This window comes from Pipistrellus kuhlii, unplaced genomic scaffold, assembly GCF_014108245.1.
Source record: "Pipistrellus kuhlii isolate mPipKuh1 unplaced genomic scaffold, mPipKuh1.p scaffold_m20_p_10, whole genome shotgun sequence".
In the NCBI taxonomy this organism is placed as follows: Eukaryota; Metazoa; Chordata; class Mammalia; order Chiroptera; family Vespertilionidae; genus Pipistrellus; species Pipistrellus kuhlii.
Window position 1 is genome coordinate 21,646,939 of NW_023425405.1, and position 72,089 is coordinate 21,719,027.

Sequence of the window (72,089 nt, forward strand, 5' to 3'; positions counted from 1 at the left end):
TCTGATATTACATCTCTCACCTCACCTCCCTCCTCATTTCCTACTTCCCTCAGTAATTCATTTTTGGAAACAAATTATAAGCAAGTGAATTGGGCTAATAGATCTCTACACAAAAGTACACATTTGCTTTCTTTAGTTCCTCCCACACCACAAGGAGTTCATCAGTAGAAATAAAGAATATCTGAAGCTATGAGATTCTAGTGGGCAGAGCATGAGTTTCATTGTTACCTGCCTTATCTGTTTCCATGGCATGATTAGGAATGCTACACACTGATTTCTGTAATGTTGGTAATTGTGATAGAGTGGATAGGGCTTCCTAGGTTACTAAATAATCCCCAGTAGGGATCATGTCATCTAAAGCTGAGAGAAGAGTTAATCTTTGAAAAGTTGTTAGCAGTGTTTCACACTATCTCTAAGGACCTCTTTGACTTTGTCATTCCAGAGAGTGAAGATGAAAGGGTTCAGGAAAGGAGTTACCACAGAAATCAGCAGGGAAACTATCTTATTGTACTTAGCTGCCTGTGTTTGATTGGGTTTCACATAGAGGAACAGGCAGCTGCCATAACCAATCACGACAAAGGTGAACTGTGAGGCACATGTAGAAAAGGCTTTCCTCCTGCCAGAGGCAGTGGGGATCTTGAGGATGGTGGAAATGATGTAAGTGTAAGAGGCAATTGTTGGTACCAGAGAACCAATGATGATGAAAATGGCCATTAAAAAAAGAATAAACTCCGTGAAAAGGCTGTCATCACAGGAGAGTTTGAGAAGTTGCCCTCGGTCACAATAAAAATGGTCTAACACATTGATTTGCAGAAGGTCAGGTGAAACGTGGCATAGACTGGCCAGATTTCAGAAAGAAACCCAAACACCCATGACACAATTACCACCCAAATGCAGGTGTGGCTGCTCATAATGATGTTGTACCTCAAAGGTTTACAGACAGCCACATAACGGTCCACAGCCATTGTTCCCAGTAATGTAAATTCTGTGATCCCCATAGCAAGGTACAGGAAGAGCTGGGTGACACATCCAACCAGAAAAATTGTCTGCATCCTTGGGCACAGTAACCCCTGAAGCATGACAGGGATGATAATGGATATGATCAGGATCTCCGAGGCAGAGGGGTGGCAAAGGAAGAAATACATGGGGTACTGTAGATGTTTATCAACACAGACAATCACAATGATGACCATGTTTCCCATTAATGTCACTGAGTAGAAGAAGAAGGCAGCAAAGAGGATATGGTGTAGTTGCTTGGAGCCAGGGAAGCCAAGGAGAGAAAACTTAGTGGCACTTGAATGATTGCTCATCATTTAGTCCTTGTTTCTGCTCCTTGTGAAACTCAGATTTCAAAGGAGAGGTAACACTGCTCCACATGGTCCTGCTCTCAAGAGAGAAGGGAGACAAATTAGGATGATAAACTATTTTTGACTGATGATCACATGAGTTGCCTCTACTACTATGCTCTACACAAAGACAGACCTAAATATTGCCTTTTTAATGCTCCCTGTCAGGAATGAGTGAAGGCAGCTTCTTCTGTATTGGTGTGAAGAAAATCCTCCTTGTCTTTATCCCACACTGGAAGTGTCTTCTCCAGGGGGTATAAGCTATGACATTTTAAACTACTTAATTTTAAAACTGAATTAATCAGCCCCTAATAGTCCTGGGACTGTCTTATTTCCTCTTAGGGGTACTGAATCAGATGATATGATGACATTCCAAATGAAGTCTAAGGCATGGAAGTCTAAGCCCTCATCCACACTGGTACTACACAGACCCACCTTGGGACCAGCAGAAAAGAGACAGTGAGCCCAATAAAACATCTCTGTGTTTCCCCAGATTGTATAACCTCCATATTATATAGCACCAAGATCTCCAAATGGGAATTCTGGAGCTTGGGATAATTTCTCAGAGCCCATTCATTCTTTTTTTATGCCATTTTCTTTCCAAATTTTTTTGGAGAAAGGAAAGATGGCACTTGGCACTGATAATAGATTTCTACCCATTACTTCATCCATCCCATTACTCAAATGTCATCTCTTCAGACAACTCTTTTTAATTCCCCTAACCCAAAATAGGAATGACTTGATAAAACCTTGGAGTCCAGTTTCCTTCATATACTTATTCCCTGATATTATTGTGCATGTTTAATTATTTATTTCATTCCTTTAGTCATATGAAAAAAAAAATGCTTCAGCAAACAGAGCATACAAATATCCCTGCCCCGTGAAGCTTCTGTACATGTAAGGGGTAAAGGCTACATGATAAATAAAACAAGGAAGTCAAAGTTATATATAAGATGTTAGTTTATTAATTGTGCCATAGAAAAATAAAGCAAGGAAGAAAAGAGGAACAGAAGACCTATTTTTTTAATTAATTGTTCAAATATGGCATTAGAATATAACTCAATGACACAAAGACATACCATATATATTGATATATAAACTTTTAGTTATGTTCATTTTGACCAATTAAATTTCATAACTTTTAAAACGTTTTGTTTACATATATTTACATACACTGTATTCTTGAGCCAAATCAGTAATGTTAAAATTTTTTTGTAAATGATGAGTATATGGATACATAATATATTACTACCTAGGTCCTGGTCCTGGCCAGGACTAACTAGGCCATATTCCCTCTATCCCTCTCTTCTTGGTCTTCTTTTCTATCTCACATTACCATTTTCCCTTCCTTCCCTTCCTTATTCCATGATATTATGTTATATATTGTGGACACAACCTCTCCCATATCACTGTGGTTCTTTTACTGATGGGCAAACATGCCTCAAGGACAGAACTGTTGGCAGAGATCAGTGGCCCGCCTTTTTGACAATCTCTGCATAAATGATGGAAATAAAGAAAGAAGAGAAAGAAGAATCCTGAGAGATGTCAGGGAACTACATCTATCCTTAGCATAGGTCAGAAAAGAAATAAATCTGCTCTTTGTTGTGCAAAGAGACTTGGAAATGAACTTGTCTGTCCTGCTGCTCTCCTAGCCCACTCCTCAGGCTCCAGCTGACCCTGTGTTAGACAGCAACCAGAACCAGAACATCCCACCCTACTCTTTCCTCCATAGAGGAGAAACCTGATGACACACACCTCTACAGAAGGGCTTCACCACCACTGCTAATGTTTCCAGGGCTTGGCCAAGGCTAACTCCTGTCTGGCTACTGCTGAGCCATGCACAGGAGTTAGAGCAACTTGCTGCTGTTTTCACTCATGATGAAAAAGGAAACTGTCTTCAGGTAGGAGCTTAGGAAAAAGCCACAAAATAACAGCGCTATGGGAAGCGGAGGGTCTTTCTCTCCCCCTGTTTTCTCCTACTTCCCTCCTTCCCAAGGGGACTAGTCACCAAGAAACCAGTTCTTAATGAGCCCAAGTTCATAGTATCCCTAAGCAATCAGTCTAGTGGGAGCAGAACAAACTTTTAGTTATGCCATTTTGACCAATTAAGTTTCAGAACTTTTATTTTTTATTTATTTTTAAAAAAATATATTTTATTGATTTTGTACAGAGAGTAAAAGAGAGAGATAGAGAGTTAGAAACATCGATGAGAGAGAGTCATCGATCAGCTGCCTCTTGCACACCCCCTACTGGGGATATGCCCGCAACCGAGGTACATGCCCTTGACTGGAATCGTACCCGGGTCCCTTCAGTCCCCAAGCCAACGCTCTATCCATTGAGCCAAACCGGTTTCAGCAAGTTTCAGAACTTTTAAAACTTATTGTTTCATGGGAAAACATGAAATCTCACCAACCAATGGCTTGTTAATACCAAGGCTGCCTTCTCCAAGGCCCCAAAGTCTAAGTTTCAAAATGTCTCAAAAAAAAACTCTAAGCAGATCCCCCCTCTGTCCTTCATCCAGTGCTCTACTGGACACTGTTAGCTGTTCAGAGTCAAAATCAGCCCCCACCTCCCAATAGGAGACACCACAACTGACTTCTAAAATGCACACAAATATCCATAAAGGCCTGCACACTGGTCTCAGTCAAAGCCTTGACTTCATAAAACATTCCCTGCAAAGCCTGATTTCCCCCCCACTCATTTTACAGAGGCTCCTGTTCCTAACCCTGTGTATCCTCCAGAACACTATAAGTGGTGCTACCCCTAATTCTACTCCCCTCTCTGGTAACGTCTCAGGTTTTCACATATGTGCATCTGTATACACTCCAGTAAGATTCATCCAGCCATTGATTCCTATAGTGTGTCCCTGATTACCACCAGCTGGGCACTTCAAAGCAGGGAATGCATGAGGACAGCCCAATGTAGGCAGCTATATTTACAACCTGGAACAAGTAAAGAAAATGCAAATTGGAAATCTGCTTGGTTCTGGAGGGAGACAGAAAAAGCAAGAGTCATAAAACATGTATCTGGATTTTGGATTTCATTTCAAGTATACCTCTTAAATCTGAAAATTTCAATTGGTGCAAAAGGGCATAAATTACGAATAATTTTTTTTTTTTTACAATTTCTTAAATTATCCAACTCCAACATAAGCTTAGAAGAATTTCTAAGCCTTTATCTGCATTTTTTCCCCCAAGGAAATGCTGTGAAAATCAGTTTTACCCACTTTTCTCTCTCACTTAATAGTACATATTACCCCACTTCTTTTTTTGTGTGTGATATTCCATTACTACAGGCCCAGTGCACTAATTCGTGCACAGGTGGTGTCCTTCTGGCCCACCCTGATGGGGGCCCATTGGACCAGGCAGACCCAGGAAGGGGAACCCCTGGGAAGGCTGCAGGTGATTGGCCAACTGGCCCCACCCTCAATTGGTGTGTTGGGGATGAATAGGGGGTCAGACCAGCAGCAGTGGGCCAATCAGAGCCCAGATCAGGTTGGTTGGATGTCGCAGTGCATAGCCACAAATCATAGCCACCAGTCATTCTGGTCATTCTGGTTGTCCTGCTATTCCTGTTGCTGGGCTTTTATATATAGAGATATGGATCTCCTATTCTTTATTAGTTAGTCCACTGCTGCTAATTTTTTAGCAGCAGTGGACTAACTAATAGTTAGTGGACTAACTAATTTTTTATTGTTTCCATTTGGATTATGAAAAATGAGTGAGATCATGTGATATTTATCTTTCTCTGTCTGGCTTATTTCACTTAGCATAATGCTCTCCAGTTCTATTCATGCTATTGCAAATGGTAAAAGTTCCTTCTTTTTTATAGTGGCATAGTATTCCATTGTGTAAATGTGCCACGGTTTTTTAATCCACTAAAAAAATAAATAAATAAGGAAGAGAGTTATCTCCCACCAGTAGAGTTTATTAGATTGAGAGCTCAGCTATAAAGTAAACATCTTTGGTGACAGTGAAAGGATCCTAAGACAATTCAAAATCATAGATGAGCTATTGAAATTGGGACCAGGCATGCTCATTCCTTTGCTTACTTCTTAGCTATGTGGTAGCTGGAAGCAATTTCCTAACCTGATATCCTCCAAGTAAATGTTTGCTGGGCCTTATTGATGTTTACTGATCTTTACTGACTTTAGAGATGGTCTGTCTGCTACCCATTTGCCATGCTTTACTAGGGCAAGGTGTGTATCTAAAACTGAATAAAAAGCAGATAAGCCCAGGTCTCAGTCTGTCTCTTCAAGAAAGAGGCTCCACCTGGCCCCCAATACCTTCTAAATTCATGTTTCTTATATAGCATTTTCATTTGTGTGTTGGCGTCTCCTTCAGATCCTGAAACCCACTGTGTAGGTGATGGCATAATTAGGATTCTTCAGCAATGCAATGTAGGGAGAGACTCAGCAAGGTGAAAAATCATGGCATCTCTGAGAACTGACCATCCTCCTCTGCCCCTGTCCCCCATGAGATTCCTGCTTCTCTAACTGTTCTTTCATCTTTTTCTCTCTCCTGACCAATTTGCTCTGAGTCTCTCCTACCTGATAAGTCTGTAAGTTTATCTACTTACCATAGATTCATAATGACCACCATGCCCCAACTTTGAACCATTGCCTTTGTGTCTCCCTTCTAGTTCCTGAGAGAGTATATCTCATTGGCCCAACTCAGTTTTTAGACATGCCCACTGAATGTCATAAAAATGTAATATGGTGAGTGTAAATCCAGTGTCTCATATGGACAAAGAAGACATCGTCTCCTTTTCTGTTTCTCTTTTAATATCTAGGTATCCCTTGAATGTTATAGGGTTTATGTTTCTAGACTGAGGGGTTCTATGATTTAGATGCTTTGCAACCCTGGCTACATATTACAACCATTTCTAAGATGTATTTAGGCCACCCCTAAATATTCTGACATAACTAACAGGTCTGGGGCAAGGCTCCCCAGGTGATTTTACCCTGCATACACATCAAGAATATGGAGACTCACTCTTAGCAAATTGCTGTGTTGGAGGTGATTGGCTTCCAGCTAGTAACTAATGCAATCCTTACAGCTTTGGTCATCAGCATTAATCGCATACCAAGATCCCCTCTGGCAGCACTCAGAAGATCCTCCATACCTTAGGCATATATTGCAAAAAATAGACAGTATTGTCTCCAAGGAAGAAAGTAGCTTATTCCCTCATACCTACACCCCTCCCTGCAGAAACCCAGATATTCCAGATTATAGAATGAGCTCATGGAGAAAGTAGTACAGTGAATGATAAGCTAAACCCTCATGGAATTTTTGAATTGTATTAACTGGTGGTGACATTAGATGTATAGCTTATGCAGTGATCCCAGTGCAGCTGACCTTGACAGATACATCCTCATCCCTACTGCCTCACCTCCATTCACATTTATCCCCCTTTGATTCAGAGCTTTTCCCCTCAGTGCTCAGGGAGGAGCATGTTCTTACCTTACTCTGTACAATTCCCTAACATAATCATGATATTAGAGAGACAGGTAGTCATCTATCATCTGGATCATCATCCTCCGAGTGTTTTTCATGGGGTGCTCAGTCAGGAGTTTGGAGAAACCATTCCTTCTTTTTTTATAGCTATTTCGTGGTTAGCAGTCACAAGGTTAATTTTCTGTCTCAAAGATTTGTTTCAAAGATCATCCAAAAACAATATTGGGACTAGCCAAGGTCCTAAATGATCTAGCCCAAGGATTTTTTTGGCATCAGCCAGCAGCCGGATGTTTATTCTGGGCTTGGACTACAAGGGACAGCATATGGAAATGCAGCAAAGCAAAATACACACAGTTCCGGAGATGCAGATGGTCAGCACCCATGTATTGGAACCCACAGATCCATGTACAGAAAGAAACTGACTATTTTAGAAACACCAAAAACAGACACATGAGCAGGCACATCAGACTGAGGTCACAGGCACTCAGTTAACACGTGAGAACATAAGCACTTATACTTGAACATTATTCCCCACTCCCGGCCCCATGGCTCATTATCAATAGTCACACAAAATCATACCAGAGGAGAATATGGTGAGCAGCAAAAGCTATCTACTTCTCCTTTCTCTCTTCCTTAGTTTTCACCCTCTATCTCCAGGGATGCAGTGCCCTTGCCTATGGAGGAGGAAGTGTACTTCCTTTAGTAGATGAACTAGCCAGTCCCACTGCTCTTCTCTACCTAATGGAAGAGGAGAGCTCCCCTCCTGCCACAGGAGAAGCCTGAAGGTGAACCCACACAATGAAGGCCAGAAGCAGATTCAAACATTCCAATGATGAGAACTTTCTTTCTCAAATTCTCATCAGTACTACTATAGAATCATTGGCCACCTCAGGCAGCTGAAAACCTTAATTAAGTACTCCTCTCCTCTCCTTTTTCTCCTCATTTCACTCTACTTGCCAGAGGTAATCTCATTCACTCTCTGCTTCCAAGGATGGGTGGTTGCTGCAGTGATGATAGGCATGCTGTTCTATCCAGTTCTTTCACCCCTCTCCAGGGTATCTTGGAGATCAAGGAAGTTTACCTGACTGGATAACATCATATGCCTATGCCTGCAGGCTACAGCCCAGCCATGCCCAGCATTATTCTAAAATTGAACTTGAACAATATTCTTAGATAATCTTTCTTTACCCCCAGAGCCTAGATAAGTTGTGTAGTTTGGGATAGGCTGCTAGGACCCCTCACCCCCATGTCTCCGTTTTCCACCTTTTACAACTGGTTGCCTACTGTTTATTCTGAGGTCCAAGCTGGAGGGAAAGAGAATCATGGCTCAGAACTCAGCACCTTCTTTACAGGTGGTCCAACCAGTGCTGATAGTAAGGAGATGTGCCTTCCATGAGTCAAGTCCTAAGGTAAGGTTATCAAAATTAGAGTTCCTTTTGTTCTCCCAGATCTCCTGGTCATATTCATCTATTACATGATGAATCTTAAGTTCTACTCTGTGCCAGAAACTGGAAATAGAAAAAAAATGTAGCACAAACCTGGACTGTAATAAACTTAAAGTATAACACAAAACTCTGAGCTCATATTCTGATCATCATTTGAGTTATTTTTCATTATGAGTATTCATTTTCCTTTACTTAATCATATGAACCTCATCAGCTACTTTGCTTTCTATTTATCAATCCTGAAAATTGTTCTTATATTTAATTACCCCATCAACTTAACATTCACTATTGGATAGAATAGTGAATTCAGAAAGAAACAGGAAGATACAGAACTCCAGGATGAAGTACTCAAAAAAAAAAAAAAAGTTTCCATGGGTTATATGACATGCAAAGATGTAATAAGGATTAAAAATAGGTATATAGAAGTTCACACAAATGGAAAAGATATTGCCTTTATTTTGCAAAATGCAACATTTAATTTAAAAATGGAATAAAATCATACTTAACTTCACAGTGAATAAAATTTCCATAATAATAATTATATCATCACTTATCAATGATTTAATTAAAATGGTAATAATTTGGGAGAGGATGAGAGGGAGAAGTGGAGTCTAAAAGAGTTAAATCCATATCTATCATAATAGAAAATGAATAGAATATATCTAAAATTGATAAGCCAATCCACAGCAGTATAAGCTTGTCATTAAGAGGTGTTGAAATAAGTAACAGAAAAGTTGAAGGTGGCATTCTCTGTGAAAGAGAACTGGAAAAGGGTGGTGACCTATGGTTTTTCAGTACAAGTTTTTTTTAGCATTATTTGATTTTTTAAACATATGTTATGTTTCACCTTGATTTAAAAAAACACATCTTTTTAAAATTATATTACCTTTCAAAAGACTATTCTAATTGTGCTTGACTCTGACATACTGCCAAAGTATAGTTTTTTAAATTAAATTATTATCTGTGTACATATTTTAACATTGCCCTCCTCCTCCCATACATACCCTCCCTCCCCAAAGTCTTGTGCCCATTGGTTGTACTTATATGCATGTATACAAATCCTTTGGTTGATCTATTATCTAACCCAGATCTCCCTACCCTCCCCACTATAATTTGACAGTCTGCTTGTTGTTTTACTGTCTCTATATCTATCTTTTGGTTCATCAGTTTATAATGTTCTTTATTATCCATAAATGAGTGAGGTCATGTGGTGTTTCTCTTTCATTGACTGGTTTATTTCACTCACCATGATGTTCTCCAATTCCATCCAGGTTGCTGCAAATGATGAGAATTTCTTCTTTTTTATGGCAGCATAGTATTCCATTGTGTAGATGTACCATTGTTTTTTGATCCAATCATCTGCTAACAGGCACCTAGGCTGTTTCCAAATTCTAGCAATTGTAGATTTTGCTGCTATGAACATAGGGTGCATATATCCTTTCTGATTGGAGTTTCTAGTTTCTTAGGATATATTCCTAGGAGTGGGATTACTGGGTCAAATGGGAGTTCCATTTTCAGTTTTTTGAGGAAATTCCACACTGTTCTCCACAGTGGTTGCACCAGTATGCATTCTCACCAGCAGTGCACGAGGGTTCCTTTTTCTCCACAACCTCGACAACATTTGTCGTTTGTTGCTTTGTTGATGTTGGCCATTCTGACAGGTGTGAGATGGTACCGCATTGTTGTTTTGATTTGCATCTCTCGGATAATTAGTGACTTTGAGCATGTTTTCATGTGCCTTTTGACCTTCCTTCTGTCTTCTTTTGAAAATATTCTGTTTAGGTCCATTGCCCATTTTTTAATTAGATCATTCAGCTTCCTTTTATTTAATCGTATAAGCTATCTGTAGATGTTGGAGATTAAACCTTTATCAGTGGTATTATTTGCAAATATGTTCTCCCACACAGTGGGCTTTCTTGTTGTTTTGTTGATGGTTTCCTTTGCTGTAAAAAAGCTTTTTATTTTGATGTAGTCCCATTTGTTTATTTTCTCTTTAGCTTCCATTGCCCTAGGAGCAGTATCAGTGAAGAAGTTCTTTTGGCATATGTCTGAGATTTTGCTGCCTGTGGATGCTTCTAGTATTTTTATGGTTTCCCGTCTTATGTTTAAGTCATGTATCCATTTTGAGTTTATTTTTGTGTATGGTGTAAGTTGGTGATCTAGTTTCATTCTTTTGCATGTATCTGTCCAATTTTCCAAACACGATTTATTGAAGAGACTATCTTGAATCCATTTTATATTCTTGCCTCCTTTGCCAAATATTAATTGAGCATAGTGATTTGGGTTGATATCTAGGTTCTTGATTCTATTCCATTGATCTATATGTCTGTTCTTGTGCCAGTACCAGGCTGTTTTGAGAACAGTGGCTTTGTAATACAGCTTGAAGTCTGGTATTGAGATCCCTCCTACATTACTCTTCTTTCTCAGAATTGCTGTGGCTATTCGGGGTCTTTTATTGTTCCAAATAAACTTTTGGAGAGTTCTTTCTAGGTCAGTGAAATATGCTGTTGATATTTTTATGGGCAGTGCATTGAACCTATAGATTGCTTTAGGAAGTATGGACATTTTGATGATGTTGAGTCTACCAATCCATGAACATGGTACGTTCTTCCATCTCCTTACATCTTCCTCTACCTCTTTTTTCAGTGTCGTGTAGTTTTCCACATATAGGTCCTTTACTTCCTTGGTTAAATTTATTCCTAGGTATCTTAATTTTTTTGGTGCGATGGTAAATGGAATTGCTTTTTTAGTCTCTGTTTCTGTAATTTCATTGTTGGTGTACAGAAATGCCATGGATTTCTTGGTGTTAATTTTGTATCCTGATACATTGCCAAATTCATTTATTAAGTCAGTTAGTTTTTTAATGGAGTTTTTGGTTTTTTTATGTACAATATCATGTCATCTGCAAATAAGGATAACTGTACTACTTCTCTTCCAATTTGGACGCCTTTTATTTCCTCTTCTTGTCTAATTGCAATGGCTAGTACTTCCAGTACTTTGTCATTAGTACTGGAGTGGCAATAGTAGGCATCCCTGTCTTGTTCCTGTTCTTAGAGGGAATGGTTTTAGATTTTGCCCATTGAGTATGACGTTGGCTGTGGGTTTCTCATATATAGCTTTTATTATGTTGAGGTATGATCCTTGTACTCCCACCTTGTTGAGAGTTTTTATCAGGAAAGGGTGTTGGATTTTATCAAGTGCTTTTTCTGCATCAATTGATATGACTATGATTTTTATCTTCAATTTGTTTATGTGATATATCACATTTATTGATTTGTGGATATTGTACCATCCTTGCATTCCTGGAATAAATCCTACTTGGTCATGGTGTATGATCTTTGTGATGTTCTGCTGGAGCCGATTTGCTTTTACTGTGTCCCATAGATTTTTGTGTTTTTATTGTCATTTGTTTCCAGGATGTTTTTAATTTCTTCCTTGATTTCTCTAGTAACCCAGTCCTTGTTTAATAACATGCTGTTTAGTCTCCATGTGTTTGATTTCTTTGGATTGTTTTTATTGTAGTTAATTTCCAGTTTTATGCCACTATGATCTGAGAAGATGCTTGATAGGATTTCTATCTTCTTGAACTTGAAGAGACTTTGCCTATGTCCCAAAATGGGGTCTATCTTTGAGAATGTCCCATGTGCACTTGAGAAGAATGTATGTTCTGAGGCTTTGGGGTGGAATGTTCTGAAGATGTCAATTAATTCCATCTGGTCTAGTGAGTCATTTAGGATTGATATTTCTTTGCTGATTTTTTGTTTAGATGATTTGTCCAAGGGTGACAGTGGGGTATTAAAATCTCCTATTATGATTGTATTGCTATTAATCTCTCCTTTAATGTCCTCCAGAACTTTTGTTTGTTTGTTTGTTTGTTTTTATGTATTTCGGTGCTCCCATATTGGGTGCATGTATATTTACCAGGGTTATTTCTTCTTGTTGGATTGCTCCTTTTAGTATTATGAAGTGGCCTTCATTGTCTCTTGTTATGTCCTTCACTTTGAGATCTAATTTGTCAGATATAAGTATTGCTACTCCAGCTTTTTTTTCATTTCCATTCACCTGGAAAACCTTTTTCCATCCCTTCATCCTCAGTCTGTGTGCGTCTTTTTTTCTAAAGTGGGTTTCTTGTAGACAACAGATATATGGGTCTTGTTTTCTTATCCAATCTGTTACCCTATGTCTTTTGATTGAGCATTTAGTACATTTATATTTAAAGATATTATTGATAGGTACTCATTTGATGCCATTTTTATTCTATGCCCCTGTGTTCCTTCTTCACTTCCTATTTCTTTATTTTTACACTAGACCCTTTAGCATTTCTTGCATTCCTGGTTTGGTGGAGATAAATTTCTTTAGACTTTTTTTTGTCTGTGAAGCTCCTGATTACACCTTCAATTTTTTAAAAAAATATATATATTTTATTGATTTTTTTACAGAGAGGAAGGGAAAGAGAGAGCTAGAAATGTCGATGAGAGAGAAACATCGACCAGCTGCCTCTTGCACACCCCCTACCGGGGATATGCCCGCAACCAACGTACATGCCCCTGACAGGAATCAAACCTGGGACCTTTCAGTCCACAGACCGACGCTCTACCACAGAGCCAAACCGGTTTCGGCTACACCTTCAATTTTGATTGATAGCCTTGCTGGGTACCGTATTCTTGGATTCAGACCCTTCCTTTGCATGGCTTTGTATATTTAATCCCATTCCCTTCTGGCCTGATGAGTTTCTGTTGAGAAGTCAGTTGCTAGTCTGATGGGGGTTCTTTATATGTAACTTTCCGTCTCTCTCTGGCTGCTTTTAAGATTCTTACTTTGTCGTTGGTGTTTGCCAATTTAACTATAATGTGCCTTGGCATCGGTCTTCTGGGATTCATTTTGCTTGGGACTCTGCGAGCATCTTGGATTTGTGTGGGTTTTTTCTTCTCTATCTCAGGAAAGTTTTCTGTCATTTTTTCTTGAAATACATTTTCCACGTCTTCCTCAGTTTCCTTCCCTTCTGGAACCCTTACTATTCTAATATTGTTTTGTTTTGTATTGTCCCAAAGTTCCCTTAGGCTCTCCTCCTGGTTTTAATTTTTTTCCCCCCAGAAGCTTCTCTAATTGGGTATTTTTTTTCCATCTTGTCTTCTAGCTCACTGATGCTGTTCCTCTGCTTCTTCTATTCTACTCTTGATGCTTTCAATTGAGTTCTTCATAGTAGCGATATCATTTTTCATTTCCTCTTTGGTTCATCTTTATTTCCTCTTGGTTCTTCTTTAATTCCTCTTGGTTCTTCTTCATTTCCTCTTGTTTCTTATTCATATCATCAATTTTCTCTTCCATTCTTTTTAGCCATCCTATGATCATTACTCTGAATTCTTGCTCTGGTAGGTTGCTTGCCTCTAACTCGTTTACTTCCTTTTCTGGTGATGCCTGCTTTTCTTTCATATGCGGGCTATTTCTTTGTCTCCCCATGGTCTCTCTTTTCAGGATGTCTGGTTATGTGGTATTCTTTCTCCTTTCCGTGGGTGATGGAAGAACTCCCTTGAATCCATATATTTGCGCCGATTGGGGCATCACAGCTGCTCAATGGTCTCCTCTCCTCAAAGTACAGTTTGTTTAAAAGCATCAGTAACTGAGCTTAAGCATCTTAGTTAATCATTCCAGTCACAGAATCCAAGGTCAAGGAAAGGACAGATAACTACATTTTGTTCCTGTATGTGATAGAGCCTAAAATATTAGTCCACAATAGAACAACAACCAAATCCCATCTATTCCTCACTAAATATATTTGTGAGGAACCCAGTTTTGGCAAATTTCAAAAAGGAACCTGTCACAGTTTAAATGATAGATTGTTGCATTCTTAAGTTACTGGTGTGAGCCCAAATTAGCCTTTTACAATTTGACTTCAATTTATTTTTTTAACATTGATCTCCTGATATTTTATTCAGAATCATTTGCTCTAGCCACACTGGTCTTCTTACCATATTTGAAGTAAGTTATCTTTTTCTCTGTCCTGGCCACTTTTATTCATGTCTTTAAGTATATCAACACCTAGCTCCTTTCTGAATGCTACCCATCTGTCAGTATTTAAGAGATCTTACTGCATACCAGTGATATACAAAACCAGGTGTTACAAAAGTTAATACTCCATGACCTTTCTGATTCATTAGAACCTGAACATAAGTAGTCAGATAACTACAATGCCCGGTAAAGTGCAGTAGATTCTAAGAAAGGCATACTCAAAGTACCAAGCATTTAAAACGTGTATTATGACATCAATTTAGAAGGACTAGAATATATTTCATACAGAGGGAGTATGTGCACCACACCTCCACGGATTTGGGTAACATATAAATGGAAATGTGAACCTTTCAGAGGAAAAGGCATTGAGAAGGAGTGGGAGGATGCATAAAGCTCTGTTAGTGGAGCATCTTTAGGAATCAATGAAAAGCCCACTGAGGCAAAGAGTATAGGGTCTATATAGGAGCGCAGTAGGAGTGCCTGTAAATGCAAGTTAGTGACAGGGTAGAAGGCCTTAAATGACAGATTGAGAAATTTTTATACCTCGGTAGGTAAGAGAGTTGTGTAGATTTTTTAACAATAAAATGGCCCAATCAAAGTATCCCTTTGCAAAAATTAATTTAGCAGTAGTTTTTAAGATTATTTGAACTAGAAGAAATAGAATATAGAAACAGCAGTTGGAAGCTATTCTAGTTTTATCACAGGAAAAGTTCTGATGGTGTGAATAAACTTATCCAAGAAAGAAAGGAAGAAGGGTGCATGGGGATGGAGTGGAGGAAGACCTCCAAGTGACCTGATAGCTGATGGATCCACCTTCCTAACTATCTTGCTCCATACAAGGAAGAGACTCAACTTTTCACACCTGAGCCAGGTGGATAATAGTAGTAGCAATAGGAAGGAGAGATTAATTAAGTAAAATAGGTTTGGAGTACACTGCATTAAAGTGTTAATGGCACGTCCAGATGGAAGTGCATGACAGGCAATTAGAATCAGAGTCAGAAGCTCAGGAATGAAGTCAGAGCTAGACACTAAGATAGCTCAGCACCAAAGTGATATTTGAAGCATGGGGGAGCATGAATAAAGATGTCCATAAATAATAAATGTTTAAGTCTTTGTTTATGGAGCTAGAGGGGAAAAAAAAGAGGAGGGTTTTATGATAAAGTAATCCCTCTCTTTTTGCTATGTATTGTGTTGTTTGTTTCTTGTTCTATTCATTTATTTCACAGAGAAAGGGAAAGTGAAAAAGTGGATCAATCTTGCCATCTTAAGCTGAAAGTCCAAAGGAGTGGATTATTTTAGTGCTTCCCTGGCAGCATCGCATTCACAACTAACCCAGGCACATGGAAATTGTCATGAGAACTAGAAGCTGAGACAGAAGAGGAATAAGGTTTGCCCTGTTTTGCCTGGAACCAAGGTTTCCCAAGACACAAGAATTCAGTGTAAACTGAGGAAGTTCTGGGCAAACCAGGATGAGCTGGTCATCCCCAAATAGTTGGAATGAAGCACATGGGCAGAAATGCCATAACTCCCATATCAATCATTTTTTAAGCAAATTTACCCCCCCCCCAAAAAAAAATTAATTAATTTTCCCAAATGTGTCCAGGGCTCAGAGGCAGACATTTATAGATAAAGTGTGGGTAAACTCTGTGTGTAGAGCTCAGATGGACTAAGCTTCTGGTTCCAACTAGGGGTAGGGAGGTTTATGCCAGCAACCATTCACCAATAGAACTGGAGCCCCCAAAGACCTACCTAGGCAAGTGTCTGGAGTTCAATCTGCCTTGAAAATGCCACAAGGCAAAAAATAGGGTTGAAGTGAGAGGGTGAGGCTGGGGGATGGACAGTGCTTGGATCAGTGCAGTGCCAGACTAGCAAATAGAAATTCAACAACAACAATTGTTTTTGCATGATTGAGGTGGTTGAAATAGCAAGCAAGTAAAAAAAAAAAAAAAAAGATGGATTAAATGGACTCTGAAACAAAGACATGATTTAGAATATAAAACAAGAAAGAACAGCCTGTCTACTGTCCTGAGACATATTTGGGGCATATGGCATTGTACAGATCCTGTTGACTTTTCCTGTAAAAGCAGAATGTCTAAAAGGGCATCTGAACAGTTAAGATGAGTTGGGAACCCTGCCAACTGACCTGAAAGGACTCACAAATCACCCCTTCTTCCAGTCCCTTCGGAAATCCCTGAGGGCATCGCTTGCTCATCCACCTGGGCTTAGCTGAGCTGCCAGGTTAGACATTAGTCCTGAATTCTAGAAGCAGAGGTTGGCCACAAAGACCGCCCTGTAATATCGAGTTGTGAGAGGAAGCTCAAATATTTATTGATAGCCTACTACTTGGCAGTTACTGTTTTATGTTTTCTAATAGAACAGGGGATGGGAACTAGAACTTTTGTCCCCTAAGACTTACATATGGGGGCTGGGGACATCCAAATCATAAGTAAATATAAAGTAAAATGCTGAGTAATAAGTGCTAGGGAGAAAAATAAAGCAGCAAAGGAATAAAAAGAGTCTGAATGTGATCATTTAAATAAGATATGATGGAAGAGCCCCCTAAAAGGGAAACATTTGAGCAGTGAAAACTGTTATGCAGGCAGTTAAATGAACAAGTCCGGAATTCAGGGAAGGGTTAGGGCTGGAGATAAAATTTGGGAGATATTACCATATAGAGGCATTATGATGGGTAATTCTAGTGAATGAAGGTCATCCAACATTTGCAGGTGTCTTCAAACTGCGGCCCGCGGGCCACATGCGGCCCACAGAGGAGTCTGATCCGGCCTGCCAGGTTTTTTGGGCAGTGAGCACAGCCGAGGTGTTACAGTAGGAATTAGTAGTTCATATAGTCCGGCCCTCCAGCTCTCTGAGGGACCGTGATCTGGCCCCCACTTTAAAAAGTTTGAGGACAGGTTAAGGACATAATGAGGAGGATTCACAGAGTTGAATGTATTGTGTTCTGACTTTCATCCTTTGCATGATTATAATAACATTATAATCATGCAAAGGATGAAAGTCAGAACACAATACATTGCAAAAGAACAACACAATAAAATGTGATGAAAAAAATACTGTTGTTTTTAATAACTCTTAATGTTGATAAGAATGTGGAGAAACCAGCATTGCCACACACTATTAGAGGAGGTGTCATTTTTGGAACAAGTAGTTTGGAACTAAAATTATTCACTTAGTAATTTCACTTCCTTAAATAATGAGTTATTTATTCTTTTATTTACCTAACTAGAGGCCTGGTGCATGAAATTTGTGCACTGGGTTGGGGTGTGTCCCTCAGCCCAGCCTGCATCCTTTAAATCTGGGATCCGTCTCACAATACAGGACTGCTGACTCCTAAATGCTCACCTGCCTGCCTGCCTGCCCCTAACCACTTCTGCATGCCAACCTGATCACCCCCTAACCACTTCGCTGCCAGCCTGATCACCACCTAACTGTTCCCCTACCAGCCTGATTGCCCCCAACTGCCTTCCCCTGCTAACCTGGTCACCCCAACTTCCCTCCCTTGCTGTCCTGGTTGCCCCTAACGTCCTTCCCCTGCTGGCCTGATTGCTCACAACTACCCTTCCCTGCTGGCCATCTTGTTGTGGCCATCTTTGACCACATGGGAGTGGCCACCAATTGTGAGGGTGTAAGGGTCAATTTGCATATTACCTCTTTATTATATAGGATGTTTATTGAGACTTCTTCATCCCAAGCACTATCCTACATAGAATATAGCAGCTAAATATGTACATATATATGTAAATATAGAATATATATATATATATATTAGGTCTAGTAATAATTAATGTCGTTTTCTAATACTTTTTAAAATCGAATTTATTTAAATAATACAACAAAATTTAATCAACAATATAGTTGCCGTTGTTTTCTACTACTTGTGCCCAACGCTCAGGAAGCATTTTCATCCCTCTGTTGTAAAATTCTTGTGATTTTGATGCAAAAAATTCGGTCAATGCATTTTTGAGGCATTCTTCATTATTAAATTTTTTTCCAAGAAGAAAGTTTTGCAAAGAACGAAACAAATGGTAATTGGAAGGGGCAATATCAGGAGAATATGCAGGTGGAGGGAGAACTTCCCATTCCAACTGGCGCAGTTTTTCAGCAGTGATTCTTGCAGTATGCGGTCGTGCGTTATCGTGGTGAAGAATTACGCCCTTCCGATTAATCAGCGAGGGTTCTTTTTCTCTTAAAGCTTGGGCTAACCTTTCCAATTGGGCACTATACACTGCACTTGTAATGGTTTGGTTAGATGGTAAAAGTTCATAATGAAGAATTCCTTTAAAATTCCACCAAACACACAACATCACTTTTTTCGCATGCAAGTCAGGTTTTGGCGTGGGCTGCGGAGCCTCATTTTTGTCCAACCATTGAGGCCGCCTCTTCAAATTAACATACAGCACCCATTGTTCATCTCCGGTAACAATTTGCTCTAAAAACAGCAAACGGTTTTGACGAGAGAGGAGCGAACTGCAAATTGTGACTCTTTGATTACGGTTGTTGTTTTGTCGGTCAACTCATGAGGAACCCATTTTCCAAACTTTTGGACTTTGCCAAGTGCACGCAATTGATTGGAAATTGTTTTTTGTGAACAATTTAAAGCTGTCGCAGGCTCTTGTTGGGTAATTTGAGGATTTTACACCAAAAGAGCTTGAAGAGCTTCTTGATCAAAATTGGACACACGGCCTCGACCACTCTTGTCATCTAACGAAAAATTTCCCTCGCGAAATTTCTCAAACCAACACTGGCATTTTCTGGCGCTAACTGCATCTTGACCAAGAGCACTACAGATGTTTTTTGCAACCTCACTTGCTTTTCTTCCTAATTGGAACTCGTAAAGCATGCAGTGCCGAATATGCTCTTCATCCACCATCTTCTTAGCCTTAGTTTTGCAACAAAAACCAAACCAAACACAAACTTTTTCAAGCAAAACTTGTTAATTGCACTTCACATGTTCTGTAGATACCACGTGTTTGAAGCTTATGTCAATACAAGTCAACGCCAAGCAAGATTTTAAACAAATGTTTAAAAACGACATTAATTATTACTAGACCCGAGATATATATATATATATATATATATATATATATATATATATATATATATATATATATATATATATATATATATACACACACATAGTTTATCACTTACACATATACCTGCCCTCATTGTGTTCATATTTGAGTAAGGGTATTATTACAGTGTGCTTTGGAAGTATTGTAGTTTAAAACAAAATGTTTAAGTAAGAGATTGGTTAAATAAATTATGTGTTCATGTAGTGCAATATTGCATAACCTCTAAAATATGTAGAGGAAATGTAATTATAAAGGGAAATATTTATAAGATATTGTGCAGTAAATAATTATATTAAAAACAGGATATATAACATGGATGCATTTATATGTCATACAATATAAGTGTATGTGTGTATGCATGAGCACACTTGTGCCAGGACAAGTCACTGAGATACTGGCTTGTGGGGTTTTGCTGTTGCTATTGCTGCTGTAGGAATAAGTGAGAGATATGACTTCTTACCCAAAATAACATGCCTTTGTGTTCTGAGACTGAGTTTCATAATTTATCTCTCAGAAATTTGGCAGATCAGAATATAGGGTCTATAGGCCCAAAAAAGAGTTCTGTGTAAGGGTGGGGACTACATAAGAGGAATCTAAGTTCATGACTGAAATGTGGGATTTCTAAGTCTAGTAAATAGGGCTATTCCAGATGGATGTGGCTTAGAGAAATAAAAATTAATGCTTCTCACAGAAAAAAATTGTTCTCTCATACATTTATGCATGTACATTTTATATACATACCTTAGAATTATAATTTTAGAATTATACTTTCATCCATAAATAATGAGACAAAGAAATAGAAATAGTTGAAAGCTCCTCTACTAGAATGATAAGAGTGTTTAGGTTAGCATGGTGATATTATGATTTATTTTTAATTTCTCCCATTTGTTTACATTTTCTCTACAATGAACATTTGTAATTTTGTGATGGATTTCAAATGCCATGAGACACCAGGAGAAATAGGGGCTAAGATAATCAGGAAAGACTATTTGAAGGTGAGATTTAAGCAACAGAGTCCAAAGGTGGAAATGGTGATGCGGTGGATAAAGCAGGGTAGGCAAGATCTTCACAGATGCAGTGGGTCACAGGGGCATATTGAGGAAATCACAGAAGTTTGGTGTATGTGGAGCATGGATTCTGTATATGGCCCCCATGCACAGCAGGTTTCTACCATTCCAAGGAGTTGGCTGTGTGTAGAATAGTTGAGAAAATGCTTCCCTTGTTACCTAAGACTCTCTCTGAGAGTCTTGCTTCCACACAGCTTCCTCCAAGGTCATAAAAATCATGCAGTAGTCACATCAAACTATTTCCTTAACAAACACTATACTTATTTGAGACATAAGTAAAATCATCTAAATTTCTGTGTCTTGTTATCAACCCTCTGAATTCAAATCTATGGCTATGGAGTCTAGCAGTTTTTATTATTTTATTTATGTTATTTTTAGCAGTTATTTTAGTTTTAAGCCTACGTCAGAGATTTTGATACAGCCAGCCTAACACTGGCCCACTGGCCATAATATTTGTCAGTTTCTACTTGGGGCTACAAATAGAGTCTTCAAAACTTGGGTTCTCTGGATCTGAGTCATTCAGACTTATTTCTTCCTGAACCCTGAGCACTTCTAATTTGACCTCCAACTACCCCTCCATGACCTTAATCTTCTGCTCCAGGCTCACTCACCTGAGTATTCCCCAAATTCCCATCCCTGTGGATAATGTAGGCCTTAAGTTTTCATTCCTCCATAAAAACGGTATCTTTGTATAACTTGATGAGAGGAATACAGCTTTTGCAATCTCAAGCTCTAAAATCTCTGCTAATGGGTTGATGAAAAATGTGGCTAAATAAGAACATATACATAAAGTATATATCATCTAACCACTAAGCTGTACACTTGAAACCAAAACAAAATAAAATTAAAAGAAAAGAAAAAGAACATCTGTTGTAACATCAAGTTTGAAGTACTATGTCTCTGAGAGATGATGAAAAAAAATAACTTGAAAGGAATTTGAAGATTGCAAAATGACATACGTAAGCATAATGGCCTAGAGGGAAGAAAATGTCAGCCAGTCAAAAAATATGACATCTCTGGCAAAGAGTAACATCAGGGCTTATGTTAGTTCCTTCCGACTGTTGCATCACTAAATCAATGAGAATATCACCTGAATGGGATCTATTATTATTCCACTGACAGGTCAAGGAGATTTAAAATATCCTGAACCAAAATACAAGCTTTAGCAGTTTAAATTTCTCCCAAATAATTGAAGAGGGAACAGGTGACATATTCAATCACTGGGATGGAACCGTACCCTATTCTCACACTGTGCCAGACATGGAATGTCCTAAAATGTCAATGACATTCAGGAATATAGAAATCTTTGAAACAAAACTGTACTTAGTCAACAGCTATGTGGACATATTTTGTGATGAACAGGCTGAATTGAGAATGATGGTCTATTTCCTCCTAGGAAACCTATAACAACAAGAAAAAATGGAAAAGTATTCACAGAAGCACAACTTGCAACTGGCAAACAAGCAAGGACTCCAGATTGTGTTACCTAAGAACATCTCTGCATTAGTCAGGCCTGCAAACTCCTCTCCAGTTGAGATATTATAACATCAACCATTATTAACTCATTGACATGCAAACTCCATTCCAACCATTACTACGTATTTAGCCAAACACCCAAATCTGAGAAAGACTCCAAAACCTTTTGCCATAATTTGGTGATTTCTGCTTAAGGTCCTAGCATGTAATTATTCTGATTCCAACTTGTAATAAATGCCCCTGATATATTTTCTTTGTGAAAATTATGATACATCCATCTGATGAAACTACATGCTTCCATTAAAAATAGTAATAAGTACTATTTTTTGGGGTCGGCAACTACGTAATTGCGGGTTCCACACATATATGGCTTCAGTTGAATTTTTAGGTTTGCAGACGTAGTACAAATGTAAAACACATTTTGTTATTTGATAGTTGGCTATTCAGCTGTTAATCAGTAAAAAAAGTTTTTTGATCTGTTTTGTAGTTTTCGTTTGGCGTTCGTTGAAAAATGGAAAATCAAAAGGAACATTTTTGTCATATTTTGCTTTTTTATTTCCGCAAAGGGAAAAACGCATCGCAAGCTCATAAAAAGTTATGTGCTGTTTATGGTGACGAAGCCTTAAAAGAACGGCAGTGTCAAAATTGGTTTGCCAAATTTCGTTCTGGTGATTTTTCAGTCAAAGATGAAAAACGCTCTGGTCGTCCAGTTGAAGTTGATGACGCCCTAATCAAAGCAATAATCAATTCGGACTGTCACAGTACAACACGTGAGATTGCAGAGAAGCTTCATGTATCACATACATGCATTGAAAATCACTTAAAACAACTTGGCTATGTTCAAAAACTCGATACATGGGTTCCTCACGAACTGAAAGAATCACAGTTAACGCAACGCATTAGCAGCTGCGATTTGCTAAAAAACGTAATGAAAATGATCCATTTTTAAAACGACTGATAACTGCCAATGAAAAATGGGTTGTTTACAACAATATCAAGAGGAAAAGATCGTGGAGCAGGCCAGGTGAACCAACTCAAACAACATCAAAAGCTGATATTCATCAAAAGAAGGTTTTGTTATCAGTTTGGTGGGATTACAAAGGAATTGTCTACTTTGAACTCTTACCACCCAACCGAACAATCAATTCTGATGTCTACATTGAACAACTAACGAAATTAAACAATGCAGTTGAAGAAAAGCGGCCCGAATTGACAAATCGAAAAGGTGTTGTATTCCATCATGACAATGCAAGGCCACACACATCTTTGGTCACTCGGCAAAAATTAATGGAGCTTGGTTGGGATGTTTTGCCACATCCACCATATAGTCCTGACCTTGCACCATCTGATTACTTTTTGTTTCGATCTTTACAAAACTCCTTGAATGGTAAAAATTTCAATAATGATGATGATGTCAAATCGTACCTGATTCAGTTTTTTGCTAATAAAAACCAGAAGTTTTTTGAACGTGGGATTATGATGCTGCCTGAAAGATGGCAAAAGGTCATTGATCAAAATGGGCAATACATTACAGAATAAAGTTATTTAGTTCCATGAAAAAATTGTCTTTTTCTTTTAAAATCCGCAATTACTTAGTTGTCGACCCAATATTTTTGAGCACAAAATATAAAAGGCAACAAAATTAGTAGAATCACACTACCAGTTAAGAGGCAGAGGTAGGCCTTGAACTCAAGTCTATCTGATTTCAAAACTTGTTTTTTGTTTTTGTGTTTTTTTGTTTTGTTTTTGTTTTCCTTTAAATAATGATTTCAAAACTTGTGTTCTTAATTATTCTGCTACTTGGCCTACTCCCAGTGAATAAGAATATATAATAACTTAAAAAGACTTATACAGATATTTCACAATTAGGTGTACAAAATGGGTAATAGGCTTATGATAATGGCCTCATTATCATTAGTTCTTGGGTAAATACAAATTAAAAACTGTAGAGGAACTCAACTCTACACAGTCCAAAATAGCTAAGAAAAAAATCCTGACAAAATAGGGTGTTGGTAGCAACAGAGAGGAATTGACAGGACTACTCCAACGATGAAGACAGAAGAGAAGCAGGCCAGAGATGGAAGTCGCTGATGACACCTAACCATAATAGCAGTCAGCAGCTGTGTATCACTGCAGGTTGCCCAGGACCAAACCAGAAAGGGTTGGACCTACATTACCACCATTTGCCCACCATCCAGAACTGAAATATCATTGCTGACATGTACACATAAGGAACTGTTTGACATTGAAATTGGGTCTCAAAAGAACTGGTGGTCCAGAAAGAAGCTCACTGAAGACTGATTCATATGCCTTTCAGCATAACGATTATAGTTTGTCTCATTTTTTATTCTTATAAGTATATTTCCAGTAGGACATGATCTCACTCCTCTAGGGGAAATGGTGAACAACATAGACTGATGAACAAGAACAGACCCAGAGATAAGGAGCCATGGGTCAGACTGTTGGACCTCAAAGGGAGGGTGGGGATAAAAGGGAAAGATCAACCAAAGGACTTGTGTGCACATATGTGAGCCTAACCAGTGGTCAAGGACAATAGGGGAGTGGAGGCATGAGTGGGGGGTAAGGGGTTGGAATGGGGGGTTGAGGACAAACATGTGATACCTTAATCAATAAAGAAATTAATAAAATATATATATTTAAAAAATAAGGTGCTGCTGAGAGTGGAAACACATATGTTACTAATTAATTGATCTCTAATAAACTGGACTTCATACACATCACTGGTGGGATGAGTGTTGGAGAACTTTTTTAGCAATAGCTAAAGCTGAGCAACTGGTGCCCTGTGAATACCAGGTACCTCATGACCAGCCATTTCCATTCCCAGATAGTTGCTGCTGCTATAACACTTGTTTTGAAAACTCATATTTAATTCGGTTTGGTTAATTGGGAACAATTTGAGCATAATGAGCATTTCACATTTCCTGATGGACAGTTTTACCATCAAGTAATACAAGATGAAGTAGGAGCTGTACCAGCTGAATCAATCCATAGAGGAATACACAAAACACACTCACCTCAAATGTCTACCAGCTACCTTGGTTCACTGTGTGTGTTATCCTACAAGGTAGTATTTTAAATCTCGTTGTAGTTGCAAATTTTTCTATATAAATAAATACACACTTAACATCTCAAGCACATCTAAGTGTCCTGGTTCAAAGTGAAAGCAGCCCAGACAAAAGACAGTACTATTTATATGCTTGGACCTTAAGCAGAAATCACCAAATCCTGAAGAAGTGGCTCCTTCTAGTACTATTGGTGGCTGGTTTAGTGAATTCAAATATCATTATAATTTCCAAAGACTTCAGCTCTCAGAAGAAACCACAACTGACAATGAGAAAGACACAAAAGAATTTCCAGTAGTGATACTAAAGTTAATTGAAGAGAAGGCTACATATCAGATCAAAATGCTATTTTGATAAAATAGACATCCATTGTAAACCTTGAAGGACCTACAATTCAAATGCAAAAAACAACAACAAAACAACAACAACAACAACAACAAACAATTGTGCCCAGGGTTTTCAAGCTTGTGAAAGATCAGGAGTCAACACCAAAGCAAGGGGCCACACATCTGGTGAGACAACTGTCTGTCTAATTTCAGATAACACTCTCCTACCATTTCGCAATAACACATAAGCTGCCACGTCTCTGACACCCACATCCCAGGAAAGGTCATGTCTTTTTCAAGGTAAAGTGTCATGCTTACTACAGTGTTTATATATTTCTTAACCATTTGACATTTAACAATGTACTATTCTTTTAATTAAGTTCCTCTCTCTCTCTCTCTCTCTTTTTTTCTGTATCACTGGTAATATTTTTGATGTTATGCCCTCACTTCCATTTTTCTCAAAAGTCTTATGGTTTCTGTTGTAAAGGAAGAAGTAAAACTGTCATTATTTTCAGATAACATTATACTATATAGAGAAAACTAAAGATTCCACCAAAATAAACATTAGAACAAATAAATAAATTCAGTAAAGTTTCAGGATACAAAATTAATATTTGGAAATTGGTTGCAATTCATATAGTAATTATGAACTATAAGAAAAAATTTTTAAGAAAAAAATCTTACTTTCAACTATAACAAAGAACAAAGAAAGAAAAAGAAAACTGAGGGATAAATTTAACCAAAAAGGTAAAAACATCTATAGTCTAAACTATATGACTTTATTGGAAGAAATTATAGAAGACATAAACAAATGGAAGAATATACCAATCTCATGAATTAGAATAATTAATATAATTAAAATGTCCTTATTGCCAAAAGCAATATACAGATTTAATTCAATCCCTATAAAAATACTAATGGCATTTTCACAGAACCAGAACAAATTACCCTAAAATTTATACAGAACCATGAAAGACCCCAAATAGCTAACACAATATTGAGAAAGAAGAACAAAATTGAAAATATCACACCAACTGATTTCAAACTATACTATCAGAGTAAAAGGCAACTTATACAGAAATCCTATAATCTCAACAATAAAAATCCTATAATCAATATCAAAAGACAAACAACCCAATTGAAAATTGGCAAGAGCCTTGAATTGACATCTTACAAAAGGAGATGTGTGATATACACTAATCACAAAAATTCCAAGTGAAATTATGATGAGCTCTACTACACATCCATTAGCATAATCAAGATTAAAAGAACTGACAATAACAAATATTGTTAAGGTTGTAGAGAAATGCTGGTATGCATAATGATACAACTTTGGAAAACAATTGGCATTATTTACTAAAAATGATTATACACATACCATATGTATACATATGTATATGGTAACAGCAATTTCACCAAAACCATTTTCTTTTCCTCCTAGGCACAGAGTTGGTCTATATTTCCCAACTGTTCTTGAAGTTTGGTGTGGCCATATGACTAAGCAATGACCACAGAGATACAGAGCAAATTATTTAGGCCACTTCTAAATCTGACCCATAAAAAAGTCCTCTAGTAATCCTCCATTCTCTCTTTCACACACCACACACACACACACACACACACACACACACACACACACACACACACTTATGCTTATCTCAGGTTGGCTTTCATTCACATTTGTAACACATCAAAATTCAACTTGGATGCAACCTCTTTCTAATCTATTACTTCCTCAATATGAGTTAAATTCCCTTTATGCAAATCTTTATCAGTCATGCTTTTACTAATTAGGAGGTAACATAGAGTAGTCATTACAAGTACCAATTCTGGGTTCACTTCTATTTGGGTTTGAATAACACCTTTTTTATTTGTTGGCTGTATGACTTGAACAAGCTATTAAATCTCTGTTGAGTTTCCTTTTCTCAGCTGTGAAATGTTGTTAAATTAAGAGACATAAATGTGCTTCAGGACTTAGACTTTGGTATTAGACAACAGATTTTGAACCACAACTCTGAAAATTACTAACTTTGCAATCTTGAGCAAGTTACTCTATCCCTCTAGACCTCAAATTCCCTATCCATAAGATGGGAAATACTTAAGTTATATAATCATTTTAAATAGGTGAATTAATATATAAAACTTCTCTATCTTCCCTATAAGAATAACTACAATAAACTTCTATGAAATTATTCAAAACTTTTGAATATATTTTATTGATTTTTCACAGAGAGGAAGAGAGAGGGATAGAGTTAGAAACATCGATGAGAGAGAATCATCGATCAGCTGCCTCTTGCACACTCCCTACTGGGGATGTGCCCGCAACCAAGGTACATGCCCTTGACCGGAATTGAACCTGGGACCTTTCAGTCCTCAGGCCGATGCTCTATCCACTGAGCCAAACCGGGCCTGGCGAAATTATTCAAAACTTTTGAATCAAATTTTACTTTATTCTTTTTAGGTATATTATTTGGTTGCTTTTTAAAATAAATGGATGGATTTTAAAGTTTGCAACTCCATTTAGGTTTACCTAAAAAATATTTAATAGTCCTCAGTAAATAGAAACTATTATTACAATGCTGACCATGGACTATTAAATTTGGTATTTTTTGAGGCAGCATAGTAAAAAGCTAGGAAAATTCCTTGGCAAGTGAAATGAGGGAAACTAAGACAAAATAGTTAACAAGGCTGAACAGTGAACAGCCTGCTAATAAATCACAAGATCTTATCTTCTCGAACCAAGGCCATTTAGGAGCAAATAGTTAATAGATCTGCCCAGCCAGTAAGTAAATATCTTAAATCCCCCTGATCAAGAAGATAGATAACAGAGACCCAAGTGATGTCATTTGTGCTAGCAAAACCCCGGGACAGATGAAGTCCCAGGGGAATAAATAATAAAACAAAAACAATTAGAGCCAGACAAATCCAAGATAAAAAGTAAAACAGTAAAGCTGACCAAAGAATAATTCCAAACTCCTCTATATATTCATTTTGATGCATCAGGAAAGCTGTTGAATATTCTGTTGAGACTCTCCCTTGAGACCTCCCCTAAAACTTCAGCCTATAGAAAACAGATAAGAACCTTCAAGACAAAGACCCTGTGCATACTCCCTTTTGAGTGTGCCCACATCACCTTTCCTCTGGTGTGTACTTTTGCTTTCTTTCTCTTAAGGGTCCCCAGAAGACTTGCTAGTGGGGGAGCAGCAGGCAGTGGTAGCTTGTCCTAGACTAACCCCCTGAACCTATCTCCGAGAGCCCTCCTTTCCTCTGTCACTTGTTTCCTGAGTCCATGCAGCCCAATGTGGCTCACTTCTGTTGCTGTGATTTCCTTTTATGCGTCTAGGCTCACTTCTGTTGCTATGATCCTGCTGCATCTGTCTTAAGCCCTTCCTTTGATTTGCTGTCCCCAGCTTTAATAAACATATTCTCAAAATCACATGGATTCATTTCTTCCACAAAGTTAAGAACCCACACATTCCAGACATGCCAGAGCAGACCTGTCTCAGTCCCAGTCCTTTTCTGGTGACATTTTGACTGCTTCTTCTAATATACTGCTCCTTCTAATATCTATATTCATCTCTGCATAGTCATCACTTAAAGCCTCTTTGCAATGGTAGGTGCTCAATCAATATTTATAGAGTGGATTATCTGAATGGACTGGTGTATTATGGGTAGAGAGATAAGTAGATAGAAGAAAAGAAAAATGCTGAGATTGTTCATATTGACTTTAAGGTGGAGAAATACCCTAGGATGGTCAATCAGAGAAGACAAAATGTATGCTTATAGTACGTCTCTTATTTACTTATTTGGAACTCTCTATTAGAGTTTAGACAGGCATTACTGACCCATGTCCTCACCAGTAGGCAGTGGAGTAGTTAAAAGTACAGGTTATAGAAACAAACTGTTCAAAATCTGGCTTCACCAAAGCTATATTCACCATAAAGTCAATGACATGGACCTCAAGACCCTTCACAGCCTCTTCCAATGTCCTATATTTGTATTTCGTATTTGTAAGTCTGTATTCTATTTCTGAAAGAGGTTCCTAATATTATAAAACAAAAATATCAGATTCCACAAAACTGGGATCCAAAATTGGCTCCACCCATTACTGACTATGCGACCTGAGCTCAACATATTTATCTACTATGTTCCTCCATTTCCCCATTCTTTTTTATATTTCTTTATTGATTAAGGTATTACATATGTGTCATATGTGTCCTTATCCCCCCATTACTCTCCTACCCCCCCACCATTCATGGCCTCACCCCCATGTTGTCTGTGTCCATTGGTTAGGCTTATATGCATGCATATAAGACCTTTTATTGATCTCTTCACCTTACCCCCATCCTCTCCTACCTTCCCTCTAAGGTTTGACTGTCTGATCGATATTTCTCTGTCTCTGGATCTGTTTTTGTTCATCAGTTTATGTTGTTTATTATATTCCATAAATGAGTGAGATCATGTGATATTTATCTTTCTCTTATTGGCTTATTTCACTTAGTATATGGCTCTCTAGTTCCATCCATGACAAAACTGACAACCTACTTCATTTGGGTTGTTTTGAAGATTCTGTTCATACATGTAAAATCTTTAGCACAGTGTTATTCACATATATGTAATCAATGTGTGTTGGCTTGTATAACTTACTTTTTTTTGTTATCATTCTTTGTATTCCTTTCTCATGAGCCCTGTCATGTCTAGAATCACCTTTATCTTTGTAAATTTAGCCTAGCATGTTTCTCCTGTATTTTTAATTCATTCCTCTTGCATCTTTTCCATGAGCCTCCAGGGTTGTTTACAATCTCATTTTATCAACCTCTATTTGATTTCATAAACCTAGTAATCTTTTTTTTAATCCTTATCCAAGGACATGCTTAGAGAAAGGAAGAAAGAGGTGTGATGAAGGAAGGAGAGAGGGAAAGAGAGAGAGAAGGAAAGAAAGAGAGAAGGAGAGAGGGAGAGAGAGAGAAAAAGTGAGAGAGAGAGAGAAATCTATCAGTTGCTTCCATACGTTTCCCAACTGGGGATCAAACTCACAACTCAGGTATGTGCTCTGAACAGGAATCAAACCAGCAACTTTTAGGTGCATGGAATGATACACAACCAACTGAGCCCTTATTTACTCATTTGGGACTCTCTCTATTAAAGAGAGAGTCCCAAATGAGTAAATATGTCTGCTCAAACATAATAATCTCCTTCCTTACTTAAAGGACATCGCAATTTTTGTTTTCTTTGTTTCTGGGTGCCATCTGCTAAATTGGTTTTCTAAATAATAACATGGGAAAGAAGATACCATTATCCTCAAACTTTTGTCATAAATAACATTCTGAAAGCATTCCTACATACCATCTACAGCTACTTCAATCCTATCTTACCTCTGAAATATTGACCTTTTCAGATACATTCAGCCCCACATGAATATTGACACCTTTGTGTGAACTGCAAAACAGATTTGGGACATGTGGATTTTTGCCTGGTGGATTTGCCTAGTTCCTGACATGGGGTTAAACCCAGCAAAAAATGTATAATAATACATGTGACTTCAAGGTTTGGCTGATACTGTTCATCTCCATATAGATATTCTATGCAGTTTGTGTAGTAAAGATGTTGCAGTGATTTATTGTTGTTTTTTTAGCCCTCAAACCATACCGCTTTCTAGCATAATATCCATTGTTGTTTAAATCAGAATTATTTAACCAATGTCTGAAAATATTTAAATAAGGTCAATATACTCAAGAGTTCTAAATACAAATATACATGATGGAGCAAAAAATAAAAGAGTATGGTCTTTCATACTGGCCCTTAAGACGTTCTTATCATATTCCATTATTCCATGGCTATTATTTTCCATTACATCCTTGACCAATGCATGATCAGCACTTAAATAATAATTTCTTTTTAAAAAAAATATATTTTATTGATTTTTCACAGAGAGTAAAAGAGACGGATAGAGAGTTAGAAATGTCGATGAGAGAGAATCATTGACCAGTTGCCTCTTGCACACCCCCTACTGGGGATGTGCCCGCAACCAAGGTACATGCCCTTGACCGGAATTGAACCCGGGACCTTTCAGTTCGCAGGCCGATGCTCTATCCACTGAGCCAAACTGGTGCCAGCTTAAATAATAATTTCTAAACTAAAATAGATTCATATATCATCATATAGTATCTCTCAAAATTATATTCAATAGTCCATAATTGGTCTTCTATCCCAGGACTTCACTATCTATTGAAGTGTCACTGAAATATTCTGAGACTCAGCACAACATGTCCAAGTGGTGTCTGGTATCCAGTCCCCATTTGACCTTCCCATCAGCCCATCTGAAACACCTGCCATATCATAGGTTTAGAACCTGAATTCACTCCAGGGTTTCAAATATTCTTTTCAACCAATATAAACTCCAACTTTTCAACATTTATTGTCCCTCACCAAACACCAGCTGTATAAGGTTTCTCAAAACAGAAACTAAACCAACAGGAATTGACTCACATAATAGTAGAGACTGGAAAGTTTAAAATCTGAAGGCATTCTGGCAGCAGAATTTCTTCTTCCCCCCAATCCTTTCTCTTAAGGGTTCCAACTGATTGGATGAGACCTGCCAACATTATGGAAGGTAATCAGCTTTACTCAAAGTCTATTGATTTAAAAATACCTTTAGAATGACATCTACACTGGTGTTTTACAAAAAAATAGGTACCATTATCTATTCAGGTTGACACATAAAATTATCCACCACACTAGCCATGACCTGCATAGTACCTGAGATTTGTTATGTACATTGAAGGTTCTGATTATTGCAGTTCACACTGGCCTATGGAAGAAGAGCCTCTTTACCTTCAATATATTCTCTCAACCTACTACTATCTGCTCCTATAGGAGCACTACTTCTTTGGGAATATGCTGGAAGTATGTCCTCAAGAATGGGGCTATGCCTGCAAAAGGAGTTCAAGTCCAGCAAAGAGCCCTTCCTGGATTTTCCCAGGTGAATGCTTCTGAAATTCTTTCACCTTACTTCTTCATTAATCTCAGCTAGCATGTCCCTCTGATGGAAATTATTCAACTAAGTAAGAAAAAGAGCAGGTATAAAGAAAATTACAATGTGGGAGAATGTTTAAAAAGGAGGGCCATCGTGACCAGGGCGAGGTAAAATGAAAGCATCGTTCTTGAGTACATGGAATAGAAACAAAGGAGAAAGGAAATGATCACAAAAATTGCTGGTTATAAATGAGGAATGATATGAATTTTGTCAAGTTCAAAGGAATAAGGAGAGAAGTGCAAGAGTAGAATAAGCAGTGGAGCAATTTAGAAAGAAGCATACCTCTAAATTTTAATTTTGAATTGTGCCTATGGCAATATACATATGTAACTTCCACATCTACACCAGAGAGGATCTTCCCAGTCTGCCATCTGCCATGCAAAGAACAGGAAAAAATTTTAACAATGTCACACATCAAAGGTTAAGGAATAGATTTAATTGATTAAAGAAAAATATCACAATACCTGTGTCAGAAAGATTGAATCACCTCCTCTCCTCCATTCCAGGGAAAGAAATTCCAGGGTCAGAGAAATCTTCTGGACACAGTTTGGATTCTATTACAAAGGAGGGAAACCTCAATCTGAGTCCTGCTATGTGCCTGGTGCTGTGAGACAAGTACTAAAAAAGTGGTCATGTCACTCTAACCAATTTGGCTCAGTGGATAAATCATTGGCCTGTGGACTGAAGGGTCCCAGGTTCGATTCTGATCAAGGGCATGTATCTTGATTGCAGGCACATCCCCAGTAGGGGGTGTGTAGGAGGCAGCTGATCAATGTTTCAAACTCTATCTCTCTTCCTTTCTCTCTGTAAAAAAAAACAACAACAATATAATATATATGTATATTTAAAAAGTGGTCATGTCAGTAGTTAAATAAGCAAACTATTGAGTGTTGGGAAATCTAATTTGGGGATGCCAACCATTTACAGAAACTGTCTCATGTCATGGTATTGCCCTGTACTGGGGACTTTGGCTAATTGGGGATCTTGGCATCTGAAGGACATTGCCATTATCGGTGAAATAAAAATGGGTTTAATCACAAAAATATTTGTTTCACCCAGTGCTATGGCCTCAGTTCTCCATCATCCAAAGAAGCTCATCTCTAGTTTCCCTGCATGGTTGGTCGTGACCCTTAGGGAAGCCTTGGTCACCCTTGCTCCCTAACACTTTTATTTTAGCATATCTTCTTGAATTAGTATAAGGGAATCAAGCAAATGTGTCCTAAAGCTGTGATCTGAAATCTGCTTCCACAGCTGAGTTCTTTTGCCTCCAGAGACTAAGGAAGGAAAGACTGAAGCTAAGGCTACATACTGCTGGATAGACAGGTGTATAATGATGAGGGATAAGAAACCATTTCTTCAAGCTAGAAAAGATCTGTGTATCTTTTGAGGTCCTGGACATTCTGAGAAACTCTGATACTGAGAAAATGAAGAAGGATCATCTAACTTTTCTCCCAGACTCCAATGCTGTAGTGAATGTTGACTTTTTCCATAGAAAAACAAACTAGTTCAACAAGGAAAGATCATGAGTGAAAAGGGTAATGGGGTGACTAGTCACATGAGTCTGCATGGCAGCTCTCCCATTCCCTTAATCTGCTTATAAGGAGTGTGCTGGGCACCTGAACCCTACTTCTCCGGAGCATCAGACTCTGTCTCTTCCAGCATGTACTCTCTCCAGCTCCTGCTCAGGGCCAGCCATGCTGCCCTGCTCCTGGTTCTCTGTCTGCAGCTGGGGATCAACAAAGCTCAGGAAGACAAGTGAGCCAAGCCTTTCTCCTTAAAAAAAAAAAATCTTTTTTGGGGGGAGGGCTTTTTTCTTATCCTAGAAATCTACATATCCCTTCCTGAAAACTTTTTCAACTTCCCAGAGATCTAATCCTAGAAGCTCTCATGAACGCATACCAATCCCACCTCTCTCTTCTTAGGAACTCCATCAATTCCCCTCACATTTCCCCTGGGTGCTTCTAAGTTGCCCATGGAAATAAGGCTCCCAGTGCACTTGTAGGCTATAATTAATAATCAGTCTTTCTCTACAGTTCTGGCTTACATGTTGTCCATAGTCTATATCTTTATTAGATTTCTGCTCAGTGAACTTCACCTTCTCACACTTTACCTCCTAGAAGAGAGGGTTTAGCAGGACTGTGAGTTGCAACCATAGGTTTGGACACCTTTGGCAGAACTCACTGAATGATCAGAAGCCCTGGACACTGATCCTTGGCCCCACAGTCCAAAGTTGAGCTTGCCCAGCACTTTAGACATTCTTCCTGTGCTGAAGCCTGAAGACAAATGTGAGGACAACTTGCCCATGACTCCCCACTTCACCCCCCGCCCTCCGTCTCCCACTAGGACCTGAGAGCATGGGTTCAGAAGCCAACTCATTAAAGGCACATGTTTGAAGGAAAATTGGAACACACAAAATGAATTAGGAAATAGGACAATTTGGAGGGAGAAGCATGGACGCTTATAAGATCTAGGGATTTTTCCTTACAGGAAAAGTGTTTGGAATGTAGTTTCTGGATTGTGATTCTGGTTGTACCCTCTGTGAAAGGACCAGATGCTTCCCTGGAAGAAACCTGTCAGCGTTTTGACAACCTGATGTAATGGAGGTGGATGGGTATCTAAGAAACCCTAAGTGGGGATGGGTTCAGATATAGATGTCACTCCACTTAGCCCTGAGGGGCAGCAGTTGTTGATAAGCTGTGCTACTTATGGTGATCAACCATCCAAGTTTGCCCATGAATAGCTTGATTTTAGCACTGAAAGCCCCACCCAGCAAACCCCTCGCTGTCAGGCAAACCAGGGTGATTAGTTTCTCTAGCTGTGCTGGTCATCCTGTCAATCTTAAATACATTTACAAATGGGAGAAATTCTGAAGAAACTGAAGGACGTGTACCCCTTCCCTGTGTAGTGAGCGCTAGAGCAGCTGGCACAAGAAATGGAATCTCTCTGGAATCTGATGCTTTCCCCTAGGAAAATGGGGCTGGGAAGTACTGGAGGCCAAGAAACTGAATTCCCTCCTGTCTCACCCAACACTGAAGGTGCTTTGGCAAGAGTTTCCAGGAAAGAGAAAGTAACTCTGCTGGTCCTGAGCCCCCTCCTCACTGACTGAAGGGAAACACTTGACTATTCTCTTTGTCTCCATGTCCTTTTCCCCAGATGATTGTGGTGTGTGGCCTGAATGTAAGGTGGAAGCTGTAGTTTCCAATATGGCATTGTGTCCAAATCCCCTACAGAACTAAGTACTAAGTACAAATCCTAGACCCCACCAAGAACCAAAGAAGGAGGATCTTCAAGAAAGGCCTCACTGCCAGTGCACTGAGGTGTTTATGATTCATTAATATGAAATTTAATACTAATTTTATTATTACATGAGCCCTCCCTGTCAGTGGATAATCAGCGGAACCTATAGAGTTTTATTAGGAAATGTGATACTGTACTTTCATTGTTTTTGTTTTTGTTTGTTATTTGTCAGTGGAAGAGAAGATACTCAGTTTTAAATAACATGTCAAAATTGCTTTATTAAGTAAAACTAAATCAGTACAAATAGCCAAACTAACCAAAAAATCAAAACTCCTCAGGGAATTCTGGTCTCAGCAGCTGACCATCTCCTTCCCCTCGAACCTTCCCTGGTCCCTGCTCTCTCATGGGTTGATTTTTGCTCCCTACCTGCTTTTGTCTTCCCAAAACCAGTCGACAGGTGATCAAAATGGATTTTAAATTGCCTCAGACAACAAGAGCAAATGAAGAAGTCACTGCAACGCTTAGAGTTGGAACAGAATTGAGAGAATGTATGGTGGTAAGTAGAAGCCCTGGGGTGGGAAGTTGAATTAAATCCAACTTCTTAATTAATTAAAATGCAATAGATGACATAGGAAAATTACCAGATTAAAGGGCAGTGATAAAATTATTAAAAATAAATGTATAATACAGTAATACATGTTTCGTTATTTATACATTAGCTGCAAACATTCACAACAGAATAGTTAAATTTTAGTTTATAAAGATTACCTATATGATGATTATGGTTGCTTAGCCTATTTCTGGGTTTGAAAGCCAATACCAGACCTTATTGCCAGAACCGTGACCAAGTTCCAATTCCTAGAGCCTTTGCTATTAAGTACCTTCAATCTTTGACAACAAATCACACATATCCAGTGGGTCCTAATTTTTTTGTTTTAATTATTCAAGTATTGAAAGTTCTGAATCATGAAGATATAGTGTTATAAATGTAATAAAAATATAAACAAGGCAAGGTTAGCCTTCTCAAAAGAAACACCAGGATATCCAAAGTATTTTTGAGTAAAATTGCAATGGTGAGAACACTTGAACTCATTGTTTGGGGCTGATGGGCTATTTGTGCAGAGTTACCACTTACCTGGGCAGGTATTGGGAGATAGGCAACCAGTCCCAGCCATACCCATGCAGCCTGGTGATGACTCCTGCTCCTATGTTCAGGGTAGCTATAAGGGCAGGCACTCTTCTGAGATATATAAATCTCTAATGTAGCATGAACAAATCTGTTTCTCCTTGTGATAAAAATCACTCACTACTAATGCCACTGTGGGTACTTGGTGACATTCACAGCAGAAGGAATGCTCAATTTCGATGGGAACTTAGGAAAATAAACATATAATTTCTTTCCACAAACTGACTAAATTCTATTCATAGACTCCTTGGATCTATGGTCCTCAGGTTCAACCCCCTGTGCTGACCATGAACCAGAACATTAACCTGACTCTGCTGAAACACCTATATAGTGCTTTGGGTTCTTAAGCTGTACAGCAAGCATGTCAAACTCGAAGGCTAACATGGGCCAAATAAATAAGGTATGTGGCCCATGGGCTGTGAGTTTGACATGTTTGCTGTACAGCAGGCTCAAGTTAGGAAAGAGAAGAGTAAGTTTACCTTCAAGATTGCATTTGCTTATCTAACAGCATGTTGGGTGGGTAGTTGCTGTCCTCTCACAACTGAGGAAAGTGGTGTGTGGCCTGAATGTAAAGTGGAAGCTGTAGCCAGTAAGATCAGGCCACAGGCAGCATTCTCAAGACACTAAACCAGTTTGCTTTAATGGGTATCACTGCCATATTGTTAGGGCAGATATTAAATTCACAAATGATGTCAACCACTGCCTATAAGGCCAAAGTACTTATTGCTTAGCCTGATCAAGTACCATATTAGCTTAAGTACCTTAAGTCACCCAAGGGATTCTTTACTTACTAAAGATCCCAGAGTTTGAGAGGAGCACAGCTGGGACTTGGTCATGGTTCTGGCAATAAGGCCTGGTTTTAGCTTTCACACCCCAGCAGTCAGCCTGCCGCCACAGGCCCATTCCTGGAGCCCTTACTATGAACCAAGGCAAACCTAACCCTCTGCCCCACATGAACTGCTGCCCAGATGAGTGCTCCTGACTCTGTGGTTCACTTACCTCCACCTTCCCGAACCCTACACCCACATGCTAATGCAGGAATAGAAGGATATGAGGACAGAAAATCTTCTAACCTTGATTTCAGCTCCTGAGATGATACTACAAAAATGGACTCTCCCATGCCTTTCCCCACATCCACCCCTGCTCTTTGCCCAATAAGAACATCCTGCTCTCTCCCTCGATCCTCACTTGTCTTTCTCCCCCTTTCTTATTCCCCATACCAACTCTGAGTCATCTCTCTCCAACTCTTCCTTCACAGATTAAAACTTACCTAGTAAGCAACCCTCCAGTTGATGGGCCTTTAAATTACAAATATACTGCCTGCCTGTGTGAGGAATATCAAAGAACCTTCTTCTGGGACTTTCAGGTCAACAGTAAGTACAGGAGTCATCCAAGGGAAGAACTACCCACCTGAGAGGAAAAACCATAGAGAAATGTGGTTATGGATCAGGAACAGAGCCCGCGGCAGAAGGATGGAGGGGATGGGGTGGGGCGAAGGAGAACAACAAGCAGAGTAGAAGGAGACCATGGCCAAGTTCAAAAGGTGAGGAGTTGTGTGAGAAAAGCTAATAAGGGAGATTCATTTGGAAACAATTTGAGGAAGCTGAGTCCCAGTTAGGGAGGTGTCTGATACTGGTAGAAAAGATAGGATCCTGGGGATGAGAATGTTAAGCTATGATCTTTGTCCCTGTCCCTTTCAGGTACTATAAGAATTGCAGCAGTGGTTGACATCATTCGTGAATTTAACATCTGCCCTGACAACATGGCAGTGATACCCATCAAAGCAAACCGCTTTAGTGTCTTGAAAATGCTGCCTGTGGCCTGATCTTACTGAAAGCCTTATCTCACTACCCCCCTACCACACCCCAAAGTGGTTTCCTCTAAGGAACATGGCCAGGTGTGTGTTGAGGTCTGTAAAATAAACTTCCCTCAGCTTCTCTGTGTTCTGCTGTGTCTTCCTGCCCAAATCTCTCCCTGAGGAGCTTCAGAGTGCCCAGGATTTCTATAACTTCTTTCCTTCAAAGAGCCTTTGCTGAGGCAATCTTGTAGGTTGTCACTGCCCATGAAGAGGGAGAGAAGGCAGATGGAGAAGAGAGAGGCCATTCTCAGAGTGGGAAAGCATGGTCTAAAACTCATAGTAAGTGAGGGGCAGAAACTGGACCAGCGTCCAAGTTTCCCTGCTCCTTCACCTTCTATGTCCTGCTGTCTATCTAGGAGCCCCTTCAATCATAGGAGATGGGAGTCAGCTGCATACTAGGATAGCAGTCAGTGGCAGAGTCTATATTCTATTCTTTTCAACTGGTGAAAAAAGATGGATTAAGTGGTGCTAAGGGAGATTGGGCAGCACAGGATGCACAGTAAGCCGAAGAGCAGAGGGGGCCCTGTGGGGCCCCACCAAAGAAGGGCAGACAGTGCTTCCTGAGAGGAAATGTGAGCCAGGGTCATGGGCACAGAGTGAGCAGAGAGCTTTCTGGCAAATAGATTAGTAGGCACCAAAACCCCAACGCATGTTCTAGGCAGGTCAGCTCTTTGATGTTGGGTGGGATTAAGAGCAAGCCAGGCAGCCCAGAGAGGAGGCTGACAAGGGGACAGCACATCAGTGTGTAAGGCAAGAAGGTGGGGCATATCCTCAACATCATTGATCTTAAATGGGAATCAGATCTAGAGCAGAAAAACAGTCACTGGGAAAGTTCACTTGATATTTTAAATAGAATAGTAACATTGATTATATGCCTAACATGTGACAAAAATGCACTGATATTCTTGTTATTATCATATGTCCATTAAAAATAACTATATATCTATATCTATATCTATATCTATATCTATATCTATATCTATATCTATATATATATATATATATATATATATATATATATACACACACACACACACACACACACACACACACACAAACATTGGAATATTATTTAGCCATGAGAAGGAAGGAAATCCTTCTATTTCTAACATAGGTAAAACTTGAGGGTGTTATGCTAAATGAACTAAGTCAGACAGAGAAAGGCAAATACTGGAGGATATCAATTATAAATGAAATCTACAAAAACTGAACTCATAAAAAGAGTATAATCGTTACTGAGCTGGGTTGCAGGGGAACTGGGAAAATTTTGGTCAGAAGGTATAAACTTCCAGTTATGCACAGGTTATAGAGGTTAAAGTTGATAAAAGATCTTAAATGTTCTCACCACAAAAAATAAATGGTAATTATGTGAAGTGATGAAGGTGTTAGCTAACCCTATGGTGATAAGCATTTTGGAACATATAAGTGTATCAAATCAACACATTATATACACTTTAACATTACAAAATGTTTTATGTCAATTATACCACAATAAAGCTGGTGAAAAGATTGACCAAAGAAAATACTATATGCATAGCCAATAGACACAGACAATAGTGCGGTGATGGCCAGAGTGAGGGGATGAAGCTGATCTGAGGTGGGTAAAGGGGGAGAAATGAGGGACATCTGTAATAGTGTTAACAGTGAATGAATGAATGAATGAATGAATGAATAATAAATAAATAAATAAACAAACACAATTATTAAAACCACATGCATTAAGTATGTATTCATTTATTCATTCAATAAAAATCTATCAAGTGCCTACTGGGCCATTACCTGCTTTAGGTATTTGGTTTTACCAAAGGGAATCAGGAATTTCCCATCCTTATTCTATATAATAAAAGGCTAATATGCACATAGACTGAACAGCAGAATGATCAGTCACTATGATGCTCACTGACCACCAGGGGGCAGAAACTAATACAGGAACTACCCCCTGGTGGTCAGTGTGTTCCCATAGGGGAGTGCAGCTCAGCCAGAAGCTGGGCTCACGGCTGGCTGCCAAGAGCAGCGGCAGTGGCAGGAGCTTCTCCCTCCCACTTCCACCACAGTGCTAAGGATGTCCATCTGCCTGCAGGCCTAAGCTGTCAGTCAGACATCCCCTGAGGGCTCCCAGACTGCGAGAGGGTGCGGCCAGGCTGAGGGACCGCCCCATGTGCATAAATTTTGTGCCCAAGCCTCTAGTAAAGTTTATATTCTTCATGGGCATAGACAATAAATGAGTTAATTCTATTTTTAATTTATGAGAAAAATGAGATGAGAGGAGATAAGTAATTTGCACGTAGCCAGAGAATGGCAGAGCTAAAGTTTGAACTACACAGGCAGCCTGACACACAGGAAGGCCCTTGTTCCTACATTACACACACTACACTACACACACATTACACAGTACAGACATGGCACTATAGTATGCACTACACATACACTACACACACACATGCACACACACTGCATTACTGCACACACTACACCATATACTAAACTACATACACACTACACTACACAGACATTGCACTATACTATACCCCACACACAATACACTATACACACACTGCACTATACACACACTACATATTATACTACATACACACTGCACTACACAAACATTGCATTATACTACACAGTACATACAGACTACACTACACTATACACACTGCACTGCACTACATATACACTACACTACACATTACACACACTACACAGACACTACATTCTATATACACTACACGTGTATACATATATGTGCATGCACGTACACCACACGGTGCACAGTATATACAACACACACACTACACTACATACACGCTACACAGATAGCACACTGCATACACACTACACTACATACTATACACTACATTATATGCACACCACACAGACATTGGACTACACACAACACACACTATACAACACACACTTTACATTACATGCAAATACATGACACAGATGCTACACATTGTACTACACACATTACATACACATACATTACATTACATACACTACACACAATCCACTACACCAAACAATGCTAAAACATACCTCCCCCCAATCTCCAACAAAAAGCATTTCAAAATTGCCAGTTTTAACTTGTGCATTAATTTTGAGCACACCATTTTCTCCTACTATTTTCTTGTCCTCCAATGAAACTAGAATTCTTTTGTTGTTGTTGTCAATCCTCGCCCGAGGATTTTTTCAAGGAAAGGGAGAGACAAAGAGAAACATTAATTTGAGAAAGACACATCAATTGGTTGCCTCCCACGTGTGCCCCAAGCCTGTAACTGGTATGTGCCTGTGACAGGAATTGAAGCTAGGACCCTTCAGTCCAAGTGCTGATGCTCTATCCATTGAGCAAAACCAGCTAGAGTGTGGCTAGAATTCTTAATTGCTTATAGCACTGGCCAATAAAAATAGAAAAATATATTTTAAGTTACATGTGTAATATTGAATTTTCTGGTAGCCACATTTTTTAAAAAGCTAAAAGAAACAGGTGAAATTAATTTGCCAATATATTTTATTTAGTCCAATATACCATAATGTCAAGATGTCCAATTTATTTCACTTGGCATAATACTCTCTTGGTCCATTCATGCTGTTTCAATGGTAAGATTTCTATGTATAATGACAAATGGTTAAGAGGTTTATAATGGTGAGTGCTTCATAAAGTAAATACATTTTGAAACACTAGGTTGTACATCTGAAACTAATACAATATTTTATGTCAACGAGCGCTGGCTAGATGGCTCAGTTGGTTGGAGTGTCGTCCCATTTATCAAAAAGATTGCTAGTTTAATCCCTAGTCAGGGCATATACAGGAGACAACAAATGAATATTTCTCTCATATCGATGTTTCTCTCACTCTCTCTCTCTCTCTCTCTCCCTCTCTTTCTAAAAATCAATATAGCCGAAACTGGTTTGGCTCAGTGGATAGAGCGTCGGCCTGCAAACTGAAAGGTCCCAGGTTCGATTCCGGTTAAGGGCATGTACCTTGGTTGCGGGTACATCCCCGGTGGGGGGTGTGCAAGAGGCAGCTGATCGATGATTCTCTCTCATCGATGTTTCTAACTCTCTATCCCTCTCTCTTCCCCTCTGTGAAAAATCAATAAAATATATATTTAAAAAAATCAATATAAATATATCCTCAGATAATGACTAAATAAATAAATTAAATAAATATGGAAAAAAGATAAAAATTTGTACATAAAAATAATGGTCAATTTTTTAAAAATATCTATACACACACACAGGCCTTAACTGGAGTAGTCACACACACAGGAGGCCTCAATAAGGTTCATTCACAACCCCAGTTCAGGTGGTCTTATCACCACATTACTATCTCAACTCTGTGTCCTTGGGCAGCTTCTAAAACAAGAAAAGCTTCTAAAACAGAGTATTATTCTGAGCACGAGGAAGGAACAGAAGAACCTCCTATTGCCCAGGTGCAGCTCATGGGTCAGACTGGCACTCACATCTTCTTTATGACTTTCCCCAACACCTTCATACCTCACTCTACCCCTAATTAAAATTCCAGATGAATGTTGATTTTTCTCACAGAAATACAAACAGGGTAGTAATGAGGAGTATCCCAAGATATGATGATTTTGGCTGAGTGGACCTATTGATCTTGCTACACTAATAAAGACCGATCCTGGCCCATGGATACACAGTCCTCCTGGTGTCAAGATCTTCCAGCATGTGTGCTCTTCAGCTCCTATTCAAAGATGACCCTGCTATCCTACTTCTGGTTCTCTGCCTGAGACTGGGTCCAGCACAACTCAAAAAGCAAAGTAAGTCACCTCTCTGTTACCTACAGAAAATGTTCCAGGAAAGATACTTATCCTAATCCAAAAATCCACATTCTGTGTTTCCTGCCCTAAAATTACCCACCCTGGGAGTACTCACTAGATGTGTCTCTTGGTCTCTTTCCCTATTTAGAACCCGTTGTGGAAATTATTGAATCCATGACCTACTGCTTCTTTGGGTTTTTACTCAGTTTCTATTCTGAGTTTATCACTTTCATCTTTTTCTCCTAAAAAGAGAAGCATAGGCAGGGACATGGGTTTGGTCAATAACTGTGGGATAAGCTTTGGATTAGATATATGTGCTGCACAGGAGGGGACCATAGCCCTGGTCACTACCCAGTACAAGGGGTTGTGATGATCTACCAACTCAGATGATCCCTGTGGCTCCATTGGCAGTAATGCTCTTCTTTTCATTAAGATCTGACCCATACTCTAGAGTTCAGAGTCTACAAGACCTGAGCATGTTTCCTCAAGCAAGGAAAGGTAGAACATGATCCTGAAACCTGACTTTTCATGAACCTATTCCTATAATCAGGATCTATTATGTGAAAAGGTTGGTCTGCAGTTCTATAATTATCAGGCTAAAGGGGGGAAAAGAAATATCAGATTCCAGTTCCTTATTGGGGGGAGAGGCATTGAAATGGGACTATGTCTTTATGAGAAGAAGCACTGAGTTAAAAATAAAAAAAGTCATAGGAGAAAATAACTTATGAAGCTAACAAAACATGGAAGAAAGAGAATCTAGCAGAAGGGAATAGAGATGTAGAGATTCTGATGAAGAAGGGATACCAAGGAGTTTCTCTAAGGAGACAAGAGACTAAGAGGACAGGGGTGATGTATGGAGTGAGTCAGGAGTTAGTCTCATTAGGTTGGCTTAGTAGAACTTGTATGTTCCCCTCTCTAGAGGAACAGTTAGTTAATGAACAAAGTTGTGCTAAATTGATCATCATATTAAACCTTACTTCCCTGACATGATAAATATATCAGACCCTTTGTGTCTTCCAAGAAGTTCTACTATCACAGAAAAATAAGCTTTCATGGGTCCCGCAATGACTACACATAAGAAATGAGATGGAAGGAAGAGTATCTCAGGCTAAAGTAGACCATGCAACCAAATCACTTCCTGCCCCAAACAGCATCATGGACATTCAGCAGGGAGTCTGTGATGAGGGAAAAGCAGCTCTCTCAGCCCAGTTCCCTGTCCTCATTAGTTGAAGAAGAATAGGATCTCTTTCACTCTGTCCTCTATTCATCTCTTCCCATCAAATGACACACAGGGTCCTCAGTGTGAGTCATGCAAAGGGGATTCTTATAATCACCTCTGTGCCTCCCCTGCTCCTTGTATCCCCTGGCTCTCAGCCCCTCCAGCTTTCATCCTACCTCTCAGGCCATCCCAGTATTGAACTTTTATCTGACTTTGGATTTCTGCCACTTTCACCATATCTAGAGAAAATGTAATTTCAGCAAACCTGTGAATGCATCAATTTGGAGACTGAGATTATTTGGTATAGCTCAGAATTAAATCTAATGTGCATCAATGCATGGTGGTAAGTAAGGATTGGGTCTAATTCATTGGGGAATGAAAGAGAAATAAAAAATAATGTTGGTAGTCATCTCTGACTTTATGTGAAACAAGACCTTAGGAATATTTTGCCTACCAATGCTTTTGTATTCATTAGCTATGAACCTCAGAGCTACCCTTTTAGGATTATGGGCATTATTATTTTTATCTTAAAGATAAAAAAGTAAATAAATGGTAGTGTGGAGAGGATAAAGTAGTGGAAGCTTTTAAGCATGGGGTCAGGACTCTTCACTTCATTAGGGGAGGAGAAGAGAGGAGGGGAAGGGGAGGGAGGGGAGGAGAAAGGGAGGAGAAAGAAGGGGAGAGGAGGAGAGGAGAGGAAGATAGAAGGGGAGGAGAGGGCAGGGAAAAGGAGGAGAGGAGAGAGAGGGCAGGAGAGGAGAGAGAAGGGAAGAGAGAGGAGGGGAGGGAAGGGGAGGGGAGGGCAATAAAAATGGACCTAAAACCAAATATGGATTAATATTACTAATAATGATGGAGGAGCTCTGCTAAAATTGTGCCATCCTCCCCATTCCTGCCACCAGCCTACACAATAAGGCTGAGTCAGGGAGATACCACATAACAGGCCATGGAAGATGTAAGAGAAGCTGCAATAATGTGGTAATTATGATCCCCATCATAGATGGGAGATGTCCCATCAGATGGAAATTGGCTTTCCCAGTCACTAGCTCCATCACCTTTGCCTGCTCTCTTGATTTGAGCATTCAGAATCCATACATCCTCCTACTTTACTATCTTTGATATCAATACCCCATTCTTTTGATGCCTCCTTGGGATTTTTAGAAAACAGAAGAAAAGATGCAGAGTTACCAAAACCCCAAAGAGGAATACAAATACTGATAGTACCCAATATTTATTCAACTATATATGATGCTTAAATGCTTTTGAGAAGTCCCCTTTCCACAGATCTTTTTTTTTCCAAGTTAAGACAGTGTTTATTTTATTTTTTTAAATAAGTTTTTATTGTTCATATTATTACAAATGTTCCTTTTCCCCCCCCACCATTGCTCTCCTCCACCAGGTTCCCACCCCACCCTCTGCCCTTTCCCCACTCCCCATTTTCCTCATCCATAGGTGCACAGTTTATGTTCAGTCTCTTCCCACGCCCCCCTCTCCCCTTTTCCCCAAGAATCGTCAGTTCACTCCCCTTCCATACCTCTAATTCTATTATATTCAACAGTTACTATTGTTCATCAGATTTTTTTTTAATTCCCTTGGTTTTTAAATTCACTTGTTGATAGTTACGTATTTGTTGTTCATAATTTTTATCTTTGTTTACTTTCTCTTCTGAAATTCATATAATTCTGGTTTGGTATTGATGAACTCCGTTAGCTTTTTTTTTTATTAGTGAAGCTCTTTATCTGACCATCGATTCTGAGTGATAGCTTTGCTGAATAGATTATCTTTGGCTGTAGGTTCTTACTATTCATCACCTTGAATATTTCTTGCCATTCCCGTCTGGCCTGAATGATTTCTGTTGAGAAGTCAGCTGACAATCGTATAGGTGCTCCTTTATAGGTAACTATTTTCTTTGCTCTTGCTTCTTTTAATATTCTCTCTTTGTCTTTTGCTCTTGGAATTTTAAGTATGATGTGTCTTGGTGTGGTCTTTTTTGGATTCCTTTTGTTTGGAGTTCTGTGCGCTTCCTGGACTTGTAAGTCTAATTCTTTCACCAGGTGGGGGAAGTTTTCTGTCACTATTTCTTTCAGTATGTTTTCCATATCTTGCTCTCTCTCATCTTCTGGGACCCCCATAATTCTGATGTTGGTTCGCTTGAAGTTGTCCCAGAGGTTTCTTACATTATCTTCAATTTTCTGGATTCTCTTGCCTTCTAGCTTCTGTGGAGGAGTGTCTTCTGGCTCTGTATGTTCCAAATCTTTGACTTGATTCTTGCGATCTTCCATTCTGTTTTTAGGACTCTGTATAATATTTTTTTATTTCAGAGAATGTATTTTTTATTTCTTGTTGATCCCTTATCATTTCTTGTTGATCCTTTATCATTTCTTGATGACTCCTTATTAATTCTAGTTGATCTCTTTTCATATCTTCATAGGTCTTATCCATCTTTTCTAGGAAATTCTTGAAAAACCTTATAAGCGTAGATTTGAACTCTATATCCTGACGCTTTTTGTCCTCCATTTCTTCCGTTTGTAATCTATTTCGTTGTCGCATTTCACAGTTACAGATGGGACAGGGTTTCAGGGTGGAGCCTGCAGCTTTGGCTTCTGTCAGCCCTGCCCTATGCGGGTCCTTCAGTGCTCGCTGCCGGTGCCTCTGAGAGAAAGGTGCCCTCAATTTTCGCCTGCTGCCAAACAGTCTATGCTCTCCCACAATGAGCCCAGTATTGGGGTTCAGTTCAGTTGAAAGTGGAGTTGGAGGTGGCGTTCAGAGCAGTCTGGAGCCCCAGTCTCCTTCCCGTCAGGGAGATCCCGCGGCAAGCCGACTGTCCCTTCTCTATGCACAGTGTGCGCACCTCCGGAACCTCCTTTCGCCTCTCCCCGGGGTTCCGCTTTACAGCCCGGCTCCCTATGGCTGAGCCTGGGTCCCCGGGGTCTGGCCTAGAACTGGGGTTCAGAGCAGTCGGGGCCCAGCACAGTCGGAGTTTTATCTCCTTTCTGCTAGGGAACACTCTGCCTCCCTCCTCTCCAGCTCCGTCCTCTCCGCATGCCGTGTCTCTGTACCTTGGGCTTTTCCAGCTCCTCCGCGCCTCCTTCTGGTTTTCTCCTTGCTTCTCGCTGTAGAATTTCCAGTCACTCAACCTTCCTGTAGTTCTGGGCAATGTCCGTTTTATATTTTAGTTGTATTTTATTGAAATTGTTGTGTGCGGCTGCGGCTAGGTGTTCACCTGGGCGCAGCCATCTTGGATCCTCCTCTCCACAGATCTTTACTGATGCTGTTGCAGGAAGCTCCCTTCTCAGGTCTAGTCTTTCCCTTCTCAGCTCTAGTCTCAGCAGTTTTCATCTCCCAGTTGAGAACCTTACAGTCACTACTTACATCTTCTCTCCAATTAAAAGGTTGATAATTATATTGGCTGAGGAAAACAGGCATGATATACTAAGTTGGCTAAGTGCTTTCAGATTCTAAGTGTGTTTATTTGCACAATAGCCACGATACTTTCTATTCATAGAGCTCTGGATCATTCACAAAGCACAAAAACTCATTAATTCATATAAACCATACAGGTAAATATCACAGATTTAGAAAGAGCTCAGAGAACAAATACCATGTCACAAAGCTGGAAAGCAGGACAGTTGGGACATAAATCTTGCTTTTATTTGTTTATTTTGAAAGATATTACTCATATTTAATAGTTTATTGATTTTTAGAGAGAGAGAGAAAGGGAGAGGGAGAGAGAGAAAAAAAATCAGTGTGAGAGTGAAACATCAATCAGCTGCCTCCTGCACATGCGCCCTGACCAGGAATTGAACTGGCAACCCGTCAGTACACAGAACACCACAGCAGAGGCAAGACCAATCTTGCTTTGATTTACTTGGTTGTTTGTTTGGTTTTCCCACCACAACAGAGTACACAAACTGATGTTTCAGATTTTAATAGCTTCCACAGAGAAGCTCATTTAATTCATGTTCTTAAGGGACTTAGGGTCCCTTATGTCCAGAACTGAATGCTATCCAACAATGAAGGCCCCTTGGCCCTTTCATTACTTAAAATAAAAACACGTAAAGATCCATTTCATGAATCAGTTAACTATTTCAGTGCTAACCAGGCACACATAGTGATTTTATTCCCACTCCATGGGACTGATAACCAATTAATTAATTAATTAATTAATTAATTAAAAATAGATAGCCAAAGTAAGAAGCAACAAACATTTATTTGTGATCCAAAAGAAAAATATTTGAGAAGCACTGATCCAGGCAGAAATCAAAACAGTGCTCTGATTAAGAAGTGAAGGCAAGGAGTAATTATGAGAAAGGGAAGGGAAATAACTGTGTGAGTAGGGGGAAAAAGGAATTTCTATGAGTGTTTATAAGCTAAGGATAGAATTTCTATAGCTTCAGTTAATTGAACATAATGCTGCTAATTCCATAAAAATGTTCTTAATTTTCAATCCTGTAGTAATGATATCTGCTTTCCTATTAGTTTTGCAAACATTCCTTTAGACCACAGTGCTGCTTCAGGCCTAGCCCGAAGGTGATTTGGCCCAGTTTTAACATTCTAAAGATGTGAGGAGTAGAGCATGCAAGGCAGTTCCTCTTCGCAGCTCCAACTCCATGTTGAATTGGCTTTGTTTATATTATTTTCTCTTGTATTTTTTATATTATTTCTATATCCCTCCTCTTTGATTGGGATCTTTCCTTGTAAATATTGCTGATCAATTATTGGAAGGCAATACTGATCAGTTATTAAAAGCATTGTTTGTCCCTCGTCGTAAAAAGTTTGCTTACACATGGAAAACAAAGATAGCAAAACCAGCATATAAAAGTCATAAAAGTTATAATCATCTTCATCAGTTTATTCAGTGCCATTTTATTAATTCTTGTTGATCTTAACCTTTTTTGTTAGCAGTTTTATGAATCCAGTTTTTCCTTTGACTTCTGAAAATCCTCACCCAGTTTAATGATATGATCTGAAAGTTTAACAAAAACCTATATTTTAAAGTAAGTTTGAAAGTCCTCCCTGAATCTCTCTAAAGGTGAAACATATTTGCAAAAGTATCAGGGGAGGACAATGACTTTCTGTTAATGACAAAGACTAAAAATGACGTGTTTAAAAAGATGATTACAATATAATTGACAAAGAAATGTGCTTTTCTTTGTAACACACAAAATTTTAAAATAGCAACTAGAGCTACAAATGAAAACATTACATCAGGACATTTTTAAATTTTTACTGGGGAGGTAGAGTAGAAGCTTGGAGGAGGGGGGAAAATGGGAGATATCATTAATACTATCAACAATAAGATATATATTTAACTTTTTTAATTTTATGTAATTCCTAGAACATTTTAATAACAATAGTATATGAATATGTATACAACATAACTATTTTTTAAAATAGTTCCCGTGTGATTTTAGCATCTCAAATAGACCTACTTAGTTTAATTTCATCCTTTTATTAAAAATATATATCTTTTCAAATATTTCAGGAATAAGTCTGAAAATACTATGTTTTTTATTTTTGAAGTTTGTCAAGCATATTACAATACTTGGTCAAATAGGATTATACATCACTGTAAAATACTACTTAGTTATCCATTTAATCATGGAGACAAAGATTTTGAAGGCAAATATAGAAAGTTAAATAGCTGTGAGCAAAACTTAGCTCTTTTAATGTTAAGGAAACTCAGTTTGGCCAAAACCGGTTTGGCTCAGTGGTAGGGCATTGGTCTGCAGACTGAAAGGTACCAGATTCGATTCTGATCAAGGGCATGTACATTAGTTGCGGGCACATCCCCAGTAGGGGGTGTGCAAGAGGCAGCTGGTCGATGTTTCTCTCTCATCGATGTTTCTAGCTCTCTATCTCTCTCCCTTCCTCTCTGCAAAAAATCAATAAAGTATATTAAAAAAAAAAAAAAAAAAGGAAACTCAGTTTGGCTCTTTTAATGTTGTGAAAAATGGATTACCTGTCCAAATTTCATATGATGGACTAGGAAACAAAAGCACGCAAAAATGAGACTTTTAATAAGACCCCAGAGTGGGCGCCCATTGTACAGGAATACAGTCTGCTTATTGGCTGAGTAACATTTGGTCATCTAAGTCTTGCTGTCTCTCATTGGGTTGTTTTAAAAATGGTCTGAGGCCTTTTCTAGTTGCCTCCACCTCCCTTTGTCTCTAGGGCAAGCACATCAAACTCACAGCCAGCAACCACAAATTTGACATGAGTGGTCTAGGGGAATCTTCCTATCAGCCACATGTACAGTTCTCATACACTCTGCTATCTCCACCCCCACATCCTGTTTGCCCTGGGGAAACTCAGTAGCCACCTGGCCACAAGCTGTTTCTTTTCTATGAAGATAAATCTGAGGCATGTTTCTTATAAGGTCAATTTACCTACGCAATCAAACACCTGATGATAAAGAACAATGGAAATCACAAAATCTTTGCTTTCCTGTTATAATCTCTTATTAAGAATATACCAATCATTCAGGATAACTTTGCCTTTTAGCGGTAAAAGAACATTTTTATTTTCATGCTAGAGGCCGGGTACATGAAAATCCAGGCACTCGGGCAGAGGGATCCTCCTCAGCCCAGCCTACACCGTCTCACAATCCAGGACTCCTAGGCCTGGCCTGAGATAAAGGCCTATCGGGATTTTCCATCCCTGGCTTCAAGCAGCTGGCTCCACCCCTGGCTGCCACTGTTTGCCATTGTGCAGTGCTGCCCCCCACCCCTGCTACTGGTGGCCTCCCTCTGCAGGCAACAGGCTCCGGTGCAATGGCTTAGCTGGCCTGAGCCTCCTCTTTCTTTGCTGGGGGGCAGGATCAGCCCTGCAAGGGGCCATCTGCCTACCTGATCACCCCTAACTGCTGGCCTACTATCTAATCACCCCTAACTACTTGCCTGCCTACCTGATCACCCCTACCATTCTACTTGCCTGCCTACTTGCCCCTAATTGCTTTCTTGGGGACCAGCCCAGTGAGGGGTCATCTGCCTACCTGATCACCCCTAACCACCTGCCTGTATACCTGATCTCCTCTAACCATTGACCTGCCTACCTGATCACCCCAACCACTCTGCCTGCCTGACTGTCTGCTTGATTGGCCCTAACTGCTTGATTAGGGGTGGGGCCAGCCTGGTGAAAGGCCATAGTGATCTGGTCTCTGGTCGTTCCAGTCATGATGTTTATTAGCCTTTTATTATATAGGATAAATACACTGTTGATATTAAAGCTAACAATAAATTCATTAAATCTTATCCAGCTTGACCATACACAAAATTTTCTTTCTCAAGATTCATTTCCACAAACTTTCCACAACTTTCTTTGTCCCTTATTTTTTCAAACTATCTTTTAATTCTTCTGCACAAGAAGCCAAAAGCAAGTAAACTTAGGCTTATTTAGCATGTGCCTTTGAAATTCTTTTTTGCACCATTGCAAAAGAACTCATTTTTTTATTATTATTATTATGTATACTGACATAAACAGACACAATCAGAGACCTGGGGGTATTGTTTTTAAATTTTCACCATGGAACAGGTATAATAATGCAAAAAGAAAATAAACAGCACAACAACAAAAAACACTATTTTATAACAGTTGGAATAAGTTAAGTATATTTGTTCAGAAAGCTAAGGTTTTTACTAGTTTTAGAGAATACTTTTAAGGTTTGCGTTTGTCTTTAACAAACAATTTTTAAGGAGACTGTGGGGGTGGGAGGTGGCTGCTGAAACACAAAAACCTTTCAGCCACTTGTGCTTTTAAAAGGCTCCTCTTTCCCATTTTTTTTTTCTTCTTCGTTTGTTTGATCTAGGGCAGTTGTAGGCTATGTTTACATTTCTGATTATCCAAGATAGGGCTGCAAGTGTTGCTAAGGAGGCTTAAAAAAATTCTATCAGGCTTTTAATTCTGCCAAATTTTTTTCATAAAGTTTTTAAACTATTTGAAATATCTTGTCAGGTTTCAAGTGGGACAAACAGTAAGAAAATTTAAAGCATCTGCTCTAATGTACAGTTTCTTTTAGGATAATTTTAGAGCGTTTTTAAAAATAATTTTGTCCCTGAGGAGCTTCTGAATGAATATCAACCAAAGAATGCATTCAATTCTCCTGCAAAGATTTTGTTACAGGCACCTAGTTAGATATTAACTAAGGAGAGGGAGCCAGACATCTAATTAAGGTGGATTAACTAGGAAGTGGCAGTTTCATAGTAGTTATGCTAGGCATCCGAGTGGACAGGAAAGACTGGCTTTCCTATCTCCCCACAGCACAACTAGCTCCTTTGCGGGAGGGGGGAATTCCTCTGCTGAGGCATGCAAAATAGAAGCTAGATGAGCTAGCTGAACTTTGAGGCATGCACAGTAGGAATCAAAATGGCAACCATAAAAGGGAGGAGTCTAGCCTGGGAAAACCATTGGATAGGATAAGGGCACAGAAACCCTGGAAGATCCAGGAAAGGAATTGGATAGGGGGAGAGCTCAGCATAAGCTGCGAAGAATTAGAAAGAAGATGAGTTAGTTTGAAAGAAAGCTTACCCCTTCCCAAAGCCAAGAAGATATAATGAAAGTTTAACAAATACCCCAGGCACATCCTACGCATTCTCTCCATAGCAACCTCATGGATCTGGATGTAGCAGCCACTGCAGCCAATATGCACAATGGTGGCCCCAGCACCAGCTGGCCTTGGTAGCGGACATACAGATGGGGAAATCAGACAGAGAGAAATTATGCATCTCTATGTCCTGGAACTCCTGGGCCTGATGGGCATGGGTGCAGGCCTGTGGCCCAGAGGCTGGACCTCTTCCAGCAACAGCCTCTTGGTCATGGATGAGGCAGTTCGGCAGCCTTTTCAGGGGCAAGTATGTCCTACCCTGCCCTTCCACTAGGTCTTGTTACTATTGCTCAAGTCCTCCTACAACCGTGAGTCCCTGAAGTGCTTTTCCTGCAACTTTGAAAGACTCTGTTTTCAGACTGGTCTAGCAGACCTGCCTTGGTCCCGGTCCACGCCTGGCAGCAGTTTGGCATCCTCTCTATTAAGGGAGATGGGACTTGGAGTGGACTTAAAGGTTTTCCTCAATGACCAAATTATCATTAGTGTTTTAAATTATTTTTAAATTATTTTAAATAAGTTGGTCAATTTTATTGAAAAGACGCAAGAGGAGGAACATGTTTTATGTTTGCACATATAACTAGCTTGAGTTCCCAAGAAAGGAATTTGGGGGGAACTTTTAGAGGGTAAAGATCCCACATTAAAGACAAATTCCCGGGTCTGTTCTTGTTCATTAGTCTATGTTGATGAACAAGTCTTCTTCATCAGTCTTGTTCATCATTTCCCCTAGATCTGGAGACAAGGAAGCATAGATCAGACTGTTGAATCTCAGAGAGAAGGTAGGGGATGATAGGGATAAGGAGGAGAGATCAACCAAAGGTCTTATGTGCATGCATATGAGCCTAACCAGTGGTCACGGACAATAGCGGAGTGGGGGCACGTGTGGGTAGGGGGAATGGGGAGATGAAGACAAATATGTGATACCTTAATCAATCAATAAATTTTTAAAAATCTAATTCAAAAAAATAATAATCTTAAAAAAAAAAAAAAGACAAATTCCCAGAGAGCTGTGACAGCCAGACAAAAATTCAAAAGCCCCAGGTAGTTTGACAAGCAAATGCATGAAGATAAGTGCAGTTTTGAATGGCAGGGATCAAAAAGAAAAACATTAACAGCTTCAGCTAAGCCTTGAGTCTCCTGGAGCCAGATTAATGCCGAAGGGGGGGATGTGCAATCTAAAGGATCCATGACTGCTTTATCCTATCGTGGTACCTATCTCTTTTAAACGTGGAAAGCATCTCATTGATTCTTATATGCGTGACATTGGCCCACCAATTTGCTGCTTTGGCTCTCAAGATTCTCTTAGCAATACCTTTACCTCAGGTGCATGTAACACACAGAAAAGTTTGTTGACATGGATGCCAGTCTGGTGAGATCCATAAGCTCCTCAGCTTTCAGGGTCTGGCCTGGAGAATAGGTTCATAGGATTTATGCTTGTGTCCTCCCCTACAATATCTTATTACAACAATGCAAAAGACGGGAACAAGGAAAGAAAACCAAAGAGTGCACAGCAAAATAAGTACCCAGAAAAAATTTTCCTGCAATTTTCACCAACCCAGAAAAAAATTTCCTGCAAGGTGCTCACTCCCCAGAAAATTTTTTACAATCATGAGAACTGTGAAAAGTCCTTTCTGGGAACAACAAAAAAAATGTTCTTTCTTATGCAGTACACCAAGCTTCCAGTTGCTCATCACCACAGCTGGAGGACAGTTCCTCCCGAAGGGAAAAACCATCAGAAAAAATGGCAGCAGAGTAAGTGGATGCTGCACGAACATGCTTCCAGGAACAAACTGGTATTGCAACTAAAATACAGAAAAACTACCTGAATAATCAACAGAAAACTCACAGGAGAGAACCCTGATATCTGATGACCGAAAGTGGAGACCACATAGAGACTGAGGGCGCCAAGTGGGTACTGGAAATATCGAGAACACTTTGTAAATCACATGATTGTCTAACCATATTCTGTATACCAGAAACTAATGCAAAATAATATTGAATGTAAACTGTAATTTAAATTTTTAAAAACAAAAACAAAAAAACATCAAATTCCTGTGGCACCAGGTGCACGTGAGCACTGGGACATTCATCCTTAGGGCAAGCTCCCTCTGAGGGAAAACTCCTCTTGGTCTTAAACAAAGGCACCTCAACCAAAAAAAAGGGAGGTCCAAACCCAAGAAGGCTTCACAATCCGGAAGGCAGTCGATAGAAGTGATGAGATAAAAAAAGGCTCTATCAATACCATACCCAGTTCCAAAGAACACCAGTTCATAAAGGTGAGGCCACATTAGGCCCTGATACTAACACAAGATTATCTAAAAATAAATTGCCAAAGGGAGAGACAAAAATCATTTGAGATCCAAAAATCTCAAATTTAGGGATCACTGATTTGGGCATTATTCTACCAAATGGTCTCTGAGAGATGATATTCTACTAAGATCTCAGCATTAGTCTGTGTTTTTGATAGGTTGACGGCTACAAAATCTGAATTACTTTATGGTGAGAAACACATATATAGTGTCAATCTCCACCTCATTAGCCACCACATGAGCATGGGATTGGGCCTAAACCAGCAGCCGGACATCCACTACTAAGGGGTCCCTGATTGGAGAGGGTGCAGGCTGGACTGAGAGGACACCCCCTCCTGTGCACAAATTTTGTGCACCAGGCCTCTAGTGTAGCATAAGAAGACAAAAATATTAAAAACCTGAAATAACAATAAAGAGAAACCGGATTCTAGGTGGAGAGAATGGAGGAAAAGTCTGAGCGACATTATTTAAAAATATCGTTGTTGACAGTTTCCCAGTCTTAAGAAATATATACACTATCAACACCAAGATAAATTCCTTCCTTCTATTCATGTGATTATTTACCTTCCCTTATAAAATCCTTTTATCTTTATTCCACAATGGAAACACACTTTGGGTTCTGCCTAAGTGAGTGCTTTCCGAACACTACTATTTGATCTCAAATAAACGCTTATTGCCTCTCATTTTGGCTTTTTATTTTTAAGGTAATAACAACTTGTCTAAAACAGTTAATCAGGCCAGAAAACCTTCAACAAGATTTTGCTTTGTTTTAAAAAGAAAACCAAATACTATGAACATTTTCAGAGATGTCTCACCCACCAACTATATCATCATTAGAATTATTTCATTATCATTAATTATGTACATTCATAAACTTTAATTTACTCTGAATGAAGAACTCCATTTGTCATCATGCATCCTATGCTATACTTACATTGTTAAATCAGAAACAAATCCCCCAAGATAAAAAAGTGATCTGTTTTTTTATCTCTTGATTTTTAATATTCCAAAATAGATTGAGTGACCTTTGAGTGTTGTTTTGCCCTAATTCTGGTCAGCCTACATTGGAAAAAAAAACAAAGGAACTTACCCTACAACCCTTACTTCTCTAGTATTATTGTTGGGTTTCTTTTTTAATAAAAGGAAAATATGTGTGTGATCATTTATGTGTAATTAAATAAATTTATTATCTCTCAAGTACTTTATTTTGCAAAGGTTTGCCTCTTGAAAATTAGTATCTGCTTACTTTATTAATGTAATATTGTGATTTATAATATATATATTTTGGTCTTCATCCTTGTTTTCTGACATTAGGCTTCTAAAACTATTGGAATTTTCTAAGTGATGAATGATAAAAACTGGTTTTGTTATGTTAATGAGATTACTTTCAAACTACACCAAAGGATGGGTCCTGGTTGTTAGAAGAGCTGACCCTGTGATTAAAAGGTTGGAACTTTCACTCCCACCCCCTCAACCCTTAAACCTCTTGGGAAGCTAGAGATTGAATTCAACCATCAATACCCAATGATTTTATCAAACATGCTTATGAAAGAAGCCTCCATGAAAACACATAAGGACTGTTCTGAGAGCTTCCAGGATAGTGAACATATGTTGAGGTGCTGGGAGAGGGGCACTCCCTGGAGAGAGATGGAAGTTCCACACTTCTTCCCACATTCCTGGCTTACATACCTCTTCCATCTGGATGTCCATCTGTATCCTTTATCATATCCTTCTATAATAAACCAGTAAATGTAAGTAAACTCTTTTTCTTGACTACTGTGAGCCACTCTATCAAGTTAATCAAACCTGAGGAGGAAGTTATGGGGACCTCTGATTTACAGATAGGTTAGAAGCACAGGTGGCAAACTGGACTTGCAGTTGGCATCTGACATGCGTTTGGGGCAGTCTTGTGGGATTGAGCCCTAAATCTCTGGTAGACAGTGTCAGAATTGAATTAAATTGTATGACATCCAGAATTGCTTAGTGTGGAGGGGGAAAACCCCACACATTTGGTGACCAGAAATATCAGAAGTGTCCTATGTGAGTTGTAAAGGAAGTCTCACAGGTGAAAAACTTTTTTTTTTTCCAACTCAAGTATTGTCCCCTTAGACAATGAGGAAATCATAAAAGACTATCAGGAAAAAATGGCAGTCAAGTCAGCCCTGCATTTAGTTTTTGGCACACACAATAGGACCCACAGTTCCAAGTAGTATGACTTAGTGGGTAAGAACATGGTCTCTGGGACCAGCTGGCTTGGATTTGAATTCCAGTTCTATCACACTCTAGGTCTATGACTTTGGCCACGTTTCTTAGTCTTAGTTTCCTCATTCTTAAAGTAGAAATAATGAAAGTATATCCTTCAAAGGATTGTTGTGAAGTTTAAATGTGATTATATACATGGTATTTAAACAGTGCTTAGCACATCACTGGAACTATATTTGTCTTTAGAGTTATTATTATTTTCAAACAGTTCTCTAAAGTCACAAGTGAAACTGTTATACAGATGTTCAAATTAACTGGAGCTAGTAAAGAACACAACTCTCAATATCACGTTAGTGGCTTATGAAAGAGTATCTCTTCAAGTCCTTCCCTGGGCCCCATGATTAAACTATTCTAATACCATCATGCCCAAAAGGACATGGGAGAGGATTAGAAAGCAAATCCCTCATGATTTGCATCTCCAGATTTGATTTGGAGCTAAGAATTCTGAGACAAACAAATGGAGTGAATTGGAAATGCTGCACCAACTGCTTCCTCCTGTGAGATTAACATTGGGAGCTACCAACCATCTGCCCATCAAATGCTAGGGAGACATTCTCTAACAGACAGCTAAGAGGAGTAACGACTCAGGATGACCAACACCTGCAGTCCACCAGAGGATAATTTGTCACCATTTAAAATCATCTTTATTTTCACAATTATGGGCACGGAATGCATCATTGGCATTGTTTCAAATGGGTTCATTGTGGCTATAAATGCAGCTGAGTGGATTCAGAATAAGGTAATCTCTACAAGTGGCAGGATCCTATGTTTCCTTAGCATATCCAGAATAGCTCTCCAAAGCTTGATGATACTAGAAATTACTTTCCACTCAACATCCCCCCGATTGTATTATAAAGATGGTGTATATGATACCTTTAAAGTGGGTTTCATGTTCTTACATTATTGTAGCCTCTGGTTTTCTGCCTGGCTCAGTTGCTTCTACTTTGTGAAGATTGCTGATTTCTCCTACCGCCTTTTCCTCAAGCTGAAGTGGAGAATTACTGGATTGATGCCCTGGCTTCTGTGGCTATCAGTGTTTTTTGCCTTTGGCTACAGTATGCTCTTCTCCTATGGCATATACAGTGTTCATTGTAACAATTCTTTTCCTATCCCCTCCTCCAATTCTACTAAGAAAATATACTTCACTGAGACCAACGTGTTCAACCTGGTTCTTCTCTTTAACATGGGGATCTTCATTCCTCTCATCATGTTCATCCTGGCAGCCACCCTGCTGATCATCTCTCTCAAGAGGCACACCCTGCACATGAAAAGCAATGCCACTGGCTCCAGGGACCCCAGCATGGAGGCCCATTTGGGGGCCATCAGAGCTATCAGCTACTTTGTCATTTTCTACATTTTCAATGCAGTTGCTCTATTACTCTATATGTCCAACATCTTCGATGCCAACAGTTGCTGGGAAATTTTGTGCAAAATTATCATGGCTGCCTATCCTGCTGGCCACTCCATTCTACTGATTCAGGAAAACTCTGGGTTGAAAAGAGCCTGGAAGCAGCTTCAGTCTCGAGTTCATCTTTACCTAAAAAAGTAAACTCTGTGACCAACACCACAAGAGTACCACAGCATCTGGCCCAACCAGCTCTGCCTTTCCCTCACCCAGACCTCTCTCTTCCCTTTTCTTTTCTTCCCCAAACCTGATCGATCCTTCACCTGCTATGGCTTTTTCTAGAGGTGCCTGATCTTCATTTCTCTCTTTTGCTTCATGGCACAATCTTGGTGATGTTTAACATATCATTTACCTGAGCTTGCTATATCTGCCTTACTTGCTCTGTACAAAGCAGTGATTATTCACACTGGCTCCAAATTAGAAGCTCTAAAGGGGATTTTCTTTTGGAAATTCCAATGGCGAGGCCTGGCTCTAGATCAATTAAGTCAAAATTTCTGGTGTTGGAACTTAGACAGTTTTTTTAAGATCTTACGGTGCTGCCAGTGTTGACATAGCCACCAAAGTAGAGGAAGGCTCTGCAACCTAAGCTCCTGGCAACCCCTCTCCTTCCCCATCCACATAGCTTTTACACATTCAGATGACCCAGGAAGCTTTCTTTGCAATGGTTGGAAGTGCATTTTATTTCCATTCTCCAAAGATACAACCTGAATGATATCAAAAATATCTATTAAAATTAACAGTATATAAAATACTCTTTAACCTAAAAATTACTAAGAATTTTTCCTTTAGATAAAGTATGGTCAAATATAGGCACATATGTGAGAATATATACAAGAAAATCTTCATTGTACCATTTATTCATTAATGAGGGACTCATATATCTAAAATGGAATACTGTGTAAACATTTTCAGAGACAGATGCATGTATACTGAAATGAAAATATTTTCAAAATATTGTTGAGTACAAAAAGTAAGGAGATATTTTATAATTCCATTTATGTTCTTTTATGGAATATACATATATTTCTTGTGTATATATGTGTGTCTATAAAGGTTCTGGAAGGATGTACCAAAAATGAATAATAGAAGACCGGGTATTTGGAGATAAATGAAACATTTACACCACATTTTCTACCTTTCTGAATTGTTTGAACTATCCAGAACACGTATGCATTAATTTCCATTTTTTAAAGTGTAGTTAGTATGTAATCTTATATTGGTTATATTAGTTTTGGGTGTACAATATAGCCATTTGACATGTTTATACCTTACTATGTGGTTTATATTGATGTTTTTTACAAGACAGAGAACTAGGTAAGTAGCAAAGTTTAAGGGTCAAGCTGTGTAGCATAATTAGTTGACTGACCCTCCTATTATGTTTGTTTTAACAAAAAATGCAAATCTCCCATCTTTCATTTTATTCCTTTGTTCCAGGGCTGCCATGGAAAGGTCATGGGCTTTTGATCCATAGACATATCTATATTCTATTACTTTCTTTGCTTCCCTTCATACCCAGGTTGTATTACGAGTTAAGTATTGTGCCCAGACCCTTGAAAATACTTTGGGTAATTTCAGGTGAAGTGACATTATGTCTGAGATTTACTTTAAGATAATTTGGCACAGGGCGAAGGAATGAAGAGGAGAGAGGTTTAGAATAGTCATATGTTGATGGATGATTTCTGTCAAACAAAGTTTCAGGTGCATGGGATTCTTTGTACTAGTCTCACTATTTCAGAGTATGTTTGAAATTTCCCTAACAAAATTATATACAAATAAGTTATAAAATACTCCAATTTCCTGGCCCTCTCTCTCTTCATGCCCATATCTAGATGAACTCAACTATTTTTAACATTCCACATTTACCTCTAAACAGCCTAGTGTTACTTGAGAATATTTTATAACCCGATGAACTTGTGTTCCTAGATTCATGCTCTTCATCCTTAAATGAGTAACATCATTGGACATTTTTAGCCCATATTTCCCTGAGAAATCATTCACTTAAATAACCAAAATGACTATCTCCTATTTTTTCCTCAATCTTGAAACCTCCAATCACTCTTCTCCCTGCTTCATTTTTCACTGATAAAGTTGCCCTGACATTCTTTGATAAAAATTAGGACATTCCTTCATCTTCCCATTAGCAAATCTATTAATCCATCAATTTTCTCCTACATTCCTAAATTTTATAGAAATACTATGACAATCCTCCCTCTATTATTTCTCCTTCCTACAAGTTCCATTTTTGTATGTGTTTTCATTTTCTTTCTTTCATGATTGAGTCTTTTCTCAAATATCTGATGGTCCTTGAATGTGAGCACTAGAAGCTGATTGCAGAATTTTCAAATTATATAATTTTTTTAAAAATTTTAGAATATACAAACAATATAGTTTTATAGAAACCCTTAGGGGAGAAGTATCTCAAAACTATCATATTCAGCCCAGCTGGCATTGCTCAGTGGTTGAGCATCAACCTATGAACCAGGAGATCACGGTTCAATTCCGTCAGGGAACATGCCCCGGGTTTCAGGCTCAGTCCCCAGAGGAATGTGTGCAGAATGAGTCTCCCTCATCATTTACTTTTCTATCTTTCTCTCCCTCACCTTTCCTCTCTGAAATCAATAAAAATATATTTAACAACAACAAAAACTATCACATTCACAAAACTGGATTCTTACTTTTTCTCCCCAAACACACTTCTCCTTCAGTTTTCTCCAACTTAGTTATATTAAATAGCACTGCAGTATTTCCTATTGATGAAGCTAGAATTCTGGGAACCATTTATAGGTCTGTTTTCTCTCCCTTCCCCTCCTCCATTCAATTAATCAGTCATTTATTTTCATTATTTGATGTATATAATTAGAGGAATATTTATGTATTAATTTAATCATTATTTGCTGAATACCAACTAAATGACAGGCACTAGTCTATAGGCAAGATATCCAGGATGGAGCAAAATAAATTGGGCTGCTGTCATCACAGATCTTTTACCCTAGTGGGAAAACACAGAAAATAAACAGACATGGTGGTGGTTGTGTTAGATCAATCTAGCCAAGAAGAGGCTGTGTAAGTTAAGATCTAAAGAAAAATACCTTAAAAAAGTATAAGACTAAACCAAGAAATTAGAATAATTAAGATATAAATCTAATAAAATAAGAAAAACACAATTCATTAAATATATTTATGTCATAAATTAAAGATCAGAAAATGGAGAATTAAAATGAATTTAAGAAATAACTAAAATTGTATTCTTTGCTTATATTATTGAGAAATACAAAAGGCACCAAAATACACAAAATTAAAAAAAGAAAAAATTACCATAAACTACCATATAACAGTACTCATAAGAACTTATTTTGAGCAAATCTTTGTAGGTGTTTGAAAACCTAGATAAGATAGCTGTCTCTTGAAAACAGCTTAGTATTAAAATATATGTCAATATAATTTACCATATTGACAAACAAAGGAGAAAAATGATAATAATTTTCAGAAATGCTTTTTTTAAAATGAGGAAAATTTAACATCTATTACTACTTATTTAAAAATTATTTATAAAATAAACATGGATGAATAATTTCTGATGTGATAAAATACATCTATTTCAACCTAATAGGAGTAAACACTATTGTTTATAGAGGAAATAGAAATTCAGGGAAAAGAAAAAGATGTTAACTTTCATTCTATTAATTAATGCTGCCCCTAGATATTATCCAATGCAATTATATCCACTGAGCCAAACCAGTTTCGGCTATACATAATTTTTTATTATTATCCAAGGACCTCTAAGTATGTTTCAATCAGTCTTAATTGGGATCATAAAAATTTCCCCAAACCGGTTTTCTACAGGAAATGACTAAGGAAATTTTTGAACTGGGGATATATCCAAATAAACCTTAAACACTGATTCTATAGAATATATATACCCCTATGTTCATCACAGCGCTATTTACAATTGCCAAGATTTGGAAGCAGCCCAAGTGTCCATCAATAGATGAGGAAATAAAAAAGCTGTGGCACATTTACATAATGCAATACCATAAAAAAAGAAGGAAATCTTATTCTTTACAACAGCATGGATGGATCTGGAGAGCATTATGCTAAGTGATATAAGTTAGTTGGAAAAAGACAAATACTATATGATTTCACTCCTATGTGGAATCTAATGAAAAAATAAACAAGCAAAACAGAAACTAACTCATAGATATAGAGAATAGACTAATAGCTGTGGGAGGGATGAGGATCAGTGAAATAGGTGGAGGGATTAAGCAAAAATAATAATAATAATAATAAAATAAAAAACACAACAACAAAACTACATAGACACAGACAACAGCATGGTCCCTGGTCCCAGGGAAAGGGGCAGGTAGAAAAGGGTAAAGGGGGGATAAATGGTGACAAAAGGAGACTTGACTGTGGGTAGTGAACACATAATACAATATACAGATGATATATTATAGAATTGTACACCTGAAACCTCTTTAATTAACCAGTGTAGCCGAAACTGGTTTGGCTCAGTGGAGAGAGTGTCAGCCTGTGGACTGGAAGGTCCCAGGTTCGATTCCAGTCAAGGGCATGTACCTTGGTTGTGGGTACATCCCCAGTGGGGGGTGTGCAGGAGGCAGCTGATCGATGACTCTCTCTCATCGATGTTTCTAACTATCTCTCTCTCTTCCTCTCTGTAAAAAAAAATCAATAAAATATATTTTTTTAAAAATTAACCAGTGTAACCTGAATGAAGTACATATGAAAGCCGATTTTAGGCCACCCTAGCCCACTCTAACTTGTCTGCCAAGTAGCTAAGAAGACATGGTGGTTGACTCCCAAGGAAGACGTGCACTTGTGCCACAGTACGGACATTACTCCAACCAACAAGTAATGAATGAGATTCGTAGCACAAAGATGGAGCAGCAAGCACCAGGGAAGTGAGCATGGCAGTCCAGGGAAGAGACAGGGAGCCACGTGAAGGTAGATGTCAAAGCAAGAGGGAGTGAGGTTGCACACAATGATTCTGCAGATGGGAAAGATGTGGCTGGTGACTGGACACCTGGCCTGGAGACCAGCCCAAACCACCTTCCTTCTGCCTTTAACTAGCAGCCAGGCTCAAAGCAGGAAAGAATATCTTGAGTGGGGTGAGTGTAACATGAAATGAGTGAGTTTACCCAGAATTATGTTTTCACCTATCAGGGGAATTGAGGGGACCCTATGCTTATATTAAAGCAATCACTTTTTAAAAAATTAATAAATCACTTTTTAAATATAAGTTGATTTTTCACTAACTCAGTGTGCAAATTTAAAAATTCATTCCACTTTATGTGGGAGTTCATCTGAGATTTCAAAATATCCTTACGGAGTGTGCATCTATCTGCACACAAACCAGTTCTAAACCTGGCCTAGAACTTGGAGTACAATCCTCTGCAGGCAAGGCCCAGACCAGTGAGAGACAAGAGGCTCAGAAGTAATGAGAATAGTTGAGAAGTCACCACTTACATCGGAAATAAGGACAATTTATAAAGAGACAGACTTGGAAAGAAAAATGCAGAATGCTTAAAATGCCCAAAATAGGACTCCCCCACTGCATGCTCTTTCAGAACAAATTCCTCCATTGGAGTTTCTCAAGTGTGCCAAAGGGCCAGCAGCTGCCAAACCTGTCTCTGCCCCACATCTCACACTTGATCCCCAGAGTCCCTTCTCCTTATCTCCTTTTTGGTTCCAGAATTTTGCTATCTTCTGCCTTGTGAATGGAAGCTCTTCCAGTTTTAAGAAGTATGATGGACTGGCATTTATAGCCAAGATTAAAAATAATCCCCACCAGACTGCCTGTGAGATGTGGTTTCCTGAGAGCCCTGAGGCCTTGGGAATGCAAATCAGAAACCAATCCAATTGCCACTGACACCAGAGAAAACTAACATTTGCATCTACACCCCAGATCCCGGATGGCTGCAAATAAGGCAGTGGCTCATTCAAACCAGTCCCTGGGCACAGGCTGGAAGCTCCAGTGGAGGAAAGGGAGGGAAAGGACAAAGCTCTGGAAATCGGGACTACATCAACAATATCCCACTTCCACTTGGCTTGTCAAGTTCATTCCTATTTAGAACCTAGGGAAAGGTGAACTCTGTTTAATGGCCCTCCCTGCTCCCTGCCCCTTCCCATGTCACGCTGGAGTCGGGTTCCTTTCTCACAACCTGGGGCTCTGTTGAAAACTGGGCCCTCTTCTGCTCTATTTTTCCCAGGCCCTATATTGAAGAGGAAGGCACAAAACATCCATCTTGTTTCTTTGCATTATGCTCAGTATCTGCTGCACCTTATCTTGACTCACCCTCTCTGTTCAAACACCCATACCAACGTCTCACTTCCTGCACAAAACACACATCCATTTTTGGTGCTCCAAATTCTCCCTCCAAAAGTTTTTCTCACCCCAAACCATTAGGTCTGTCTTTGGAGAAGAACTGTTAATAGAACATGTTTGTCATTATTGTTACATGGACATTATAATTACACATCACATGTAATAAAAACTGTAGGTAATATTTTTAGTTTTGGCCTAATGATTGCCACTCACCGTTTTCAGGCTTACGCGGGGCCTGCTCTCAGTGTCCCTGGTCCCAGGAGTGAAGGAAGCAGGCTCGCCCAGCCATCGGGGAGAAACTTGGGTTTAGACGTCTAATTGGTGTCCTCAGGAAGCCCATGGAAGTTTCCTGGTTACAGTTTGAGGATTCAGGCAGGCCAGACATTCACATGATGGGAAGCACAGGAAGTGTGATTCAGAGCTTCTGAGACACCGCTGAGCCTCCCTCCTGTAGTAGCCACGCACCCCACTCTTCCTGCCAGCACAGATTTGAAATGTCCACCAGTTGGTCCCGATGGGCATATCCATAGTTATCAGTCCAGGCCTTTCCACCTTTTCCCCATTCTCTTCTCTCCTTTCTATACTTTTTCCCAAAAAATTTCTAAATGAGAGAAGAATCATCCAGTGTTCATTGGAAAGCCATGGGCATCCAAGGCCCCACAGCTCGAGGCCTCCTGGTACAGTGGGCTCAACACTTAGCCACTTCACCCCTTCTAGGAAAAGGGTCTTTCCAGTTTGTGCAGTGAATATAATTTACTTGTACCAGGTTCATTCAATGAGTTTGATCCTATGAGGGATCACATGGATGGCTTTCTCCCCCAACATTGCCTTCAGTCTCCCTACTGAGGAGTTCCTTTCACCAGCCATAAGCAACCGTCCAGGTAGAGTGTGGCTTTCCAAACATTTTAGGAGTTAACACAGCATACTTTTCAGTTACTAGTAAAAAGAAAAACCATTACCTACCATCTAATTTCAAGGACTGTCTTCTCACAGCTGGAGCTGAGCCCCTCAGCTCCACACAGCTTCCAGCGACGGGGAAGGTTGAGTGGGTGAGCTCTGTTTTTCTCAGCCTCCTTTCCCTCTTCCTCAGCTGCTTCCAGGTACTGGGAGGAGGCAGGGGGAGAAGGAAGTAGAAAGCACAGGCTATGACTGGACCAGTGCTGGTGCATCTGGCTGCTCGGTGCACTTGGCACGGCACGTGCCCAGATACTGATTGTGGTGGGCGGAAGGATGTCCCACTCATCCTAATGTGGGGAACCTGTGAACACATCACCTTCCAAGGTAAAAGGGACTTTGCACATGTGATGCAGTTTAGGCTTTTCAATGGGAAGATGAGCCTGGATTATCCAAGTGGATTCAATGCAATCACAAGGGTCTGAAGGAGGCGGGAGGGTTGGAAGCAGAGGAGACGTGGTGATGGAAGTAAAGAGAGCCAGCAGAGAACTTGAATAGAAATCCCAAACAAGTTAAAGGGACTATACAAGATGCATTATTGATGTTCCCATAATGGCCTCACAGGTGTGTGGCCTTAGGCAGCTAGCTCTCTGCAGATTCCAAGGCCTTATTCGCTGATGGTGAGCTCTCAGGTCACCTCGGTACTAGGATCCTATTATTCTGATGTTTCAGATTCTTTAGAAAAGGCTCTGTAGTGAACTCAAATTAGTCTATTTAAGTAATATAGTTTTTATTTGCAATTTATCTTTCAAAAATAAATATTAACCTATCTGTTAATGATACTCTACCAAAAGAAGAAAAAATTCTCATGAAAACTGTCTGGAATGACTCTGACAATGAGTATGAAGATTCAGACCTCTTCCTAAAAGTGGGCAGGTGAAACTCCTAGCCAACTGCCTAAAATAGAGGTTTTCAAAGGTTTTCCCCAGGCTTAGATTTTGAAAAAACAGGCATGCCCGCCCACTAGTGGACATTGAGTAATTGCTTGATTTGTTCAAGAAGGACTCAGGCGCCATCTGGTGGTAAAACAGTCAGCTAAGCTTTGGAGCCATCACATTGTCCACACAAGACATAACACGCATTAGAGATTGAAGAGGTCATTGAAAAATAAAAACTCCAGGGTCTACAGAAGCCAGGGACACAAATGTCTGTGGATTAATGTGGCAGGAAAATAATCAAACTTTATTTTTCTGAACTTGTTTGCCATCGCACTATATAATGCATAGTGTGTATGCTATTGGTGATTGTAGATCGTATCTTGACTTCAAAATTGGGGGGGGAAAAGATAAAAATTAAAATATTTTACTTTTAACATTTTCTTTTAAAATTTTTAATTTTTTTTCTTGTAACCAGAAATCTGCACCTTTTTCTTTGGTACCAACATTGTTAAAAACAAATATCATTGTTAAATATTGTGTCAACAATGAAATGGTACTCAGCTAAAAAAAAGGAAGAAAAATTTACCCTTTGCTATAGCATAGATGGTCCTGAGAACATTATGCTAAGCAAAATAAGCCAGTTGGAGAAAGACAAGTACTATGGGATCTCACTGATATGAGGAATATAATGAACAAACTGCACTAATAAACAGAATAGAGACAGACTCATAGAAAGCAGGCAGACAGCTCTTTTTGGGAATGGGGGTGTTGGAGGACATAGAGGGAGGAAGGGAGGAAAAATAAAAACAGAGAGAACTCATGGACAACAGTGTGGTGACTGCAGGGAGAGAGGGGAGTAGAGGTGGGAAAGATCATAGAGGGTATAAGTGATGATGGGGAGAAAATAAAGTAACATAAAGAAAAATTTTTTTAAAATCTTGTGGCAAGTTTGCTGGAACTCAGAATTCAGCCTTGACAGGAAGCCTTTGACTAGGAATGATATTTAGTTTTCCTTAGTTTAATCATGGAAAGTAGCTGTTCAAAAGTATAGGCATTTTCAAGATGATTTTTAAAGATTTTCAAAAGTCCTTGCACGACTCTCTGACATCCCAATGTCCCTGTACTAAGTGCTCTGTCCTGAATCACACTGTGGATCACGTGTCTCGCTGTAGGTAGAATTGATAATGCAGCCCTGAACAGTGGGAGGTTGTCTTCACAGAGGTGGAAATCAATTAGCTGTTTGGGAAGTCGGTTTTCATTACCATGCAATTTCCAACATGTTCAAATTCTAGAAACCAATTCTAAGCAGAAAGGAGGACTAAATAGATAACTTTCTCTATAACGTTTTATAACTACTTGTGGGCACCTTTTCAGGGAACTATCCAGTGTCCACTCAAAAGGCCAACTGCGTGGTACCAATCTTTGCCGCTTTTGCATAAGCAGAGAGTTTTTCCTGGGGTGATGAAAATGAGTTCCCTTCAACAGTTCGGCAGCTCTCCTTAGCTTTCAGCTGTGACTAAGCCCCGACCTGTGCGCAGTGAGTGAATGCTGTATTGTATCTGGTTCAGTCCCCAGAACTATGCTCAGTGAATGAATGCTGTATTGTATCTGGTTCAGTCCCCAGAACTATGCACAGTGAATGAATGCTGTATTGTTTTGTGGCCCAAGCCCCAGGGGGAGAGCCAGCTTACAGGTGGTGACTCTGTGTCCAAGATGCGTTCCATTTTTAACTTCTAGCAGGAAAGCAATTCCTGCTGAGTGGTGCAGATGAGTGGATATGAGGTCTGTGTCCTTACATAACTTGCCACATGGAACTTCACTTTTATCACAAGTCCAAAATTAGCACTATCTATCTCAGGATCATCATTCCCTATTAAATGGTCCAAACCTTTCCTCTATTACAAGCGTTAATTTTGCAATTGCTTCCTGGTGTGTGCCTGTGGTGGGCACACTGCCTAAAATATTTTCAGCCATATAAAGATTCTCAAAGTCACAGTGACTATAGGGCTTATATCTAAATATTACTAAATCGTACCCTCATCAGCTGCAGTAGCAAATGTCCCAATGTTGAAAACATTTCACACAAAATCTATCTTTCATTTCCTAGCCATATTTCCAGGACACCGAGCGACAGTATTTCTGGTCACACTTCTATTTGCATGTGTTTACCGTATATCTCTCCAGGACACAATTTCCCCTACATTCAATAAACACTCTTTTATGACTTGTGATGAATTGGACATCCCAGGCAGAAATTTTTCTCACTTAAATACGAAACAGTTTAGCCCTAGCCAGCTTTGCTCATAGAGTGTCAGCCCACGAACCCAAAGGGTCTCAGGTTCGATTCTGGTCAAAGGCACATACCATGGTTGCTGGCTCAATCCCCAGCCCTGGTAGGGATGTGTGCAAGAGGCAACAAATCGGTGTGTCTCTCATATCGATGTTTCTCTCACTGTCTCTCACCCTCCCTTCCACTCTCAAGAGATGAACCAAAGGACTTGTATGCATGCATATGAGCATAACCAATGGACACAGACAGTAGGGGGGTGAGGGCATGTGCTGACGGGTGGGGCGACTGGGGAGAGGTCAATGGGTAAAAAAAGGAGACTTATGTAATACTTTAAGCAATAAAGAACTTTTAAAAATCAATGGGGAAATACCCTTGGGTGAAGATTAACAATAAATAAGTAAATAAATAATTTTATAGCGGCAGAAAAAAGAGAAGTTACCAAAGATGAAAACTGTCATCAAATGTCAAGTCTTCGGGTCCACATGAACTTTCCTTTCTCTATACAATGCTTTCTTGATTTTGCTTTGTCTGGTGCTATTTTTATATTAGTATTATTGAATAATACAAGACAACTTTATAATAAAAATAAATCTGCATATGTAAAAATTTAGACAATAAATTTAAAATAAATCTGACTTCCTTGTTTGAAAGAAAATGAATGTGGGGTGGGAAAATCTATTTTTATTATCCTTCTATTTATGTTATAAAAACAAAAACTATAATAGGGCACTCACACTGGCACAAGGCACAGGGACAAGAAGACACAGGAATGTGCGGACACTGTGACAAACTGGAAAGTGCTTGCATACACGTCTGGGTTTAGATGGGCAGTCACCATCCCACTGCAACCGCTTCACCCAGTAGACCCCATGTGGCCAAATCTTCTCATTTCCAAGAGAAGACATATTTTTTTTTCCTGTATATATGTAATCTTCTAAATTAAATGCTGCCCAAATAAAAAATATAATAAGCACTAGTGGACTAATGCTACCCAACATTTGACAGTAGAAGGTAAAACTTCACTGCAGAATAGGTGTGGCCAGGACTCATTAAACCCTAGCTGAGACTTGCTCTCAATCCTGGCTACGTAAAAATGCAGCATGCCTGGGCTCTGGCTCAGATTCTGATTTACTACCTCAGGAATGAGTCTTGGGTACCTATATATTTTTTAAGCGTCGAGTTCACCCTGTTTCATAGCCAGGGTAATTCAGGGAATCAAATTTCATGTTACAGTATTTTATCACATTTCCCAACTTCAATACCATGTTCAGAACACTCTGAAGCCTGCCCAGGCTGCCTCCACCTGATTCTGAGTTCAAATAGTGATGTGATATGATGTGATGTGATGTGATGTGGTGTGATGTGATGTGATGTGATGTGATGTGATGTGGATACTAGTAAATTATAATTGGTGACATACACACCAACAATGAAAATATGACAGGAGTCTTTCTTGGCTCTAATGAGCCCAAATGCCATCCAGTTTGGGCAGGTAATAAATATGTCTTATGAGACAAGTAAAAAGGTCAAGGGAGCACTAAGGCTCCTCACCTGGGACTCTTTGCCCTGTCAGGTGAACATGAGCTTAAAGTAAATAAGGTTTGAAGGTGTTGGGGCCAGAAGCCTGTCTCAGTCTTTCCAGTGAGGCCTGAAAGCCCAAGACAAATGGATTGTTATAAAAAATGGGCACAGACAGTAACCAGAGCCTCTCATCATTTGCATGTCACTCCTCTAACCTGCATTCATGTGGCAAGCAAATGAAGAAAAATTAGAAAGAACTATTAACTGAGAAAAAAAAAATTATAATCACATTGAGTGAGGGTCAGAAGATCGTGGAGCAGGTACCAGTTGTTGGCAAGGAAACCTGAAAGTCAGGGCCAAAAAGAATGATGACGGTGTACACGGATTACACGGATAATGACATATCCAGGTTCAAAGTGGTCTTCATCTTGGTGGTCTCCGGAATCGAGTGCCTCGCCGGCATCGTTGGGAACGGCTTCATCACGGCCGTCCGCAGGGCTGAGTGGGTCAGACACCAAAGACTCCCCATGGGGGACTACATTGTGCTGATATTGAGCTTCTCCAGGATCTTGCTGCAGGTTTGGATGATGCTGGAGAATGTGCTCAGCCTACTATTCTGGGCCACTTACAACCAAAACAGGGTGTACACACCTTTCAAAGTCATCATCCTGTTTCTGAACTACTCCAACCTCTGGCTCGCCGCCTGGCTCACCATCCTCTACTGTCTTAAAATTGCAAACTTCACGCACCCTCTGTTTGTCAAGTTGAAGAGGAAAATCATAGTGCTGATGACCTGGCTTCTGAGACTGTCGCCGCTCATCTCCTTGTGCTTCAGCTTCCCCTTATCTAAAGACGTCTTCAATGTTTATGTGAACAGTTTCATTCCTATCCTGTCCAGCAACACCAT

At 39.3% G+C, this 72,089-nt stretch overlaps 3 protein-coding genes and 1 pseudogene across 3 annotated transcripts in view; 3 read left to right on the forward strand and 1 right to left on the reverse strand.

Moving 5' to 3' along the window:
- Positions 1-372: 372 nt before the first annotated feature.
- Positions 373-1,313, reverse strand: LOC118711112 (annotated as a pseudogene).
- Positions 1,314-33,932: 32,619 nt separating this feature from the next.
- Positions 33,933-38,693, forward strand: LOC118711123 (prolactin-inducible protein homolog). The gene is made up of 4 exons (XM_036424078.2): positions 33,933-34,092; positions 36,025-36,130; positions 38,019-38,133; positions 38,461-38,693. The coding sequence occupies exons 1-4, from the start codon at positions 33,998-34,000 to the stop codon at positions 38,583-38,585; spliced, it is 441 nt and encodes a 146-aa protein (XP_036279971.1). The 5' UTR covers positions 33,933-33,997; the 3' UTR covers positions 38,586-38,693.
- A 19,687-nt stretch (positions 38,694-58,380) lies between these two features.
- Positions 58,381-59,340, forward strand: LOC118711129 (taste receptor type 2 member 39). The gene has a single exon (XM_036424090.1). It carries the CDS (start codon positions 58,381-58,383, stop codon positions 59,338-59,340), a length of 960 nt encoding a protein of 319 aa, XP_036279983.1.
- A 12,207-nt stretch (positions 59,341-71,547) lies between these two features.
- The window catches only part of LOC118711137 (taste receptor type 2 member 40), a 921-nt gene continuing 379 nt past the window's right edge, over positions 71,548-72,089 (forward strand). The window contains exon 1 of the mRNA XM_036424104.1: positions 71,548-72,089. This exon is cut by the window's right edge and continues 379 nt beyond it. Coding sequence (XP_036279997.1) covers positions 71,548-72,089 — 542 coding nt within the window.

Coding starts and splice junctions, on each gene's coding strand:
- LOC118711123 (XM_036424078.2), top strand. CDS start 33,998: ATGTACTCTCTCCAGCTCCTGCTCAGGGCCAGCCATGCTGCCCTGCTC. Junction 34,093..36,024: donor AACAAAGCTCAGGAAGACAA/GTGAGCCAAGCC, acceptor TCCCAAAACCAG/TCGACAGGTGATCAAAATGG. Junction 36,131..38,018: donor AATTGAGAGAATGTATGGTG/GTAAGTAGAAGC, acceptor CTTCCTTCACAG/ATTAAAACTTACCTAGTAAG.
- LOC118711129 (XM_036424090.1), top strand. CDS start 58,381: ATGACCAACACCTGCAGTCCACCAGAGGATAATTTGTCACCATTTAAA.